The 72,089-nt window shown below is 36.6% G+C and overlaps 2 protein-coding genes across 2 annotated transcripts; both read right to left on the bottom strand.

The window, feature by feature from the left end:
• Positions 1 to 30,478: 30,478 nt before the first annotated feature.
• LOC107777740 (uncharacterized) lies at positions 30,479 to 34,041 on the bottom strand. The gene is made up of 3 exons (XM_016597870.2): positions 33,544 to 34,041; positions 33,212 to 33,318; positions 30,479 to 30,789 (listed from the first exon to the last, which is right to left on the bottom strand). The coding sequence occupies exons 1-3, from the start codon at positions 33,930 to 33,932 to the stop codon at positions 30,584 to 30,586; spliced, it is 702 nt and encodes a 233-aa protein (XP_016453356.1). The 5' UTR covers positions 33,933 to 34,041; the 3' UTR covers positions 30,479 to 30,583.
• A 15,883-nt stretch (positions 34,042 to 49,924) lies between these two features.
• On the bottom strand, positions 49,925 to 63,202 carry LOC107777739 (protein transport protein SEC31 homolog B). Its single transcript, XM_016597869.2, has 22 exons — positions 62,560 to 63,202; positions 61,432 to 61,492; positions 61,202 to 61,324; positions 58,342 to 58,438; positions 58,223 to 58,259; positions 57,949 to 58,054; positions 57,819 to 57,876; positions 56,393 to 56,490; positions 56,076 to 56,195; positions 55,652 to 55,694; positions 54,977 to 55,089; positions 54,777 to 54,904; positions 54,137 to 54,686; positions 53,949 to 54,041; positions 53,539 to 53,724; positions 53,248 to 53,461; positions 52,267 to 52,382; positions 52,005 to 52,187; positions 51,720 to 51,851; positions 51,337 to 51,616; positions 50,487 to 50,725; positions 49,925 to 50,385 (listed from the first exon to the last, which is right to left on the bottom strand). The coding sequence occupies exons 1-22, from the start codon at positions 62,874 to 62,876 to the stop codon at positions 50,296 to 50,298; spliced, it is 3,384 nt and encodes a 1,127-aa protein (XP_016453355.2). The 5' UTR covers positions 62,877 to 63,202; the 3' UTR covers positions 49,925 to 50,295.
• Between the last annotated feature and the right edge of the window lie 8,887 nt (positions 63,203 to 72,089).

The raw sequence follows: 72,089 nt of genomic DNA, 5'->3' as shown, positions 1-72,089 counted from the left end.
ACTGGGTCGACCCGGTTTGGAATGGACCGGGTCATAGGGAAGGTTGGGCCATTTTTTGGGCATGTGGCTTGAAATTGAAGAAGAGGCCCAATTCCGACTTTCTTTATATTTTCGCTCTCTTTTCTTCTTTTATTTTTCTAAAACTAAATTACAAAAATACTTAAATTATTATTAAGAACAAAATTAATTTATAAAAGCGCAAATTAACTTCCAATAACAATTAACGCACAATTAAGTAATAATTAAGCATAAAATTGTATATTTGGACATTAAATGCTAAAAATGCAAACAATGCCTATTTTTGTAATTTTTATTTTTTTGTAAAACAAACTTAATTACTAACAATTGTAGAATTAAATCCTACATGAAAAATGCGATATATTTTTATATTTTTAATAATTTAACAAATAAACATGCACAGACGAACATACAAATAATTACACAAAAATACCACAAAATTGCACGCCAAGAAAAATCATTTTATTTTTTGAAAAAGATTTGGGAGTAATTCTCATATAGGGCAAAAATCACGTGCTTACAACACTGTTCCACTAAAGACCCAATGCAACACCTGCCATATCCCAAACAATACTCCGCTACTCATTACGGAACCCCAAAACTCCACAAACGACCACATTCACACCCACCATAACACCCCTATCTACGTGGAGACCATGCCACACTCCACCCAACCTATCTCAAGAACACCTGAGTCCGATGAAAAGGATATGTTTATCAGAAACCTGGCTGAGGAACTTAAGAAATTAACTAGCTGGATTCAGGGCGTTGAAGGAAGTAATGGAATCGATGGGCTGAACTATGAAGATCTTTGCATACAGCCCGATGTCGAACTGCCGGAGGGGTACAAACCTCCGAAGTTCGAAATGTTTGATGGTACAGGGGATCCAAGGGCCCATTTGAGGACGTACTGTGACAAGCTGGTTGGAGTAGGGAAAGACGAGAGAATCCGCATGAAGCTATTCTGAGGAGTTTGAAAGGAGAAGCACTGTCTTGGTACATCAGCAAGATCCAAATAAATGGTCAAGTTGGGTAAGCATGGCATCCGATTTTATGGATAGGTTCAAGTTTAACATAGAGAATGTGCCAGATGTGTTCTATATTCAGAATCTAAAGAAGAAGCCTACAGAAACGTTTCGCGAGTATGCCACTCGCTGGAGGTCCGAAGCTACTAAAGTAAGACTTGCCTTAGAGAGGAACAGATGAACAAGTTCTTTGTCCAGGCTCAGGACCCTCAATATTATGAACAATTGATGATGATCGAGAGCCACAAGTTCTCCAAAATTATCAAACTAGGTGAAATAATCTAAGAGGGTATCAAAAACGGTATGGTTACAAACTTCGAGGCCTTGCAAGCTATAAATAAGACCTTACAGTCCGATGGTGTGTCCAAGAAAATGGACGTGGGGGCCGTAATGATTGCATAAAGGACCAAATCCCCTATCAAATACCAAACTTACCCAACACCTTCACTCACATATCAGCCCACTCTGAACTACCAAGCACCCTCACCCTCGTACCAAGCTCCGCCACCAACTTATCAGTCACATCCACCTCCTACATATCACTTACTTCACCCAGATACTCCTAACCCGCTCATGTTTACCAAACCTATAATACTTAACCATCCCACTATCAATCACCTCCTACACGCTAGAACTTCCCTAGACCTCGACCTAATTTGATCGCAGACCTCCAAAACAATATATAGCCATTGCTGAACCCATCGACCAGTTGTATGAGAGACTCAAAGTTGCTAGTTATGTCACCTATATCCCTGCTGCAACCCCTGAGAACCCTTCTCAGTGGGTTAACCCAAACAAATTCTATGCACACCATCGATGAGTGTCGTTCCTTGAAAGATAAGATCTAGTCTTTGATCAACAACAAGATCATTGTGGCAAAAGAACCCGCTCCAAATGTCTGCAACAACCCTCTGCCAGACCATAAGGGTGGATGTATCCACATGATTGAAATAGAAGATGATGGGGATCCCGAGGGGTCAATCGGGTTGATCGCAGAAGGTGATGACCCAAAAAGCCAATTGTTACTCTTAATCCAATCATAGTCCAGATTCAACCATCTGGAGACACTAAGGTAAATATGTCTATGCCACTTGAATTTGAAGCGGCATCGTCTGCAAAGACACCATCACTAATTGAGGCCGAATTCGTGTCTCTATCAAATGCACCCACACTATTTGAAGTCACAGTTTTACCACCCGAGGCACATGCTTCGTTCGGAGTAAGGATAGCCATACCAATCCCAGTAGTAATGTCAACCATGACACCATTCCATACAAATAATGTACCTTGGGACTATACAGCCGAGGAAAGGAGGAAAGGCAAGGTCAGGTTCAAAGAGACTATTGCAACACAGGGTATGACAAGAACTGGTAGAGTCTATACCCCGGAACATCTAGCTGAGTCAAGCAAGCAGGCCTATAATCGGTCGCCCATCATTCAGACAGGTCTAGATGATCTTTGGAGAAAGATACAGGCCAAGGAATACTCGGTCATCGACTAGTTGAACAAAACACCGGCGCAAATCTCCATTCTTGCTTTGCTACAAAATTCTGAGGCACACAGGAATGCTCTGCTAAAGGTGCTGAGTGAAGCATACGTACCAAGTAACATCACTGGCGGGGAAATAGCTAACATGGTAGGACAAGTGCTGGAGAGCTATAAGATCACCTTTCATGAGGACTAGCTGCCACCTGAAGGTTTGGGGCACAACAAGGCACTGCACATCACCGTGCAATGCGAGGACTATTTTATCACCAGAATCCTGATCGATGAAGGTTCCAGTCTCAACATTTGTCCACTAGTAACACTCAAGAAATTGGGTAAAGGACTGCACGAGATAAAGGATATGGCAATCAGTGTGAAAACCTTCGATGGTTCTCAGAGGTCCACTATTGGTGAGATTGTTCTATGCTTGAAAATAGGACCAACGTGGTTCGATGTCGATTTCCAGGTGATAGACGTGCCAGCATCTTACAACCTGCTGTTGGAACGGCCATGGATTCATGCTGCTGGGGCCGTAGCATCAACACTGCATCAGGCGGTAAAATTCGAATGGAATCACCAAGAGGTGATCATTCACGGTGACGGTAGCAACCCTATATACAATCGCCAGACCATTCCGGCAATCGAAGGAAGAAGGAAGCTGGGTGGAGAGACTTACCATCACATTGAATGGGTAAATGCTGTTGACAAGGACAAATGGTGGGATAACAAAATCGATAGTATACTGAATTGGAGTAGGTACGAACCTGGCAAAGGGCTCGACAGGAATCTCCAAGGAATCTCTAAGCCCATATAACTCAAGAAACATGACACTACTTTCGGTTTGGGATATGAATATACATGGGAGGAATTCAACAACTGGTCGCCACCATGGCGCGGTCCGTACTATCCACTGGAGCAGCCAATACCGCATTTGGAGCAGACTTTCCAACAGGCCGACATTATTTATGGGTCATACAAAGAAGAAGCACTGGCAGCGGTGAAGAACTTATTCCTAGAAGACAATGACATGGACTGTTGTATTGTTCTCGAGGAGGAGGGGGAGGAAGGCCCTTCCATACAGGCTGTGAGCAGAGAGGCACGCCTCAATAACTGGACCATCAAGACAACCAGAGCCCGAAGAGCCTCGAGGTAGCAAGGCTAAAACAATCATCATGCACTGTTTTACTTACTAAATAATTTTCTTTTCGCATTTTTCAATTCCCGCAATAAGATCTCCAATGTTCAAAACAGTTATGCAATTTATCAAAGCATTTCGACTTTTCTTATGAATCAACACTCATTAAATTTTTCTCTCATTACTTTACTTATACAACATTACTATTACTTATCTTGATGAGCCAATGACTGTGACATGCAATGAGACAATACAACAAACGGACATTGATTTAGAGGAAGATGACATACCAGATGAGATTGTTAAGAAAGTTGAGAACTTTGAGAACAGACCTAAGTCCAACCTGGACGAGAAAGAAATTGTTAACTTGGGAGATGCAGAAAACGTCAAAGAAATATGAATCAGCGTTCACGACGTCAGAAAAGAAGCAATACACAGAATTTTTAAAGGGATATGAGGACATATTCGCCTAGTCATATGATGACATGACTGGTCTGAGTACGTCTATTGTGGCTCACAAACTTCCAATCGATCCAACATGTCCTCCAGTAAAGCAAAAGCTCAGAAATTTCAAGCCTGATATGAGTTTGAAAATCAAGGAAAAAGTCACTAAGCAAGTCAAAGCTAAGGTTCTTAGGGTAGTAGAATACCCGATATGGTTAGCCAACATCGTGCCAGTACCAAAGAAGGATGGGAAGGTCAGAGTCTGTGTCGACTACCGGGATTTCAACCGGGCTAGTCCGAAAGACGGCTTCCCTTTACCGAATATACACATCCTGATTGAAAATTATGCCAAGCATGAGCTACAGTCATTTGCAGATTGTTTCGCGGGTTATCATCAGATCTGGATGGATGAAGAAGATGCTAAGAAAATGACTTTCATTACGCCGTGGGGAATGTACTGTTACAAGATGATGTCGTTCGGCCTGAAGAATGTAGGGGCCACCTACATGAGGGCCATGACTACCATTTTCCATAATATGATACACAAAGAGATTGAGGTATATGTAGATGATGTCATCATCAAATCTAAGAAGGTCATTGATCACAAGGAAGATTTGAGGAAGTTCTTCAATAGATTGCGAAGGTACAACTTGAAACTGAATCCCGCGAAGTGCACATCTGCGGTTCCTACTAGAAAATTGCTTGGGTTTATTGTTAGTCGCCGAGGAATAGAACTGGATCCATCAAAAGTCAAAGCTATTCAAGAATTTCCACCGCCAAAGAACAAGAAGGATGTGATGAGTTTCTTGGGAAGACTTAACTACATCAGCCGGTTCATAGCACAGTCTACAGTTATCTGTGAACCAATCTTTAAGATGTTGAAGAAGGACGCCGCTACCAAATGGACCGATGACTGCCAAAAAGCCTTTGACAGAATCAAGGAGTACCTGTCAACACCACCAGTTTTAGTCCCACCCGAGCCAAGAAGACCTTTATTACTTTACCTTGCAGTATTGGATGGAGCTTTCAGTTGCGTTCTAGGGCAGCATGATAAAACGGGGAGGAATGAGCAGGCCATCTATTATCTCAGTAAGAAGTTCACCCCGTACGAGGCCCGGTATTCTCTGTTGGAACACACATGTTGTGCTTTGACTTGGGTAGCTCAGAAGTTGAGGCACTACTTCTGTGCCTATACTACATATCTCATATCAAGGATGGATCCTTTGAAGTACATCTTTCAGAAGCACATGCTCACTGGAAAGCTAGCAAAGTGGCAAATATTGTTGAGTGAGTTCGATATTGTTTACGTAACTTAGAAAGCGGTCAAGGGACAAGCACTAGCAGACCACCTTGATGAGAATCCCATGGAAGGAGAACACAAATCCCTTAAAACGTATTTTCTTGATGAAGAGGTATCATTCATAGGAGAAGACATTGCAGAACTCTATAACGGTTGGAGAATGTTTTTCGATGGAGCAGCGAATTTCAAAGGAGTTGGCATAGGAGCAGTCTTAGTGTTAGAAATCGCTCAACATAATCCGGTGTCTGCCAAACTCAGGTTCCCGTGCACCAACAATATGGCCGAGTACGAAGCCTGCATCTTAGGCCTCAAAATGGTCATTGACATGAACGTTCAAGAGCTGCTAGTAATTGGATATTCAGACTTGCTTATACATCAAGTACGAGAATAATGGGCAACCAAGAACTCCAAGATACTCCTGTATCTGTATCATGTACAGGAACTGAGTAAAAGGTTCACAAAGACGGAGTTCCAACATGTTCCTAGAGTCCAGAATGAGTTCGTCGATGCATTGGTTACCCTTTCATCTATGATACAACATTCAGATAAGAATTTCGTTGATCCTATCCTAGTAAAGATCCATGATCAGCCAACTTATTATGTCTATGTTGAAGAAGAAGCAGACAGAAAGCCTTGGTTTCATGATATAAGGAATTTGGCAAAAGGAGAGTACCCAGAGCTTGCAAACCCTACTCAGAAACGCACACTTCGGAGATTGTCTAACAACTTCTTTCACAACGGAGGAATCTTGTATAGGAGGATGCCTGATTTGGGATTATTAAGGTGTGTCGACGCGAAGGAAGCATCCAAGCTACTAGAGGAAATTCATGCTGGGACCTGCGGTCCACATATGAACGGTTTTGTCTTAGCAAAGAAGATACTTCGGGCTGGTTACATTTGGATGACTATGGAAACGGACTGCATCCAGTATGTCCGGAAATGCCACCGCTGTCAGATACATGCAGACATAATAAAGGTACCTCCAAATGAGCTTAATATGCAACAAGCTCACCGTGGCCGTTTGCCGCCTAGGGAATGGATGTTATTGGACCAATCGAGCCTGCCGCTTCAAAAGGGCATAGGTTTATCCTAGTAGCAATCGATTATTTCACCAAATGGGTCGAAGCAGCATCTTACAGAGCAGTAACTAAGAAAGTCGTGGTAGACTTTGTCCGCGACCGCATTGTTTGCCGATTCGGGATTCCTGAGTCGATCATTACTGATAATGGCTCTAACCTCAATAGTGACTTGATGAAAGCTATATGTGAAACCTTCAAGATCAAACACAATAATTCCACAGCCTACAGGCCTCAAATTAATGGAGTTGTAGAAGCTGCCAACAAGAATATCAAGAAGATATTAAGGAAAATGATAGAAAAGCATAAACAGTGGCACGGGAAGTTATCATTTGCTCTATTGGGGTATCTCACCACAGTCCGCACATCAATCGGGGCAACCCCTTATATGCTAGTTTATGGTATAGAGGCTGTCATTCCCGTTGAAGTAGAAATTCCTTCCCTAAGGATCATACAAGAAGCTGAGCTCGACGACGCAGAGTGGGGAAAAAGTCGTTATGAGCAACTAGCCTTTATAGACGGAAAGAGAATGAATGCAGTCTACCATGGTCAACTCTACCAGAACAGAATGTCCAGAGCCTTCAACAAAAGAGTCAAGTCGAGACAGTTCACACCGGGGCAGCTGGTGTTAAAGAAAATTTTTCCGCATCAAGATGAAGCCAAGGGAAAATTCTCTCCCAACTGGCAGGGTCTATACATGGTTCACCGGGTTCTGACAGGAGGAGCCCTCATACTTGCAGAAATGGACGGAGAAGTCTGGCCAAAGCAGATCAATTCAGATGCAGTCAAGCGTTACTATGTGTAATCTTTATGCTTTCCTTATATGATGTAAATTGAACTACACCTGACCTGATTCCCGTTTAAGAGGGGATACATAGGCAGCCCTATGGGTTCAGTCACAATTCAATAAAATTTTCAATCCCCCCTGTGAGCACGTGATTTTTGCCATACATGAAGATAACTCCTAAAAGTAGACCAAAAATAATTTTTATTGATTTTTAGGAATTTTTCTTTATTTAGTTGCATTTCATGCATTTTTAATATTTTAAAATCATAGAAAAAAAATCATAAAAATTGCCATTTTTACATATTTAACTTTTAGTCTTTAGAAATTAGTGTTTTTACTTAGTTTTAAGTTAATTAGTTGTTTTAATAAATAAAAAAATTTAATCTCTACAAAAAAATAGTTTAATTTAGGTTTTTAATTAATTAGAGAAAAGAAAAAGAAATAATAACAGAAGAAAATAGGAAAAAATATTTGGTCTTGTTTGTTCAAAATTGGGCCAATCCTTAAGATTGACCCCATTTAATTAACCCAATTCCAACCCTTTAGCCCAAGCCCATCACTCTAGCCTACCCAAACCCCTTACCTTTTAATAAAACCAAGATATAGAAGACCTAACATTAGATTTTTTAGACCCCTACCTCTTCACCAAAAAACGGCGCTCCAAAAACGAGGACCCTTCTTCCTCTCTCACGGATAAGCGTTGTTTCTCAATTTTTCTAAAAAAAAAAAAGAGAGCAACAACGCCCTTATTCCCACTCCTCTCGAACAAAAAGCCTTTCCCCATCAAAACCCCTTCAGCATATTCTCTCCTCTCCGACTCCCCATCGAATCCCTCACACAATAGCGCTCTCATTTATCTCATACACATCCTCACACATGCAAAAACAACAAAAAAAATCGCCTTCAGAGAGAGCCATGGATGATTTGAGTTGAATAAATCTGAAATTTCTAGTTTTTTCCTTTTTAAAAGAAAAGGAATTAAAAAAAGAGGAAGAAGAACCGATTTGGTTCTCGATTCTGCCGGTAGCTGCTGGAATTGTTTGTTGAGCTCTAGACGAAGCTGTTTCTGACCTTTATTTGGTCTATTCCTTAGTGTTTTCTCAGCTTTGAACCGGTAAGTTCTATGTCTCTGTATGTTCTATGTTCCTTTGAAATGAGATGGCCATTAGTCTCTATGAAATCTTTTAGACATAGGGCCTCCATTCCCTAGTCGCCTTTTGCCAACATTAGGGCTTCAATCCCTTAGTTGAGCCTTTTAGACATAGGGCCTCCATTCCCTAGTCGCCTTTTGCAAACATTAGTGCTTCAATCCCTGAGTTGAGCTTTTTAGTCATAGGGCCTCCATTCCCTAGTCGCCTTTACACCAACATTAAGGCTCCAATCCCTGAGTTGAGCTTTTTAGACATAGGACCTCCATTCCCTAGTCGCCTTTTTACCAACATTAGGGCTCCAATCCCTGAGTTGAGCCTTTTAGACATAGGGACTCCATTCCCTAGTCGTCTTTTCGCCAATATTAGGGCTCCAATCCCTGAGTTGAGCTTTTTAGACATAGGGCCTCCATTCCCTAGTCGCATTTTTGCCAACATTAAGGCTCCAATCCCTGAGTTGAGCTTTTTAGACATAGGGCCTCCATTCCATAGTCGTCTTTTAGCCAACATTAGGGCTCCAATCCCTGAGTTGACATTTTAGATATAGGGCTCCATCCCTTGATCTTTTCCTTTCTGGATAGATGCAATCCTTATTTCATTCGCTTTCGGAAAAAAAAGAGAAAAAAAAGAAGAAGGAAAAAAAGAGAGGAATAATTTAGATTTTGTTGCAAATAACTCACTAAATTTTCCTAGTGAAAACTGGGGCAGAAAAATTTCGTTTGTTTGTTTGTTTTTGGTGTCTGAGCAGGTTTTACCTCGAGACACAGGGTTTGAGATGACCGAAAGAATGAGTCTCAATCAGAATAAAGAAAAGAAGAAAAAAACAAAAGAAGTGAATTCAAAAGGTTGAAGCGGAGACAGATGCGGACTGCTCAAGATATGATTGAAGTCACAAGCTTCTCATGTCCCCCCTTGACCCAAAGCTGAAGAAAGAACCAACACCTACAGCTAACGAGCATCAAGATTCAGATCGGAGTCCACATCAAGAACCAGTTAAGACTCAAGATCAAGCTTCAAGAGATTTATAGATAGGAATCTTGTAACTCGTAGTTGATAGGTTTAGCTAGTTTAGCTTTTTATTTTCCATTTTTGGTGTAATAAGGAGCTCAGCAAGCAGAAACAACAACAACAACAGCGAAATCATAGCTTCTCGGTAGTCCCAGCTACCAAAACTTCCAGAACTACACTGACCTGATTCCTTTATAGCCAAAGATATGTAGGCAGCCTCCGAAGCAAGGTTTGGTCAGATTTTTCCAAAAAATACTTCTCATGGAGTTTCCCAAACGGGCAAAAATCGTTCATAATTGCTCATTTTATCTTTGCCTGAAAACCCTTCGTGTTCCCGAGCAAAGAGGGGCAGCTGTGAGCACGTGATTTTTGCCCTACATGAAGACAACTCCTAATAGTAGACCAAAAATAATTTTTATTGATTTTTAGGAATTTTTCTTTATTTAGTTGCATTTCATGCATTTTTAATATTTTAAAATCATAGAAAAAAATCATAAAAATTGCCATTTTTACATATTTAACTTTTAGTCTTTAGAAATTAGTGTTTTTACTTAGTTTTAAGTTAATTAGTTGTTTTAATAAATAAAGAATTTTAATCTCTACAAAAAATAGTTTAATTAGGTTTTTAATTAATTAGAGAAAAGAAAAAGAAATAATAATAGAAGAAAATAGGAAAAAATATTTGGTCTTGTTTGTTCAAAATTGGGCCTATCCTTAAGATTGACCCTATTTAATTAACCTAATTCCAACCCTTTAGCCCAAGCCCATCACTCTAGCCTACCCAAACCCCTTACCCTTTAATAAAACCTAGATATAGAAGACCTAACATCAGATTTTTTTAGACTCCTACCCCTTCACCAAAAAACGGCGCTCCAAAAACGAGGACCCTTCTTCCTCTCTCACGGATAAGCATTGTTTCTCCATTTTTCTTTAAAAAAAAAGAGAGCAACAACGCCCTTATTCCCACTCCTCTCGAACAAAAAGCCTTTCCCCATAAAAAACCCTTCAGCATATTCTCTCCTCTCCGACTCCCCATCGAATCCCTCACACAATAGCGCTCTCATTTATCTCATACACATCCTCACACACGCAAAAACAACAAAAAAAATCGCCTTCAGAGAGAGCCATGGATGATTTGAGTTGAAGAAATCTGAAATTTCTAGTTTTTTCCTTTTTTTTTTTAAAAAAAAGGAATTAAAAAAAAAGAGAGGAAGAAGAACCGATTTGGTTCTCGATTCTGCCGGTAGCTGCTGGAATTGTTTGTTGAGCTCTAGACGAAGCTGTTTCTGACCTTTATTTGGTCTATTCCTTAGTGTTTTCTCAACTTTGAACCGGTAAGTTCTATGTCTCTGTATGTTCTATGTTCCTTTGAAATGAGATGGCCATTAGTCTCTATGAAATCTGGCATAATCTATTTGTTCTCTGTATTTGTCTAAGGGTTTGGATTTGTTAAACTATCATGTTTGGATTGTAATAGGATTATGGACATGAGTGCCTTTGTCATGTACTGTAATTCAAGCAGAAGCTGACATTTGGTAAATTCAAAATAGGAACACCTATAAAATTTAAAGGTGACTATTGTGGTCGAATTTGTTATGTTTGAAGTTAGTGTCAAATCCTTCAATTAGGACGGCAATTGTTTTAAAATCAGTGGCTACAGCAGCTGTAAGAGTTTCATCGCTTGAATAAATCATTCCAATGCTAAAACCTGGAAGTCCTAGGTTAGAATGGCCGTTGTTTATATAGACTTGACACAATGTGAACTTGATTCCACATTTTGGGCTTCTTTTTAGTTTTCTGTCAATTAAAGATTAATTTTCTTAACTTTCAATATTCCCCTATTCATGTCGTATGGTCATACATTGCTTCTTAAACTTAGGAAATGAACAACTTATGAATATCGTATTTTGCTTTAGGCGCGATTAATAATGAACCATCGTGACTATGGGTACAGTTCCCGTGACATAGTCATGATACCTAATTCTCAAATTCGGAGGTGCATTTCATGTAACCAGATTATAACAACTTCCAATAATAAAACCCTTTGAAATAATTTGAGGCGTGCCATGCCAAATAAAATCTCAAAACCCATGGCCCTCACTTAATTATTTTTTAACCCTTTAGAAATTGAGGTGTGTCATTTAGTTGAATTTTTCATGGCCCTCGCAAACTTGAAAGTGCGTAGTTGCTTTAGGCGCGTAATTTAATTTAATTTCCTTAAACTCGGGTGTGCATTTCATGTGACCCAAATCCAAATCTCAACAACGTTAAATAAAATGTGTCTCGGACTGTGGGTGCATTTCATGTGGCGTCGTCCAAAGACGCATTTTAGATGACGTTGAAATCTTCTTAAAATTAATTAAAAATGGTTAATAAAGTTAAAATGTACCATAGGTTAAAACATGTGTTAAAATCAGATAATAGGTCGATTATAATAGTTTAAGCGACCGTGCTAGAACCATGGAATCCGAGGGTACCTAATACTTTCCCTCGGGTTAACAGAATTCCTTATTCAGAATTTCTGGTTTACAGACTTCAAAAGGAAAGTCGAATTTTCCTTGATTCGGGATTTTAAAATAAACCGGTGACTTGGGACACCAGAAAACAAACCATCCCAAGTGGCGACTCTGAACAAAATTGAATAAATAATCCCATTTCGAATAATGTTACTTAAAGTGGAAAAACTCCGTATATATATCTTCGGGTAGTGTAAAAAGGAGGTGTGACACTCCTCTCCCGCAATTGGAAACTGGGGCAGAATTTTGAAGAGGACCCTCAAAATTCCGAAGTAATTTCAGCCGATCATCGCAAGCAATAGTAAGAAGCGTCAACTCATTAAACTGGGGCAGAATTTTGAGAGGGACCCTCAAAATTCAGTAACAAGAGGGGTTACAATGTCTCGAACCACGTCACAGTCATCGGTTCATCTAGAAAATTATTATGTCATTTTTTTTACAAAATTATGCATATTACTGAAATTGCTTTGTTTAGCAATGCTATCTCAATGATACATACAATATCACCAGATCAAAGCCGAGCAAGGTCAAGCAAAGCCAGCGGGGATACGAACTAACCTCCCCCTTTACAAAACTCACGATTTTTCTTTTGAAGCAGGCACTTGGATTGCGAAATCATCAAACATACTATACACCCAATGGACAAACATTATTCAGGAATACAACTCTCAGAACCGTTGCACTTACCAACATTTGCTATCCGCACACACCAGTGATATTTCGTATGTCACAATGTCCCCAGCAATCACAATGTTACAATCTGCTATCAGCTAAGAAAGCTCTACTACCATTTGCCTTTTTTTTTTTGCATTGCATAAGGCTACCATTCTGCCTTCCGAGACTAAACGCTGTCTCCATCTGCATTTTTGCATTGCATAAGGCTACCATTCTGCCTTCCGAGACTAAACGTTGTCTCCATATGCATTTTGCATTGCATAAGCTACCATTCTGCCTTCTGAGACTAAACGTTGTCTCTATCTGCATTTTTGCATTGCATAAGGCTACCATTCTGTCTTCCGAGACTAAACGCTGTCTCCATCTGCATTTTTGCATTGCATAAGGCTACCATTCTGCCTTCCGAGACTAAACATTGTCTCCATCTGCATTTTCGCATTGCATAAGGCTACTATTCTGCTTTCCGAGGTTAAGCTCTACCTCCATCTGCATTCTTGCATAAGGCTACTTTTCTGCCTCCCAATTCGCATAAGGCTACCATTCTGCCTTCCGAGGTTAAGCTCTACCTCCATCTGCACTTGCATTGCATAAGGCTAAACACTGCCTTCATCCTTGCATAAGGCTAAACACTACCTCACTACATCTCATGGCTGAAAGATCGCATCATACTGCATCTCATGGCTGAAAGATCACCTCATATTGCATCCCATGGGCTAAAAGATCGCCAAATACTGCATCTCATGGGCTGAAAGATCGCCAAATACTGCATCTCATGGGCTGAAAGATCGCCAAATTATCCAAAGGCGTCATCGTTCGGAGGCATCATCTTCATAGCCCGAGAACACCATATCATGGCCTGAGGATCCCCTTTTAATCTTTTGCATATCATTATTCAAAGGCATCATGGTTCGAAGGCACCATCCTCATAGCCCAAGAGCATCATTTCATGGCCCGTGAATTCCTTATTGTACGTCTTCATGACCCAGGACGTCATAGTCTGAGGACGTCATCCTAACCGTCCGAAGAAAACATTCATGGTCCAATGGGAACTTGCATCATGTTTTAATTATGCACAATATACGCTTGTATTGTTTCTAATTGCAGGTACACAGGCGAGCAATGGCCATCCCGGCAGGAGCGATTCCGCTCCAGTTCCCGCAGCCACATCAAACCTGACCATTCCCACAAACTTGCCAATCACTCTGTCCTAGATATTGCGTCCGTTCTTGAAAAGTCTCCATCGGCATACTCCGCCGACGGATCTTGAACTACATATGACCTGATTCCTGTAAAACCAGGGATATGTAGGCAGCTCAGAAGCCAGGGTGCAACCTATCTTCTTCAAACCGTTTCGCTCGGTCAGAATTGGCCATCATATCTTTACCCGACAACTTTTTCATCCTTCCCGAGTAAAAAGGGGGCAGCTATTGATATCCAATTTTTCCCTATATATTTTCCAATATGCAAAATACCTTCAAAATAGTATATATATGCATATACAAGCATGTCCAAGTGTTTTATTGTTTTTCTATAATTTTTAAAGGTTTTTAAATTTAATTTATTTCCCTCTTTTATCCATAAAAACCCAATAATTATTTCCAAAATTATTATTTTGATAATTCATTCATTGGACTTTTATATTTATAATAAAATATAGCTAAGGTAATTTTTGCATATTTTTACAAATTTATTTAGTATTTTTAAGCTAAATTGCATTTAATTGCAATGTTAGCCTCTTTTAAGATTTAATTGCGTTTATATTCATAAAATCAAGTCCTATATTTTTAAATTGTTAGTTATATGTTATAAATGATTTTAGTGATTTTAATTTATTTTTAGAAATTAATTTACTATTTTATAAAATGAATGGGGAAAATGGCTATTTAAAATCTAGTCTGATTGGCTTTCAATTTCAGCCTAAATTGAGCCCCAAATCAGACCCAATTTCCCAGCCCAATTGCAAATCAAACCCGACCCCTAACCCAATTTAAGCGACCCAACCCGGATTCCCCACCTAACCCCTTTAATCCTAGCTGTTGATCATTTAGATCAACGGCCACCGTTCCCCCTTACCTTTTTTAACTCTGAACGACCCCTAAACCTAAATCATTTCTCTACACCCGCCGCCTTTGAATTCCCTTTCTCTCTCAACTCTCTCTGAAATCTCTCAAGAACCCTAGTTGCCGCCATCTAATCCCACCCTAATCTACCCTAAACCCTGCCTAATTTATGACCTCTCATGGTCATTGGAGATGTCTAGTGGCCTCCTATGGCTCCTGGGTGTTTGTTTCTGTGGTTTCATAGCCAGACCTCGAGGGAATGTGGTCCAGTCCTTGCTCGACTTCTGTTCATGGCCCTTTTCCGGTCATCCATGACCTTTCTCTGTCCAGCCATGGCCGTTCGAGTCAGATCCTTGACTCTCCTGGTTAGATCGGTAACTTTCAAGGTTTTTCTCACCTTTTCTGGGTCTTACGAAACCCTAATCTTTAAGATCTTTGAATTTTTCTTTCAGAACTACTTTAGATCTGTACTTGTTATGAATGTTTTAAGTGTTTTCTAGAAAGTTCTTCAACTTTTCTTTCAAAACGACCCTTCATTTTCTCCGATTAGGGTTTCTCTTAACCTCCCTTTTAAAAAAATCTCTTTTCTGATTCTTGATGTTGTTTTATGGTTTTACTATGTTCAAACTACTTGTTATGCTTTCCTTCTACTTGAGTCAACATGTTAAAACCCTAGTTTCTTTTTGTCTCATCCGAGTTCTGAAACTGCATGTTTGAATATGTACTTGCTCAATTAAGTTCTTCGTTCTTGTTTGACTAATTTGATTTTGAATTTTACCATCTTTTGAACTCGATTATTGTGGAAAACTCTAGGTCTTTTGGTATGAGACTACTTGTTTAAAAGTATACTTGACTCAATTATTGTTTCAGACTCTCTTTTCTTTTATGTGACCTATCTGATTCTGAGTTTTACTATCTTTTTAACTCGACTATTGTTGAAACCCTAATTTCTTAAAAGGTTTTCCTCACTTGATGATGTGAGACCTTTACTTGTTTTCGATTCTCTTTACCTGTTGCTATGATTTCTTCACTGTTAATTCTATGTGACTACCTGACATACTTGACTACTATGCTTCGAATATCTTTCTTACTACTGAATCCCAGCTTATTTCTGCTACTATTGTATGTTGTTTCTTTTGCCAATGTATTTGGCCTCGCATGTCTGATGCTTCTGTTCACTCTATTTATATACTGAAGTGCAGAATCGTGTTTCTTCCTTGATTGATCTTGGTCTTGTGACTGATTGCAAAAGCTTTTCTTTTATGACCCCTAATTTCACTTGCCTCTTTAAAATTAATTGATTCCTTTCCTTTGCTGTGATATTTACCTTACTGAATCTTTTCAAAAATAAGCATATATTTGTACTTAGACTTGATTGTTTACTTCATGTTTTTACTATCCCTTTTATGGCAATAATCAATCTGTCCTCAAACTGATTTTCTTTCCTTAATTAGACCTGCTGCTATCCGTTAAACAGTGATTCCTTAATTAAAGGGGAATCACTTGGGTTAATTGATTCTGACTTGTGATTGTTTCCATGTTTGTGTTAAGACTTTACTTATTACCTTACTCTTTACCTGTTTTCAAAACTATAAATACCCACCCTCTTTTCTTTCAAAGACACGAACAATTTGAGTTCAAGAACACACACTTCACTCAAAACCTCTCTTTTTCTATTGCTACTTGTGCTACTGCTTTGTCTAGCCGGCTAAAAGCCAAGGCTAGGCTGTGAAAATTTGCTTACCTTTCCTTTCTGCGGTTTGCTTCTTGCTGGTATGTCCTAGTTAATTTTCAAGCATCAACAACAACATGTTTTCTATAATTGTTCCAACTTCTCTCATATTTGTCTATTTCTGCTTATGTTTCTGCAGTCAAGTTACATTACTAGCATGTTAAAATGTGTTCCCTTCCCCTTTTAAATTAATGCTTTCCTATGTGTGTGAATCCCCAAACCCCACATCCCCTCTTTGTGTTTATGTTCTCTGGCTGGTTTGTGGGCATGCCAGCATCATCTACTGTTGTGCATGTCCAAACCTGACTCTTACTGGGGTCATATGCTTCATGCAATGTATTCCCAAAACCCTTGACCCCTTTGTGCAACTGTTGATTCTATGTAGTTTAAGATTTACTACTACTGTTTTCAAATCACCCTTACCCCTTACTATTCTCAACCCAGTTTTAAATAAATCTTTGTATTCTGCACTTTCACTATATTCTTAGAACCTAGGTTCTACCCCTCTTGTGTGAGCCTTGCCTTGGGACCATTGAGCTCCCTCTGAACTTGGACACATAAGGGCTGACCCTTCCACACTGTACTCATTTCTGTCTGGTTATGCAAACCCGGGGTCCCTTAAGACCCTTAGGGAACTTTGACACACCCAGATATGAGAAAGGCTTTGAAACAAGTGGCTCTTGAGGTGGTTTATTCCATAACTCAGAGAGGAAGTCAAGAATCAGGCTTCCTATGGTTGTAACTTCTTACTTTACACTTTTCTGATGTAATTCAGTGTTTGGTCTATAATAATTTGTAACAAACATTGGAGTTGGTTAGTAAAAAAAGGATGGGTAATTATGCATATTTTGCTATTAAAAGGGTAGAGAATATGTCTATAGGATCTGTTCTGTTTTAATTCAAGTTCTGCATGCTCCACTTTCACGCAGATAGAGAACATGCCTATATGATTTGTCTAATGAACTCTGCATGTTCTATTACCACACTTAGACACCATGCCTATATGATCTAAATGGTTATAATCAGTCGTCATGTCTGTAAGGTTAAAATCATCTTTGAAATTAGATGTCATGTCTATAAGATTAAAATCAGTATTTTTATAGAAATCATGCCTATAGGAATTTTGCTGTAAATCCTGTCTGCTTCATTTCACGTTCAACTAGATACCATGATTATAGGACCAAAATCAGTCTTTGATACTCATGTCAACCAGTTTAATTAAAACCAGTTCGACTCGTGTTGTTCTGAATCAGTTTAAATAACCTACTCTTTTTATTAATACGGTTTAGAAAGCATGCCTATAAGATCCAAATCGCTCGTTTAAAACTGTCACTACTTTACTGCATTTCCTAATTAGTAATAGATATCATGCTTATAGGATATCACTAATAAACACTCAGGCAAGCCTTAGGTGATAACAACAAAATTGAATCCACCTTTGTTAATTAGTAACCGCTACAACCAGCAGGAATGCCTGATTCGGACTTCTTATCTGAGTTATGTAATAAACTGGTTTGCTTCAGCAACTAAAACTCCCCTGTCTTAGTACTTTAAATTCTGACCCTGAATGTGTTTAAGTCATGCTATTTATGTGCTTTGCTTGAGGAGGTATATATGAGCCTCTTAGCTGTTTATATGTTCCCCTAATATGCAGTCTTACGTGTTTTGAATGTCGCCTTAGTCTTTTTACCTTTAAAAACCCAAGAGTCAGCCTAAAATCCTCTCTTATAGGAATAGTAGTCCTAAATTCCTCCGGGATTGATAGGAATGGGACGGGTAATAGCATGCAATAGAGGTCGATACCAATCCGCGCTTTAATACCTTAACATGGTGAAAAGAGTAGATGTGGATATGATGACCGGTGCGCTAATACCACGTGTATCCCCTCTTCTGAGGAGTGTCATACCGGGTATCGCATTGATGTGATGCATATTATAAATAAACCTAGGAGTCCCCTTCCTTCTATATTCTCAAGTATTTGTAGAACTATATCTCATTTTCAAAATTCGCCTTTTAATTGTTTTCAAACTCTTATGTGTTCAAACCCAATTTCCCTACTACTTGAGCCTATACTTGTCTATTTGCTAATTGTACAAATTCACAAAATTGTCTGGCCGGGAACCACACTAGTGGATTCTGAGGGGTGCCTAATACCTTCCCCTTGGGATAATTTCAAGCTCTTACCCTATCTCTAGTTATCAAACAAACATAGAAATGAACTTTATAGGTGTCCTAATGCACCTTAAATCATTAGGTGACGACTCTTCAAATGCAAACCTAGTTTCCAAAAGGAATGAGTTGTCCTATACCCAAAATGTCATAAACCCGATCTCCCAATGCAAAGAGGGAAAAAAGGGGCGCGACACGCATGCTATATATCGTTCGCCTTTTTACCCTTTATAAATATTTTTTCTGTTGAATAAAGTAGTAATTTTAGTCATTTTCCTAATATGTAGGAATAGTCATTCTAATTAGTTCCCTAATATTTAGGGATAGTCATTTAATTATTTGCCCAATATTTAGGATTTTGATATAGAAAAATGAAAATCATATAATTATTTAATTCAAATTCTTTCGCTTTCCTTCCGATTCTAGGAGTTCTTCACTATCAAATCCCTTTAAACTTAAGAGTATTTTATAAGTTTACGCGTATTATCTTTTTGTTGTAAATTTTTTTGTTTAAGAGTCCTTGTTGTCCTTTTCGTATTCCACTTTTAGGTTTACGAATTCTTATTTTTTAAAAAAAAAAAAATTGGTTAAAAAGTTCTAGGTGTAGTTTTGCTTATTTTCTTTTTCTTGTTTAGAACTCCTTTTCTTCGTATAATTAATTTAATTTGATTATACAAGATGAGATACAATAATTCCTTTTTTCTAATATATTGGAAATAATTCAAATAATATTTCTTATTAATTAAAGAACATAATTTGCATTTTATTCGTGAAAAAAATTATTATTATTTTTATCAATTTGCTAATCCAGTTTGGGCCTAAAATGAACTTCTGAATAAAATTTCAACAAAAAAAAAACTCTTAAGTTTTCTAGGATTATATGTGATTGCTGAAATTAAAAAGGAAGCATGATAACTTATGAATTTAAAGGGATTAAATTATAAAATTAAAATAAACTTTTAGTTGAATTTATTGACTGATGAGGAGAACTTCTATGAAGATTCATCATTTTAGGAAATATTAACTTTTATTTTATAATTCAAATATAATATTTTAATATATTTATTACATTATATGTTAAATATTTTTTTATTGAGATGCACAATCGCAAAGCTCGTATTATAAGACTAGTACTAATATAAATATGAAAATGGACGGGAAAAAAGATTCCATGTGTTTGGGGGAAAAAATCACGTTGCTTTGGATGAAAGCAATTGAACTTTAAATTTATGGTAAAAAAAAAAAACAATTACGGAATTAAGTTTCCAAAATGAAAAAGAAAAAAGAAAAAGAAAACGTTTCCTAAATCAAATCTTTCATAACTTTTCCTACTACCGTGAGGCTGTATTGTCGCCCGGGCCTGGCCCGGGACCGGCCCAGGACTGCGGGCCTAACGGGTCAAACGGGGCGGTTCAACCGGGCCTGGGCTCTAGTGGTGTAAAAGTCCGTGGTGGGCCGGTTCAAGACATTTATCCCGTGAGCCCGGGACCGGCTGGCGGGCCTGGGCCGGTTCAATCGGGCCCAACGGGTCTAACGGGCTCCAACGGTTAATTTTTTTTTTTAAAAAAAAAGACCAACGGTCAGATTTTTAAAATCTAGCCGTTGGCTTTCAAAATTTATCCGTTGACCATTTTAAAAAATAGCCATTTGGCCCCCAAACTTCGCTTTAACCCCAAACTTTTTATAGTTACACTTTTTCTCAATTCTCAACTATAAATACCCCCCATTCTTTCATTTTTACTCACAAAATCATCAATCTCTCTCTAATTTTCTTCTATAATTGCTTGCTTTATTATTGCAATTTCGTGAAAAATTGTGAAGTTGGTGAATTGAAGTATTCAAGTCTTCAAGTCTTCAACGATATTCAATTTTCAAGAAGTTGTTCGTCAATTCGGTAAACGCGTTCCAACTCTTAAGTTTTAATATTATAGTTTTGTTAGTTTTATTTAGTACAATTATAATTAATATGACATTTTCTTTGAAAAATATTTTTGGTGGTAAGGGTAAGGGAAAATCTAAAATTGGTGAATCTAGTAGCCAAGCTACTACTCTTCCCCCGGCTCCCTGACCCAGACCTGTTACCCGTCCTCCTCCACCTATTATTATTGATAGTGATAACCCTTGTTTTCAATTTTCCGATAGTCAATTTTACTCAACTAAGAGAAAAAGATAAGGCTAAGTGTAACACTTGTGGGTCTCAACTAGTTCATAAATTTACTGGAGACCGTAGCGGTACGGACAGTTTAACTAGACACATATTGAAACACCCTAGAGATAAAACTAGATTTTTACAAATGAAAGTTGCGCAAGAGGGAACAAGTGTAGATAGTACGGTTAACCCTAGTACAAGTTCAAATCTAGTTCAACCGGGAATTAACACTGTTACCGGTGGCATTTTATATTATGATCCAAATAAAGATCGTGAAGAATTGGCAAAAATGGTTACTGTTATGTGCTTACCCTATAGTTTTCCTTCTAACCCTCATTTTGTGCATTATATTAGAAGAGTTTTTAATCCTACTTATAAAGGATGGCCTCGCGCAACCGTAAAGAGCGATATTTATAAATATAAACATGAATATGAACAATATTTGCGCTATTTATTTACTCATATAGATTGTCGCATTGCTATTACTACTGATATTGGTAGAAGTGGTAATGACTGTGATTATCTAACTGTTACAAGTCATTGGATAGATGAGGAGTGGATAATGCAAAAGCGCATTATTGCTTATAGAATAATTAATTCACGCCACACAGGTAAGTTTATTGCTAACACAGTTGCAGATATTTGTAGATATTTTTGCATTAGAGATAAAATTATGTCGGTTTCAATGGATAATGCTTCTAGTAACACTATTGCTATAGGCTTGCTTACAACTACACTAAATCCTGCATTTAGTAATATTTTTCATGTTAGATGTGTTTGTCATATTTACCATTTAATCGTCGGTGCTGGTATGAAAGTTTTAAATGTAGAAATTGAAAAGGTTAAAATGGCTCTTAATTGGCTTTTTTATTCAAACCGTAGAAGTAGACTTAGAGACTATTTTAAAAAATGTGATGAATTTGGCCTTAGAGAAAGAAATGTTCCTAAACCTTGTCCGACTAGATGGAATTACATGTATGAAAGTTTAGTTGTTGCATATGAATATAGGAACCCAATAAGCGCAACGTATAATGCTCGTGTAGGTGATGGTGATGGTGATGATGATGAGCACCTTACAAATCAAGATTGGAGTAATGTTAAAATGCTTGTAGACTTTTTAGAACAATTTCATATTGCTACAAATGAATTATCTGGCCAATATTATCCTACTATTTCTAACTGTTTAGTTTATATTGCAGCACTTGTAGATTTATTTACTCAATTTTCAGAGGGTGGAGTAATTTATGAAGAAGCTATTAATTCTATGAAAGCTAAGTTTAAAAAATATTTTTTCCCTATCCCCCCTATTTTTGGTGTTGCTGCATTGTTAAATTCTACAATGAAATTAGGAGGTCCTCACTTTTGGTATTCAAAAATTTATAACGCTTTATCACTTTCAGCTGAGGAATTTGCTACACTTGGAGATGCAAAAGCCTCAATTAAAATAAATGCTCAAACTATTTATAATGCTTATCAACTTGCCTTAGATCAAGCTAGACCAAATGTTCCAACTCCTACTTCGTCTAGTTCGCAAGCATCTAAAAGAACTGCGGGCCTAAAAGCCCTTAGTTCTTGGACGGAGTTCAGGGGTTCTCAAGGTGATAATTTTGGTGATAGTTCACAACTAAATGAGCTTCAAGTTTATTTGTCGCAGGGACTTGAATCAGAGAATCCCGACGGCTCCTTCGATGTTTTGGAATGGTGGAAGGACAAACAAAACACTATCCGGTTCTTTCAAGGATGGCTCGAGATATTTTAGGTGTTCAAGCTTCAACAGTGGCATCAGAGAGCGCGTTCAGTCAAGCGAGGCTTCAAATCGGTGATCATAGAGCGTCTATGAGGGAGAGCTTGGAAAAATCAGTACTCTTTAGAGATTGGATCCGTTCGGAAAGAAGAAATTTTGGACTTGCAGAATCACAATCGGAGATAGATGAACCTTATGAAGAAATACTAGCGGAACTTGCGCAGGATGCCGCTTCGCCCGGAAGCGGTGATGAACAAGCTTCTTTTCTACCACCACCAACGGAAATTCCTCCGGACCTTCAAGGATTTATGAGATTTGTTAGAGATAATACATAGACTAACATGTAACTTGTATTTTGACACATCTTCCTTAGTTTTTTTCCTTTTAATGGTGGTATTAGTACCTTGTTGTGCTCATTCCATTAGGGGGAGGAAGACTAAGAAAGATATTGTCATTCTTTGTTAATGTCGTAATAGTAAAATATATAAGACATTCCCTTGAATATTTCTTTGCAATTTATTTTGTGTTTAAATTTGATATAGTATATATATTATATATCTAATACATATAAACTCTCTCTTGTAAAGACCCTTATATATACATACTATATATACTATATATATTTATATAGCTATATATAAGCAATTTATACTAGTATATACATATATAGTTTACAAGAAAGTGTCTTACATAAAAAAAATTAAAAAATAGCCTATATATATATGTGTGTGTGTGTATGTATATATATATATATATATATATATATATATATATATACATACACACACATATATATAGTATATATATATTACATAAGACAATATATAATTATATATACACATAATACACCCTTATATATACATACTATACATACTATATATACTATATATACTATATATATATTTATATAGCTATATATAAGCAATTTATACTAGTATATACATATATAGTTTACAAGAAAGTGCCTTAGATAAAAAAAAATTTTAAAAAAAATAGCCCGAAATGGAAAAAGCCCGTTAGGCCCGCGGGCCCGGTCCATTTAGCCCAGGACCATGTGGGCTTAGGACCGTCGTGGGCCGGTTCCACACATTGGGCCCACCTCAAGCCCAGGCCCGTTTGGCCCGGGCCACAATACAGCATTAATCTACCGTAGGAATGCAAAAAGGAAAACTTACTTTTCCCTAACCTAGTTAGAATGGGATTAAGAGTATTTCATTATAAATAGGCCATTAGGAAAGCATTTACCTTGTTCTTTTTGTTAGGGTGACAAAATTTTCTTGCGTTGGTGGTAGAATAATTTGAAGCATGGATTTAGAAGCTGTGTTTATGAGTGTTTTTTGCATAGGAAAAAGGCCAGATAATATATTTGAGTTGATTAAAGCTGCTATAACAGTGGGTGAACGGAAGTATCCTGACGAGTTTAAGAAGCATCAAAATAAAATATTAAAGCAGTTGATGAATTCTGGAGTACTGAGTGCTAAAGAAGATTTCGATAATGGTTATGATTCTTCCATTGAAGAGGTGGAGCGGAGTTTTTTTGAAGATCAAGAAAATCATGAGAAAGAAAACTGCAATACTGAAAAGACCAACTCTAATGTGACTACTGAAAATCAGAGTTTCAAGAAGACAGATAACGACAATCTAGCCAAGAACATGAATACAACAGTAAGAGCGATGTCCAAGAGTTGCACTGGTGGTTTAACGAAGATCAAGCTGCCAGAAGAGTAGGATATATATATATATATATATCAAGTAAACTAATGAATAAGGAACTCAACTTTCAGTTGGTACTTGAGCTAAAAGACAAATGAATAGCTAGCGGAGAGCATTCAAAATCACCTTCAAATAAGAATGGTTATAGTATTTGGAATGTGCAATCAAGACTGTATTTGTAAGGACTTTGATTTTGTATACCTTAAGCTATCAGGAAGAGCTCTCGTTTGCTTAAAAAAATGGGAAAACGACTAGGCTGAGCTGCCTGCATTATTGGCTTGATACTAAGTATTGTGCAACCTTTCAGGAAAAATTTGTTAACATCATCAACCTTTTTCTTTCCATAAAAAACATAAACGGAAAAGGGCATAAACTACCCCTGTTGTTGCTAAATGGTTTACAAACACCTTTCATTCATCTATCCGTCCAAAAAAACACGCGACGTTAATTCTATTAATAAAATTACCTCCACAACTAACAGCATAACCGGTGGACCTTCAATTTAATGACGTGTCATTTTTTTACTGGGCCACGTGACAATCTCGTACCGAAATAAAAAATAAATTTTATTTCAATCCACTTAGCTGACCCGACCCAAAATTTTGTTAGAGCGAGAAACAATGGCGAAAGAAGTGGAGTGAGAAGGGGCAGACATCTTGTTGTTCCCAATGGCTTCCCCATTTTTCCGATCTTCTTTTTGATTTCACCCAAATTCTCTCTCCCCCATTCATCTTCTCTCTTGCGCAACTATCCCCATCGGGAGTTGACCTCCACCATCATACTGACCGCAACCACTATGTTTACCACTGTAGTTGCTGCCTTCGCCACCGTAGCTACTGCTCCCACCACCATAGTCGTTGCTCTCATCACCTCCTCTACTATCTTGCCTACCTCACCACCATAGTCGTTTCTCCTGTGAACAAACCCCCTAAAGTTACAGATAACTAAAGGAAAAGTGAGGGAAAAAATTCTTATTTTACACTATAAAACTAAAAATAAGAAAGCTTACATAAATCGTTGGCATCTTCAAGAAATTAAGTTAAGAGTATTTAATTGAGAAACAGAACTTCGTGATGGATGGTGAGATATCTAAATTCAATTTTGATAGGATCAGATAAGTGGGTTAATGTAATTTTATGACCCAGGTAACAAAACCTTGGGTCGGCTAAGGTAGGTGGGTCGAAATAACATTCATTTTTTTGTTCTAATCAGAGATTGTCACGTGGCCCAGTAAAAAAATGACAGGTCATTAAAGTGAAGGCCCAACAGTTCTGTTGTTAGTCGCGGGAGATAATTTTATTAATAGAATCAATGTCGTGTATTTTTTTGGATGGATAGATGGACGGAGGATATTTGTAAACCATGTAGCAAACGATAGGGGTAGTTAAAGCCCTTTTTTCGAAACATAAATAACAATTGGCATTAAATGATTATAGTTATCTCTTTAATTTAAAAATAAAACTAGTATTAGTACCCGCACGATGTGCGGATAATGTTATGATCCTGCTATATTCTATAAATTAAAAAGAATAAATTATATGAATAACTATTGGCATAAACTTAACCCCATATATAGCCGGTGATACAAACAAATAAAAATACAATATGATTCAAAAATAAATACTCCTTTCCTTTCAATTTACATAAAGTATTTTTCTTATTAGACTATTCCAAAAGAATGACACATTTAACTTTAAATTTTTCATTTTACCCATCTTACCCGTAATGAGAAGCTCTTACACTCATACAACTATCACAGCCCCACAAATCTTTTAGGACCATAAGTTTCAAAAGTTTTCTTTTTCGTTTTTAAACTTCGTGCCAAGTCAAACAACAACAACAACCCAGTGAGATCCCACAAATGGGGTATATGGAGGACAGTGTGTATGCAGATCTTACCCCTACTCCGGAGAAGTAGAGAGGCCATTTCCGATAGACCCTCGGCACAAGAAGAAGGAAAGAGACAGTGTATCAGTAACAACTTAATTCAAACTATCTCATCAAAATTGAAACTGAGTGAAATAATACTAAATAGAGTAATAACTAATAAAAATACATTTAGTAATATCTTAATTTAAATTATAAAAATATATTATATTATTATCTCAACATAATAATTTCTCACATCAACATCAACTTCTACCAACCTAAAATTTCACAATGATAAATTAATATAAACACACATGATGATTTATTGACAACCAATATATTCTAACTTTTGGGAGTTACCAACATATAAAATAGTTGGATCATAATTTGCTCAACAATTTTAATGCCACCTCAATTTTAATCACACAATTAAAGCCACTTTTTTTTTAACAATTTAAATGATGCTTTTGGGATATAGTTAATATTAGTATATTATAATTAAATAAATATTAAACTACTTTAAATATATTGTACTTCTTAAAATGAATTTTACCTTATGATTTTTGTAATTCACTTTAATTTGTGTAAATAGTAATCCCAAATAGTGCAATTATATTCCTGTATATGTTTACCCTATCTAAATCTATTTAATTCTAATTGACATATATATACCGATCCCATCGGTTTTTCAATCAATTGGCGCATACACTTTGAGAGACATAAATATCAACAACGGATTAAAAAGTCATAGTCCATACCTGAGCCATTAGAGAAGAATCCATTCTCCCTTCTTATCTAATTTAGCATGACAAACTACTAGCACTAATAAAAAAATAAAATATAAAAGTATATGTATTGCTTCCAAACAATTGAGATATAAAATAAATTATAAAATGTTGGATAATTAATTTTTCCGTAAGGCAACATAATTGAGATTTAATTCAGCCGATGTCTGAGTTGCTTCATAGTTAAAACATTATTCCCACAAAAATATATATCATCAGTTCCTCTATTCTTGTGTAAAATTATGATTGATTAACTCCCTTCCAACATTATTGGAGTTGCTTTAATATTGATCGAATCATACTGCATTTATGTGACAATTCTCTTTTCGAGAGTCATTTTAAAAGTATTCAACTCCAAACTATATACATTACACATCTTGATTCTCAAAACTAAAATGCTAATTGAGCAAGAGATATAGATTTATTTTTAAATTAATTCAAAATATCAATTTACTCACATTATCTTTATACCTCCTCTTTCTATATTATTCCCTCTACTATGAAATTTTATATAATTGTTTCATTTATATGGAAGTTTGACATTAAATTTTCATTAAATTAACTATATAAGAATTTAAATTATATTTAAATATTTTTAATTTAATTCTTGGAATTATTACCTGTATTTTTTTAGTTTTATCTATTATAACGGTTTTAAATACGTGTATCTTATTCATATAATATGACTTATGTCATTATTATTTTAGAAACGTTCTCTTCTCAAAGATCAAATAAATCTTATCATTCTATATATATATTTGCTATTGAGATTATTACTTATTTACATATTTTTCTTCTTTTTTGATTCCTTGTTCATGTTATTGCATTACCCATAACTTAGAGTTATTTATATCATTGCCCACAACTCCCGTTAGTAGATGAATTTAGTTTTTCTTTTTTCTTGTAAAAAAATTATATTCACTATTTTTTATTCTTCTACTGAAACTAATATTTAAATTTATCAATAATATTTTTGATCATCATTTATTTATTATCTTTATTATATATTTTAGCTGAATGGAGTAGTGGTACTCGTAGTATGTGTTGATAATACTTCCATATTTATCTTTATAATGAGATAAGATAAGGGTGTTATTTTTATCTTTAAGCTCAATATTTTCTTATGGTCAAAAAATTATTAGTTAAGATAGAGTAGTTGGTTATATCGTTATAAGACTATTATTCTTTCTTTCCTTTCAGATTCAAAATAATCTTATTTACTACCTTTCCATTTAAATTAAAAAATTATCTTTTTAATTTTAAATTAAATTAAATATTATTATAAATATTATCCTAAATTGTCTTTCAGTTCAATTTTTTTGTGGTCAAAACTTTAATTCATATTTTCACTCTTTTGTTATCACTACTAATATAATATAAATCTTAATTTCATATTTTCTATACTTAAATTTATTGAATTAACGTCTTAGGGCACAAGGAGAAGCGAACGTTATTGATCAACTAAGGCAGTTACGAAAGTTAAGTTTTGATCCAACAACTCGGTAATTATGATTATGGGTTCAAACCTAGATTTTTTTAGTTTTATTTCTAGTAACAAACACTTTTTTATTTTTTCTGTTGTTTTTGTTGTGAAAATTTTCAGAAAACTCTTTCTTATTATTTAGAACAATTTGCTCATTGAGCCTCTCATTTGAATTGGAATATTTATGTATTGATTAGCTTTTCTAATTAATTAAACAATCAATTCAAATTTAACTTTCTTTCCATTTAGATTCAAAAGAATCTTATTTACTATCTTTGTATTTAAATTAAAGAAATATCCTATCTCCCAATTTAAATTAAATAGTATAATAAATATTGTCTTAAATTGTCAAGTGGCTTTATATTAGCTTGCAACTTGGCTAAATGAGAAGGCAAACTTTCTTGCTTTAATATATATATAGATTTTATATTTTAGCTGAATGGAGTAGTGGTACTCGTAGTATATGTTGATAATACCTCCATATTTATCTTTATAATGAGTTAAGATAAGAGTGTTATTTTTATCTTTCAGCTCAATATTTTCTTATGGTCAAAAAATTATTAATTAAGATAGAGTAGTTGGTTATATCGTTATAAGACTATTATTATTTCTTTCCTTTCAGATTCAAAATAATCTTATTTACTACCTTTCCATTTAAATTAAAAAAATTATGTTTTAATTTTAAATTAAATTAAATATTATTATAAATATTATCCTAAATTGTCTTTCAGTTCAATTTTTTTGTGGTCTAAGACTTTAATTCATATTTTCACTCTTTTGTTATCACTACTCTTTTGTTATCACTACTAATATAATATAAATCTTAATTTCATATTTTCTATATTTAAATTTATTGAATTAACTTCTTAGGGCACAGGGAAAAGCGAACGTTATTGATCAACTAAGGTAGTTACGAAAGTTAAGTTTTGATCCAACTACTCGGTAATCATGATTGGTTCAAACCTAGATTTTTTTAGTTTTATTTCTAGTAACAAACACTTTTTTATTTTTTATGTTGTTTTTGTTGTGAAAATTTTCAGAAAACTCTTTCTTATTATTTAGAACAATTCACTCATTGAGCCTCTCATTTGAATTGGAATATTTATGTATTGATTAGCTTTCCTAATTAATTAAACAATCAATTCAAATTTAACTTTCTTTCCATCTTGATTCAAAAGAATCTTATTTACTATTTTGTATTTAAATTAAAGAAATATCCTATCTCCCAATTTAAATTAAATACTATAATAAATATTGCCTTAAATTGCCAAGTGACTTTATATTAGCTTGCCATTTGGCTTAGTGAGAAGGCAAATTTTCTTGCGTTAATATATATATAGATTCAAAAGAATCTTATATATTATCTTTGTATTTAAATTAAAGAAATATCCTATCTCCCAATTTAAATTAAATACTATAATAAATATTGCCTTAAATTGCCAAGTGGCTTTATATTAGCTTGCCACTTGGCTAAATGAGAAGGTAAACTTTTTTGCTTTAATATATATATAGATATAGATTGTCATCGAGATATCAATGCATTAATGGTTTAGACATCTTTGATTCAAAAGAATCTTATTTACTATCTTTGTATTTAAATTAAAGAAATATCCTATCTCCCAATTTAAATTAAATACTATAATAAATATTGCCTTAAATTGCCAAGTGGCTTTATATTAGCTTGCCACTTGGCTAAATGAGAAGGTAAACTTTTTTGCTTTAATATATATATAGATATAGATTGTCATCGAGATATCAATGCATTAATGGTTTAGACATCTTTGATTCCCTACCTATAAAATAAATACTATAATAAATATTGCCTTAAATTGCCAAGTGGCTTTATATTAGCTTGCCATTTATGTATTGATTAGCTTTTCTAATTAATTAAAAAATCAATTCAAATTTAACTTTCTTTCCATTTAGATTCAAAAGAATCTTATTTACTATCTTTGTATTTAAATTAAAGAAATATCCTATCTCCCAATTTAAATTAAATACTATAATAAATATTGCCTTAAATTGCCAAGTGGCTTTATATTAGCTTGCCACTTGGCTAAATGAGAAGGTAAACTTTTTTGCTTTAATATATATATAGATATAGATTGTCATCGAGATATCAATGCATTAATGGTTTAGACATCTTTGATTCCCTACCTATAAAAATTCACAACTATATTTACTCATGTAAATTTAAAACAAAACTTATAAGTCACTCTTGCAAGTTTTAAAACTGTGGTAGCATTTTTCAATACAATAAATTCAACTTATTAAATCAGAAATGTTAGACTTCCAATCAATATTTAAGTGACTGCAGTCGATCAAACATTGAACGCGATTCAGAGCTGCATGTCTATGCTGCAATAATACAGAAGATCCATTGTCTTCTGGCTTCTGCTCCTCAGTAGTCTTCCTTTTACGAGGCAGTCTTCTTGAAACTTGTTTCCATTTTGATTCAAACGCACAAGCTACAAGTTCAAAAAGAAATAGATTTAATAACTTGATCAATGTCTAAGCTCAGGTGAAAGCAAATGAAAACTAACTGCTTTTGGAAGAGAAAATTTTTAACTAAAAGGTTACCATATAAGAGAAATTTTGTTTTTCTGCTACGAGAATTAGTTGTGGTGGCGAGAGCATATAAGAAAGAATGATCCACATGGTTTCTGAATAGATATCCTGTTTAATCCAAAGCTGAAAAAGTCGAGAGTGCTTTACAATGACACCCACCCGCAACAACAATTAAAATGAACTTTTTTTTTAATAAATAATGCTGGTGTTCGGACCAGCTTGAGAGCACCTCAACTATTTTACTAGACACATAGTACTTCCCACCAGCATAGATAACAGATACTCTACCTCCCAAGGCTTAGCCAAACAGGAATAAGTTCCCTAGCATTTCTGTCTCTGCTGGGGCAATCAAAGGGACTTCCTTAAGAGAAAAGCATAAGCTTCTCAAGCCTGCTGAAACTTTATGCCCATAGACCCTAAGATGCATCCTCGAGCGATGATTTATTTTTAACATTCTTAGAAAAAAGTCTCACCCTCCGCTTTACAGTGAAGAGATGTTTTTGTTTTAGATAGTTGGGGCACTACTTCTCTTAGAAACAGAGGACCGAAAAAAGATTTGACTCCTTTGATTGTAAAAACCAACCCAATGCTTTTGCTTTTTCAATTGCTACAGATTAACAAAGCTGGATATGTCCTCTCAGCAAGAGATCCAATCTATCAGAGTAAAAAAAAAAAAAAATCCAACAAAAAAACTGCATCCAGTCATCTATTCATGCAGGAGTGCAATGCGTGCTCCATGAAAAGCCAATAATACAATCGGTTGAACCAGGTATTCAGCTCTCTCTAGGACCGCGTCAGGCATCCCCCTCTAACCCCTTACTCCTAATCTGTAGGTTCAGAAGAGATCCTCAAGTGGTTAGCATAACCAAGGAGATCCCAAATAAATTCAGCACCAATTTCGTTGATAACAATATCGAGTTAAGAATTGTAAATAATGCCATAGATCGACGCAGTCAATGACGATGAAGAAGATAAAGGACAAGAAAACAGTAAGAGAGAAGGATCCACTTTCGGAATTTTCGAAAGTTCTACTGATACACCTAATTTCAAACTGGTTAATATTGGATATTCTTGTCCAAAAGTCTCTAGCAACCAATATTTTGTCACTGAAGATGGTGATGCTCTAATTCCTCAGATATTCACAAGCAGAGTAGTTGCATACCAGACAATCACTTTTAGCTAATCCTGTTGTTGGTTTGAAGACAAGTAATGTTTGGGATGATTAGATTGTCATAGTAATGATATAGGCAGGCCTCTACTGATCCTTCTCCAGTACCATTATACTATTATAGCAATCAATTCTTGTAGGTCTGTTCACTAAACGCACAATGACATGCATTGGTAAAGGCACATCAAACAGAGTTTTTCTTATCAGAAATGATGATGTCAAACTTAAGGTCAAGACAGTTATGACGGCTTGGGACATTTAAGAGTCAACAACCAGCAGGAATACATCGATTCTGGAGAGCTACGATGGATTCAGAGTTTTAACTTAGCTATAAAATAGTGTTTCAGGAATAGGTTGCACCACACCTAATCGGAATTTGTTTTGCAACTTGTAAGCCGGATACTCAGGCTTGATTATTATCCAGTTAAAAACATATTGTCGTATTAAGTCTGAATTGGCATAAAGCGAATCCATAAGACAATGGTAGCACAAATGAAGAAGAGCCAGCCATGGAAGCTTACAAAATAAAGGAGGAGCAAGATGATCAGTTTGAGGAATGTCCCATTAATAGTTAGAGCTCCGCTTGTGTAGTTTTTTTGTTTTAGTTCATTGGTACTATGCTTTGACAATGATCAGCCCACTGTTTTTATCTTCAATATTCAGCTACCTAAATAAAATAGACAAAATTCCAGGTGTTTAGCAGTAGATCTAGGCATTCTCAAGTCACCGTGTGCGGGTAACGTGTGATATGCTTCCATTTCTTATGAAAACAAGGGTGTGGAGAGAGTCTAAAAGTATTGAGAGGTCAATATTGAAAGGGAAAAAATAAGGCTGTTTGTTGATCATACATATAGAAGAACTACAAATCCAACACATACCGTAGAAAGTGTTGGGCCATTGCAAACATAACCAATTTTACTGGGAAGTTGTTGTGAACTGTATGCTTCTTTGATTACAAACATTTTGGGTCAGATCCCGGGGTGAAAAGCTATGACTATCATGTTATGATCCACCTGAAGCCAATGTCTTCTCTGTTAGCTCCTAACCATACCTTGGTAACGACTAGAATACTAAGTTTGATGTAAACAGACACATTAGTTTACCACTCTCTTCAACATGCTTATTCTTTATGAAATAGTGTATAAAGATTGTACCTTCACTTCTTCCCTCAAATCCTCGAATGAGGCAGGCACAAATCCAAGGTCTTCCCGAGCGGGATGCCTTTGCACCCCCTTTTATTTCACCATTATGTTGTTTCAATCTACCAGAGAGATCACCAATTAGAACTCAGCAAACTTAGATACTATTAAAAAAGAAAAAAGTTATATGAACAAATGACACAATATAATGATGCAGATTTTAGCTTACAGAAATGTCTATTATTAAATTTCTGTTACTTGCATAACATAGAAACCCATTAATCAAAAGTCTTCTTTTTATCCTTTTTTTTCTTTTCTAGAATAAACGAGAGAAAGATGGAACTAACCGACGAGAGAAATTGGTAGTAACACCAACATAGGTCTTAATAGGTGGATTTGTGGAGAGAATAAGATATACACACCATAAAGACTTGATTTTTTTGCATTTTCTTGAATTATTATTGGATTCCGTTGAATGTGAAGCTGGCAATTTACAGCTCGTTGATATTTCCGACCCATTTCCTAAGGGATTTGAAGAAGAGGAAAGCTGTGAGTTTGCAGCATCACACTTTCTTGTTTTCTTCAATTTGCTGGAACTTGAGGAAAATGCTATTGGATTTGAAGAAGAGGTAATTTTTAGGTTAGCAGACTTCAAGGATTCAAAATTTGTGGGTTTTTGTGGTTTCAGAATATGGGGTTTCGTTGATTTGAAGATTGTTGATAAGGGCCGAGCCATAGCGACGATCCCACAGTTTTGTGATCTGCAGTTGACCGTTAGCTTCAAACAATGAATTTTGATTAAAAAATGCTTAACCCAGGGAGTTTATCTAACAAATTATGTTATCAGTCGCTTGTATAAATTTTTGTGTCTATTATTATGATTAATTAATGCCTTGAAATAAAACAATAAAGGAAAAGAAGAATATTGCAAAGAAAAGAGATTGGGGGAAAAAGTGACTTAGCCACATAGCTAACAAACCATAAAATCACTCAAAAATATTAGACATACCTTAAATACAATTCTATTTATACACTTCCCCTTGAATGTCTATCCAACAGATAATGTACCTTGTTAAAATCTTAACTAAAATAAAATTCAGTGAGAAAAAAATCCAAAGAAGGAAAAAGAGTACACGTGTTTAGAAATGCGCCTTTTGGTTGACTCGTTAAAAAATCTTGCAAGGAAAACTCAGTGGGACAAAATCTTGTAAGGAAAAAAGAGTACAACGCCTGATGAGAGCATCAATTCACATCTTTAAGCCTTCGCATCCTGATCTTGTACACTAGCTTCTCGAAGGTTGACGTCGGAAGAGATTAGGTGAACAAATCAGCAATATTATTACTTGAACGAATCTGTTAGACATTGATATCACTATTCTTTTGAAGATTATGTATGAAAAATAACTTTGGTGAAATGTGTCTTGTCATATCTCCTTTAATCCTCCCTTCGATTGGGCTATGCATATTGCATTGTCTTCGTACTAAATCGTGGGTAGTTTATCACATTTCAAATTACAATTTTCTCAAATAAGATGTATTATAGACATCAACCACACACATTCTCGACTTGCTTCATGGATAGCAATTATCTCAGCATGCTTAGATGAAATAGCTATGATTGATTGCTTAGTCGATCGCTAAGATATGGCAGTGCCTCCACATGTAAACACATAGCCTGTTTGAAATCGAGCCTTGTGTGGGTCGGATAAATATCCAACACTGGCGTAACCAACAAGATTTGGACTGCAATCGCTGCTATAAAATAAACCCATATCGATAGTCCCTTTTAGATACCGCAATATTTGTTTGATTCTATTCCAATGTCTCCTTGTAGAAGCTGAGTTATATCTTGCTAAGACATTAATTGAAAAAGTTACATCAGGTCGTATTATATTAGCAAGATACATTAATGCACCAATTGCATTAAGATATGGTACTTCGGGACCAAGAAGCTCTGCATTCTTTTCTTGAGGTCAGAACAAATTCTTATTCATATCAAGTGATCGAACAACCATCGGAGTACTTAATGGATGTGCTCCATCCATGTAAAACCATTTCAATATCTTTTCTGTATAGGCAGATTTATTCATAAAAATCCTGTTTACCAAATGTTCAATTTGCAAACCGAGATATAATTTTGTCTTTCCGAGATCTTTCATCTTGAATTCCTTCTTTAAATAATCAATTGCCTTTTGGAGTTCTATAGGAGTTCCATAAGGTTTATGTCATCAACATATACGTCAAGTACAACAAACTCTGATGTTGTTTTCTTTATAAAAACACATGGACAAATGACATCATTTATATAACCTTCCTTTAATAAATACTCACTAAGGTGGTTATACCACATTCTTTCTGATTGCTTTAGACCATACAAAGATCTTTGCAATTTGATTGAAAATATTTCTCGGAACTTTAAATTATGTGCGTCGGGCATTTTAAATCTTTTAGGAATTTTCATGTATATCTCATCATCAAGTGAGTCATAAAGGTAGGCAGTAACCATATCCATTAAATGCATGTCAAGCTTTTCATAGACAACAAAACTAATGAGATAATGAAATGTTACAGCATCCATAACAGGAGAATATGTCTATTCAGAATCGACACCAAGCCTTTGTAAAAATCCTTGTGCAACAAAGCGTGCCTTATATCTTTGTACCTCATTTTTCTCATTTATTTTACGTAGAAAGACTCATTTATAGACAATAGGCTTAACACCATTAAATGTTTGAACTACATGCCCAAAAGCTTCACGTTTCGCAAGTGAATCCAACTTGAATTGGATTGCTTCTTGTTATTTTTGCCAATCACGTCTTTGTCGATATTCTCCAACAGATTGAGGTTCAAGATCCCCACTATCTTGCATAATGCTAGATGCAATATTGTATGCAAAGACATGATCCATTACTATATCCAATCAATTCAAATTTGTCTCAATAGCGATTGGATTTATTGATAGTTCCTCATTTTCTTGAGTCTTAAGCTCAATGATTTCCTCATGAATCTCAGGATTGGTTAAATCGTAGATTTCTTCATGATACTCTTTCGCAATGTCATCTTGATAATTTGTTTTTCTTTTTCTAGGATTTCGATCCTTAGAACCCAATGGTCTTTCACGCTTTAGGCGTGCTTTTGACTCATTAGCTATGACACTAGAAAATTGTCCAACATGGACATTAATACAGATTGGAACATTCTCTACAATGATATGTGATTTTGTTATCCTTTTCAGATTCATAAATGCTCTGCCATTTGATTTTATATTTTCTACAAATGAATAATTTTTTCACCTTTTTTTCACAAATAGAGGCATGTACCAAGATGAGACAATGATGAATTTTCCACAAAATTTATCGTTTGGTTTCACTATTTTCTCCCCCTAATTTTGGGGAAAATGCCTCATCGAATCGACAATATGGATTTAGGGTGTCCCAAGTCACCAATTTTAATCCCGAATCGAGGACAAGAATGACTCTGTATTACAGTCCGTGAACCAGAAATCCGGATAAGGAATTCTGTAAACCCGAGAGAAGGTGTTAGGCATTCCCGAGTTCCATGGTTCTAGCACGGTCTCTCAACTGTTATATTCGGCTTGATTATCTGATATAATACATATTATAATTTATGTGTTTTTATCAACTTTAAACCGCTTTTATTATTTATTTATTTTTAGAATTGCAACGTCGTGAAAATGCGTTTCGAACCACATCGCAATCAATGCACCCATGGTTGTTGACATGTTTTGACTCCGTTGAGATTTGGATTTGGGTCGCATAAATGCGTACCCGAGTTTAGGGATGTAGTATTATTAAAATCGTGCCTAAAGAATCTAACGCTTTATTACTTTGAAGAAGGCTGTGAAATTTGCTAAACGGCCCATCTCGAGATCTAAGTATTCAATTTAAACATTTATTGAGGGCCCCGCAATTGGTGCGTTTTATTGGGCGAGGCTCATCTCATTTATTTTTAAAGGACAATCCTAAAATGCCTACATTTTCTCTATTAAATTTGTCTCTACAAAATGAAAGAGAAAATGTCTTAATTTATTTACATGCTTGAGTTGTTATAGTTGGGTTTCGAATATAATTCATAAAATCTGAAAATAATGCAAACAGGGCAATCTGTTGCCAGTGCGGGCCCAGGCTCAACGTGTATGGCATAAACTGGACCTGGGCCATCTTATTCACATGTTACTACCTAGTTACATTATACTAGGCATGTTCACAGTTTGTCAAATTAAAAAAAAACTTAGCAATCTAATTTTAATTCTAAACCATTTACATGCTGAAATTAACCAATAGTATTTAACTAAACAACATTCCTACAAGTTCCTAAATGGTCTATTCGTTTGATGAACTAACGTGCTTTTTGAGACATGGTAATCATCCAACAATAACGAATTAACTAGACGGAGTTACTACACCATTTATTTATTTTTAGGCAATATATAGATAGTTCGTCCGTTAAGCTATCGTCAGATGTTCCACTATATATTTTAAACAGCTACATGATTCTGATTAGAGTAAGCTAAATAATTTATATATACAAATAAAATTCAGAATATAATTAAAATAAATTCAGAACTTCAACTCTTCATTTCGTATTCATGCTTCATGTTTCAGTTTACAGTAACCAACGTGTCAGTTGTGTACCTGATATTGGAAATATAAGAAGAAGAAAGTCAGCAACGTAGTATGTAACACAGCAACAACAACAATAACCAGCAATAACCAGTCAACGGAACACCCAGTGACAGATTTGAAAACCAAGATAAAAATCCAGAAATATCGACAACAATCAACGGACAGAAGCAAAGGGAATCTTTTCAGATTTGAAAGACTAGTTAATGTTCAACCCTTAATTTCTGAATCCGTATATCAGAATATTTAGATTGTATATCAGGTGTATACTACTCACTCTTTTAATTTTCAGAATGTTTTTATTTGTATTTTTGGAAGTCTTAATATTTTCGGAATTTTTCTCTCTCTTAAATATTCAGCTCCCTTTTTTTCTCTCTCTTTTCTCTTTTTTCTCTCCCCTTTAAATCTGTCTAAGTCCCCCTATTTATTACCATCTTCAGCATTTTTTAAAAATTAAAACCCACTATCTTCCATTCATCCCCTTTTAATCCCACTATCTAATGTTTTGTCCCCCACTACATTAAACAAATACCTCATTATATCTTGTCCCTCATGCTTATATTAAACAATTGCATTATTCCCCACCATTATATCTTGTCCCCCCATTATTGATTATTTTAATATTATCTTAATCTTAATGGACAGAACACTCAAAATAAATAATTGTTCAAAATTAATTCCAAAAATACCCCTCTGACCTTATAGAAATTACCATTTTGACCCTGAAAACATTATAATTTACCAATCTACCACGTCAGCTATAACAAGTTCAATTAATCAATTCTAACCAAAATATAGCAGCTATAACCAATTCCTAATCAGATTTTATGAACAAACTCAAACTATATGATGAACAATAAAGAAACAAGTGGAATTATTTTGATTGAACAATCTTTAAACAACAAATCTACTTTCAGATTCAACGACAATAACAAATAAGTATATTCAAATCATGAGCTCAATTTCAAATTAAACTTAAACAAAATAAATAAACAGATTCAAATCACTAAACTCAAATAATCAATTGATCTTCAAATTAAATCCAACAAAATACAACAAAGATACATGATTCAAACTAAATCAAAAAATTAAAAACCAAAACATAAACTCACATTAAATCACTGAATTAAAAACGAACTTCAAACAAAATGAACATGAATTAAATCTATATTGAACAACAAACATGACGGATTCAAATGATTTAAACTAACAGTTTTCTATATTAAAAACTAAATCCTTTTAAATTAATAAAACAAACTGAAAAAATAAATAATTAATTGAACTTCCATTTAAATCTAACAATATTATAATTAAACTAACAATTTCTACAAAAAATAAACAAGAAAAATGAAACATACTGAAGAAAATAACAAAACGATAAGCATGAAATTAATATCGAATATATCTAATTTTAGATCCGAAAATATCAAACAAAATACGGAAAAAATGAAACTCAAACCCACTAACCGGATCGAAACAACGATCGAAGAACGGAAGAAGGAAGCCGCGTACAACAGCAGTAGCGACGAGGTGGAGAAGAAGAACGCAGCAGCGGCCATGGCGACGTGAAGGAGAAGAAAACGCAGCAGCGGACGGAGAAGAAGTGACCAGCAATGATAGCAGCTCGGCGTTGGACGTGAAACGCAGCAGCAGCAGCAACGAATGGAGAAGAAGAAGCAACAACAATCAGCCATGGCCGAGCTTTGAGCTCGCCAGGGAGAAACGAAGACGCAGCGAACGTGACGGACTGAATGTTGCTGCGTTTGGAGCGTCGAAACTGAACGTAGCAGTAGCTCACGTCCATGGCTGGAGCTCGACGAGGCAGCAGGAGTTTGGTTGTTCATGGCTTGGGTGGTGCGATGACGATGGCGGATTTGCTGGTCGCCATTGACGAGCTCCATTGACGAGCTCCGATGACGAAGATGAGGCCGCAGTCATGGCTGCTTGGAGATGTGTGTGCGTGGTGTGTGCTATGTGTGTTGGAGGTGTGAGGGGGCAGGGGTGTGAGGGGGAAGGGCTGCCATGGGAGGAGCTTGGGGTAGGAGGAGAAAGAAAGGAAGAAGAAGAAGAGGGGGGGTAGCTTTAGGTGTTAGGGTTTTTGGAGTGAAAAATGAAAAAAATGGGAAGATAGGAGTGGGATCGTTGGTCCATGGGGCAGACTGGGTCGACCCGGGTTGAAATAGACCGGGTCATGGGGAAAACTCTTTGGGCTTGTGGTTTAAAATTGAAGGAAAGGCCCAATCCCGATTTTCTTTATATTTTTTGCTCTATTTTCTTCTACTTTCTAATTAATAAAACTAAAATTCTAAATTAAGTTATAAACTAAATTAACTTATCAAAAATACTAATTAATTCCAAATAACTATTATCGCATATTTAAATAGCAATTAACGATAAAATCGCACAATTTAGACGTTAAATGCTAAAATGCAACGTACATTATTTTTTATGATTTTCTCATTTTTGTAAAACAAACTTAAATAAATACTAAATGAAAATGCGACATATTTTATATTTTTTTTAATTTAAACAAATAAACATGCACACACAAAATACAAATAATTATACAAAAATACCACAAAAATTCAAAAATCGCACACCAAGGAAAATCGTTTTATTTTGAATTTTTTGGAGTAATTCTTTCATAGGGCAAAAATCACGTGCTCACAGCTACCCCTCTTTGTCCGAAAACATGAAGGGTTTTCGTGCAAAGATAAAGTGAGCGGATACGAGCGATTTTTAACCGTTCGAGTACTCCGTGTGAAGCATTTTTTGAAAGATTTGACCGAACCTTTGCTTCAGAGGTTTCCTACATATCCTGGGCTGAACAGGAATCAGGTCAATGTAGTTCGGGAAGTTTTGGTAGCTGGGACTACCATGAGACTGCAATGTTGCTGCTGTTGCATGCTACTTTTACTGCTTGCTGACCTCCTTATTACACCATGCTTAAAAGAAAAATCAAGAAGCTAGGCTAGACTACGGATTACAAGATCACATCTATCTTCCATTTGTTCTTGATGCCAGTCATTCTTGTCCTCGATTCGGGATTAAAATTGGTGACTTGGGACACCCTAAATCTCCCAAGTGGAGACTCTGAAATAAATAAACAAATCCCGCTTCGATTGTCCTTTAATTGGAAAAACTCCTTCACCCTTGCGGGGGCGGAAAAAAGAGGTGTGACAACTGTGACTATTTCCCCTTCGCGTTCGCATTGTCCCACCCTGGAATGCGTAAGCCTGCCCTTTTCCTCTTCCGCGTTCGTGTGCTTCATCACGCATTCGCATATCCCAGTTCAGGAGCCATCAGATTTTCCTCTTCGCGATCGCACATCATTTTACGCTATCGCGATGTGCAAACATCTCGGCAGAATATAAAATTTCAAAATCGAGGGTTTAGCCATTTTTATCAACTCTTAAGCTTGGGAGCTCGTATTTGAGCGAGGTTTTGAGGGATTTTCAGAGATATCGATTGGGTAATGATTCTTAACTCTTTTTTTCTTGTAACCTATTAATCTAAACATGAATTCTTCATTAAATTTCGGAATTTGTATGAAAATTGGGGGAAAGTTCTTAAACCAAGAATTTGAGTTTTGATTGGGGATTTGACATTGGATTGAGATAATTTTGGTATGGTCAGACTCGTGAGAGTGTGAGGATTCTGGAAATGTAAATTTTACCCGATTCCGAGATGTGGCCCGAGGGGCATTTTGGTCATTTGATCTAATTTCGCGTATTAGCTTAGAATTTCTTTGTAGAATCAGTTACTTGAAGTGTTATTTACATTATGCAATTGAATTGAATAGATTTGGGCCATTTGGAGTCGAGTACTCATGGCAAGAGCGTGGTTTCGGATTGATTATTGAGCCGATTCGAGGTAAGTGGCTTGTCTAACCTTGTGTAGGGGACCTTCCCCTTAGGATTTGGTATTATTGTTAATTGAAATGCCTTGTACGTGAGGTGACGAGTGCGTGCTTGTGCTAATTGTTGAAAATTCAATTTTCATTAAGTAATTACTAGTATGTTTCCTTTCTTGTTTATATTACTTGCACTTTAAGCCTGTTGTTAGCTTATGAAAGCATGTCTAAGGGATTTAATTGCTTTATTTGCTCAAACTATTATACTTGAATTTTGTGCAGCATGCTAGACTAGAATTATCTGGTTGCCTTAATATGAAACTGACATTTGCTGAATATATTCCCATGTTGTTGCTGTGTATTTACATTTGGGACTACGGATGTGGGATTCTGGTGGAGGCGGATGAAGAAAGATATAGTTGAATTTGTAGCTCGGTGCCTCAACTGTTAGCAGGTGAAGTATGAGCACCAGAGACCGGGTGGATTGCTCCAACAGATGAAGATTCCGGAATGGAAGTGAGAGTTGATCACCATGAACTTTGTAGTTGGGCTCCCACGGACTTTGAGAAAGTTCGATGCTATTTGGGTGATTGTGGATCGACTGACCAAGTTTGCTCACTTTATTCCTATGTGTACTACTTATTCCTCGAAGCGATTGGCGGAGATTTATATCCGGGAGATTGTTCGCCTACATGGTATTCCGGTTTCCATCATTTTAGATAGAGGTACTCAGTTTACATCACGGTTCTAGAGAGCCGCTTAGCATGAGTTGGGTACTCGGTTAGAGTTGAGTACAGCATTTCACCCTCAGACGGACGGATAGTCCGAGCGTACTATTCAGATTCTTGAGGATATGCTCTGTGCGTGTGTGATTGATTTTGGAGGGTTTTGGGATCAGTTCTTGCCATTGGCGGAGTTTGCTGACAACAATAGCTATCAATCCAGCATTCAGATGGGCACCGTATGAGGTTTTATATGGGAGACAGTGTAGATCCCTAGTTGGTTGGTTTGAGCCGGGTGAGGCTAGACTATGGGCACAAACTTGGTTCAGGATGCTTTAGAGAAGGTTAAGGTGATTCAGGATAGACTCCGTACAGCCTAGTCCAGTCAGAAGAGTTACACGGACCGGAAGATTTGTGATATTTCCTGTATTGTTGGAGAGCGGGTTCTGCTTTGGGTTTCGCCTATGAAGGGCGTTATGAGATTTGGGAAGAAGGGAAAGTTGAGTCCGAGGTTTATTGGCCCTTTTAAATACTGAGGCATGTTGGGGAGGTTGCTTATGAGCTTGTCTTACCTCCCAGCTTGGCCGGAGTTCATCTGGTATTTCATGTTTCGATGCTCCGGAGGTATCATGGTGATCCATCGCATGTGTTGGATTTCAGTTCAGTCCAGTTGGACAAGGATCTATCCTATGTTGAGGATCCAGTGGCAATATTGGACAGGTAGGTTAGAAAGTTGAGGCCAAAGAACATTGCATCAGTAAAGGTTCAGTGGAGGGGCCAGCCGGTCGAGGAGGCGACCTGGGAAACCGAGCAGGATATGCGCAGTCGTTACCCTTATCTTTTCACTACTTCAGTTATGTCTTTATGCTCGTTCGAGGACGAACGAATGTTTAAGTGTAGGAGGATGTGATGACCCGGTCGGTTGTCTTAAGAATTAACGCCACGATACCCTATTAACTGCTTTCCCCAAGTTTATTTCTGCTATTTTGATTTGCTGGGATGTTCAGTTTTGAGTTTCGGAGAGTTTTAGGACACTTAGTCCCTAAATGAGAGCTTAGGTGTTGGAGAGTTGACCTTAGTGTGAAGACAGTCTCGGAATGGAAATCCGATGGTTCCGTTAGTTCCGTTGGGTGATTTCGGGCTTAGGGTCATGTTCGGATTGTATTTTGGAGGTCCGTAGCTAATTTAGGCTTGAAATGCCGAAAGTTGAATTTGTTGAAGTTTTCGGTTCAATAGTGAGATTTTGATCCGAAGGTAGGAATGGAATTCCGGAAGTTGGAGTAGCTCCATAGTGTTGAATGTGATCTGTGTGCAAAATTTCACGTCATTTGGACGAGGTTTGATAGACTTTTTTATCGAAGGCGTGTTTTTAGAGTTTTTGGAATTCTTAGGCTGGAATCCAATGAAAAATAGGTGTTTTGATGTTGTTTTGAGCGTTCCGAAGGTTGGAACAAGTTTGCATGATGTTTTAGGATTTGTTGGCAGGTTTTTTGAGGTCCCAGGGGCCTCGAGTATGTTTCGGATGCTCAACGGGTCATTTTGCAACTTGTTAGAACTGCAGAACTGCTGGTATCTGGTTTCCTTAATCGTGTTCGCGCCCTTCCCTCTGCGTTTGCGTAGTGTAACTTCGGAGGATGATTTAATTATTCTTCGCGATCACATGTTTTGGCTCGAGATCGCGGAAGTCTTCCCCCTCACATGTTTTGGCTCGAGATCGCGGAAGTCTGCCCCCTCCTCTTTCGCGTTCACATCCCTCCATTCACGTTCGCATAGTAGAACTAGGAGTCGGGGGTACTGTGACCATTTCCCATTCGCGTTCGCATTGTCCCATCCGCGAACGCGTAAGCCTACCCTTTTCCTCTTCCGCGTTCGCGTGCTTCATCACGCGTTCGCATAGCCCAGTTTAGGAGCCATCAGATTTTCCTCTTCACGATCGCACATCATTTTAGACGATCGCGATGTACAAACATCTCGGCAGAATATAAAATTTCAAAATCGAGGGTTTAGCCATTTTTATCAAAACTTAAGCTTGGGAGCTCGGATTTGAGCGAGGTTTTGAGGAATTTTCAGAGATATCGATTGGGTAACGATTCTTAATTCCTTTTTGCTTGTAACCCATTAATCTAAGTATGAATTCTTCATTAAATTTCAGAATTTGTATGAAAATTGAGGGAAAGTTCTTAGACCAAGAATTTGTGTTTTGATTGGGGATTTGACATTGGATTGGGATAATTTTGGTATGGTTAGATTCGTGAGAGTGTGAGGATTCTGGAAATGTAAATTTTACCCGATTCCGAGATGTGGGTCTGAGGGGCATTTTGGTCATTTTACTTAATTTCGCGTATTAGCTTAGAATTTCTTTGTAGAATCAGTTACTTGAAGTGTTAGTTACATTATGCAATTGAATTGAATTGAATAGATTTGAGCCATTTGGAGTCGAGTACTCGTAGCAAGAGCGTGGTTTCGGATTGATTATTGAGCCGATTCGAGGTAAGTGGCTTGTCTAACCTTGTGTGGGGGACCTTCCCCTTAGGATTTGGTATTATTGCTAATTGAAATGCCTTGTACGTGAGGTGACGAGTGTGTACTTGTACTAATTGTTGAAATCCGGTTTTCATTAAGTAATTACTAGTATGTTTCCTTTCCTATTTATATTGCTTGCACTTTAAGCTTGTTGTTAGCTTAGGAAAGCATGTCTAAGGGATTTAATTGCTTTATTTGCTCAAACTGTTTTACCTGAATTCTGTGCAGCATGCTAGACTAGAATTACCTGGTTGCCTTAATATGAAACTGACATTTGCTGAATATATTCCATGTTGCTGTTGTGTATTTACATTTGGGACTACGGATGTGGGATTCCGGTAAATCCTCCTTGTCTGTTTATTGGGACTACGGATGTGAGATTCCGATAGATCCCCCTATACAGTTATATGGAACTACGGGACTGCACCCGGTAGATTCCCCCAGTACTAGGTATTTACATTTGGGGGCTACGGAACGGGATTCCGGTAGATCCCTGGCGCATTATGAGTTGGACTACGGGACGACACCCGGGAGAACCACTGGACATTTATATTTGGGGGCTATAGGACGGTATCCTGGTAGATCCCCGGTTGCTATCTCTGTGTTGAGCTGTGTTCCCTTGGTGATTATTTTGCCTATGTTCTAGTTGTTGTTGCTCTTTCTATTCTATGTTATTTCTTACTATTGCACTTAATTGTACTATCTTGTCCTACACTGTTATACTTTGAATTTTATTTAACCTCAGTAGGGCCCTGACCTTCCTCGTCACTACCTGACTGAGGTTAGGCTTGGCACTTACTGAGTACCGCTGTGGTGTACTCATGCCCCTTTCTGCTCATGTTTTTCATGTGCAGATCCAGGTACTTTCACTCAGTCTTATCATCCTTGAGGCGAGGCGCTTCTGTAGAGACTTCGAGGTATATCTGCCACGTCCGCAAACCGAGGAGTCCCTTTCTATCTTTCTGTAATAGTATAGCCCTTCAGTACTTCCCTTTTGTTAGACATTTCTGGAGTTAGAGCTTCTTATGTATCTCTTAGCTTGTGATTCATGGGTTTCCAGGTTTTGGGATAGATATATATTAGATTTGAGAGTTATATTTTGTATGTTGAGCGGCACTTTTAAACGCTGTTTTATTATATTATTTTTGTTTTAAATTGTAGTCTTCCGCAAATTGGTTTATCTTTCGCGTTTTAGGCTTACCTAGTCGTAGAGACTAGGTGCCGTCACGATGGTTCACGGAGGGCGAACCGGGGTCGTGACAACTACCACCAGAAATTGTAGTAATATCTGCCTTACACATATTTAAATGAGAGAAATAGTTCTTCTCTTTGAATATTGTATGTGTCGTACATGGATCAATTAAACAAATATTTTTACTATTGAAATTTGATCCAAGTTTGCTTTGAAAGATATCCATATTTAGTTCATGTGGTTTGACATACAAAAAAAATATACGAATAAATATTAGTATTTTCAGAAAAAAAGGAAAAAAACAAAGTTAAGTAGATGATTCAATAATGTCCTTTTAATGCGATTTCGAGTAAACTCTGATTATGATACAAACAATTACGTAGCAAAAATAATACAATCATAAGTTTTTATTCCTCTATCTCTAAACTGTTGCTGTTGTTATTTAAATGTAATTATCAATGTAATAAATAATTAAAAAGTAAATATGATAAACAAAAATATCACATCAGTAATTTGAATTTGGATTATTAAATGAATTTGATTTCTTAAAATTTATAAAAGTTATAGAAGTTGGAATAGTATAAGAAACGTCAAAATATGAAAAGCATGTTATTTAGATTTGAAAGGAAAGAACCGGCAGTGCCCAAGATTAATTGACCTTTAAATTGAAAAGATAGAATTTATCTTATCAAAACGAACTAACTAGGGTGCTTATCGGACGAATCGGGTGATTATTTACGCTTAACAGTTGAGTTTATCGATTATCGATTTATAAATATAGTAATCGTCTAGCCATCCAATAAGACATCGGGCGACGGTTTATCGGCTAAATCAAATAGACTTCAAATAAAGTTGTTGCTGTCTAGCTGAACAAATATGTTTGACAAGTGAAGGAGATTTGCTGTGAAAATCATAAATAGTTATCAATGGGATCTAGTATTCTAGTTCAGATTCATAGTCATCAAAAGCAAAATCACAACGTTAAAATTTGATAAACAGAAAATTCGTAATTGTTTTTAAGGTTATAATAATTGTCTACATATAAACAATGAAATATGAATGCATGTTTCTTAGTCTTACATATACTCTCAATTAGGGAAAAGAGAGACGAATGTAGGGGTAGGGGTGCCTATCCGATGCTATTGAAATTTGATAAATTAGGGATTTAGATTTTAGGCCGTAGGATTTCAAATATTGCTTTATATACATAGGTTAAAAGTATAAATATAAAAATTATTAACGGGTTAATGGTTTATCATATAAGGAAATTGAGTTATCCGCCCCCAAAGTGTTAAGTCGTTAATTTTAAAATTTCAATCCGTTCACCGGTTGTTACCCCGAACCGATATCAATAAACCATTTTTTCGGTTAGGTTAACGGTTACGATTCAGTTATGAACAGCCCAAGAACTAATACTATTTCATAAAATAAATAATACTAATTGATATTAATGACTACTACTCATGTAAATAACTATGATTACATGACGTTTATTCACTAGGTATGACGAATAGGCAAAAATAAAAATCAAACTAATCAATCATCTTTAACCACATATCCATCACCGATCAAGTGGTCTATTTTTCCATCAGGGTGCTCAAAGAAATCTGTCACATCTAAGTGGGTGATATCAAATTCATTGTTAGAGACAAAATTAGCTTCAGGGTCTTCTTTTTTAAAGATGCTTGATAAAGTTCAACCAAATGCCTTGGTGTATGACAAATATTTGTCCAATGCCCTTTTTCCACCACAACGATAGCATTCAGTTTCTGAACCCTTTGCTTTTGGCTTCTCATCTTTCCCTTTCCACTTTTGGTGGTTATTTTTCTTTGGGGAATGATTAATACCAGAAAAATTTCTTCCTTGGCCACGACCACGATCATGAACAGGGCCACGACTTTTTCCACTCTTAGCATAATGGGAATACACTTCATTCACTTCGGGCAATGGTGTAGACCCAGTGAGTCGATTATCGTGATTTCTCATGAGCAACTCATTGTATCGTGCAGCTACAAGGAGAAGAGAAATCAACTCAAAGTACTTCTTGAAACCTTTCTCTCGATACTGCTATTGCAGGACCATATTGGAGGCATGAAACGTTGTGAATGTTTTTGCAAGCATTTCATAGTCACATTATCTCCACAGAGATTCAATTTAGAAGTAATTCTGAAGATCGTCGAATTGTATTCAGAAACAAACTTAAAATCTTAGAGCCTCATATGAGCCCAATCATATCGTGTTTGTGGAAGTGTGACCAAGTTGTCATATCTTTCCTTTAAGCCATTTCACAAGGTGATGGCGCAAGAAAATCAAGGCCTTAACACAGTCTTGGGTTGATGTTTTATTTTTATTTTTGATGGTGTCTCCAAGACGCATTGCATCTAAATGGATTTCAACATCCAATACTCATGACATATAGTTCTTGCCCGAAATTTCAAGGGCAACGAACTTTTGTTTCATATAATATTAGTCATAGCTAAAAGAGGGAAAAAATTATATCTTAATTTTCTCAAAGAGCTTCTTGAGACGGTAGAGTCGTGCTGATAACGTGAAATAAAACAATAAAGAGAAAGAAGAATATTGCAAAGAAAAGAAAAAGAGAATTTATTAATTTTTAGGATGATTTACAATGGAATAAAAACTCTCTAAGAAAAGATGACTTAGTCACAAAGTAGCAAACCCTAAAATCTCTCTAAAATATAAATATTTACCTTAAATACAATTCTATTTATAACGTGCCTTTAATTCTTGATTCATTTCGGCAACTGAGCAAGTGACATTTTCCATCCAGATAGTAGAAACGTTGAAGGAAAATTATATTTGCCAAGTTGGTAATGGCTCATCTATTTATCTGTGGCATGTAACTGAGTCCCTACTTATGCAAATCTCGGTAATTGTTTCATTGGGTCACGGAATAAAACTGAAGATAATCTTTACTTTAAATTAGTGATGGCAAATTGGTTAAAAGAAAATAGTTGCACATTTATGTTATTCATTAAAAAATAGTTTGGATAATGAACTTTTTTAAAATGCGTCAAATATGGATAAGAACCATATTATTTATTTTTTAAATGGATAAATGGGTTTACTTTTTACATTTGTAAAGCCTCAAATTGGTGGTTCCTCAAGTTTGGGACACTGTAAATTCTCTCAAAAGTGATTATATTGAAGAAGTAATATAAATATCCATATTATCCGTATAAATATGGGTCGATGTCGGATATTATATCCATTTTTGCATTACTCGCCCATGTCCAACCCAGCCCACACGTTTGTCACCCCTACTACTAAACATAGATAAACTATTGCAAAAATCATACCCCCCCCCCCCACCCCACCTCAAGGAAAGGCATTAGTTTGAATGTGAATTGTCACTTATGCATGAAATACTCAAGAAGGTTCACTGCATATATTTTTCAAGTGCAAAAATCAGCTGCTTGGTGGAACAAATTTAACCGTTTGGATTTTAAACTTCGGGACAAGCAGGAAGATAATAATTAATGGATTACAAACGAACATTCGGTAATAATAATTCTAAGTTTAACCCTTCCTAACTTGGAGCTAGACTTTTATCCTTTTGACACCTTTCGCTTTACACGATTAGCAGCTTTTCTTATTGAAAAATGGACATTAGAGCTACTGACTTCGCTGCTATGTGCATATGTTCAACACGGAGAAAAGGATTAAACAAGTATTCTACCACCAGTACAGGCATTTAAAGGGGATCACCAAAAGTCTGAAAATCATCGGGTACCAAAAATCAATTGCTAACAAGTAAAAACTAACAGTGTTGCATTTATGCAAACTAAACAATAAGTTTTACTATAATCCGAGATTGAATGACTAGTTTTCAGACAGGTTACAACCAAAACATATGTTAATAAAAAACCAACTCTATATTTTAACAATGTAAAAAATAATCAAACATCGTTACCATGTCCAGAGAACTAAGCTCTCTAACCTCTTCCCAAAATTTTGCAAGCCCCTAAAAACCAATATCTAGAGTGGGTGAGAAAAGAGGTAGAAAATATCCAACTAAAAAGACAATCTAAAGGCGCCCATCTCCAGATAGGAGAAATGATATTTCCATTTGAACTCACGGGCGACAAGGATTTGAACCCAAAATCTCAAATTCTCAAGTCTGGCCGATGTTAAGGCTGCCATATTTATCTGAAGCTCTGTCTGATCTTAATCATTCGCTTTAGTGTTGCTAGCCAGAAGTTGCACTCATCCCAGTCGCTTGTGGTGAGAAGTACCTAAGGATATGCAAATATAAGAAGCACGCGGAGATCATATAATATTCTACTAGCAATACTAGAACAAATAATCTGAAACTATAATCTTTCCAGAGAGCTACCTGTATCTGAAGGGCGGTACTGAAGTCACCATTGTCCAAGGCCTGACAAAGTTGCACAAGTTTCTCCGCTGCGTTCTTAGATATGTCCCCACTATTTAGTTTTGCAAAAAGCGCTCCTAACTTCTTTGAGTTATCCTCGATTTCCCGCTTCTTAGCTGGATTTGCTCGTGCTCCACCCAATGCCTCTGATGTTTCATTGAACAATCTTGTCAAAGTCGCTATCACGGGCTTTTGCTGGGCTGCAACACACCAAAAGATTCGTTTTATTACACATGTTGTGATTTAAAGAAAGCAAGCACAAGAAGTAGAACCTCATTTCCCAGTTATAGACTTAAAAGCTGATCCTACAAGCACAGCAGTCAACCTTGCCATTAAAAAAAATATAGAAAGAAGGAAATACATGCTAACATAGACCACAGTAGTTTAAGGTACAGTATCTAGGAGAAATTCGAAACAGTTTAGGATGGCGCTAGGTAAAGTGCAAATTCATCTAAGTTTACTCCTTTATTGGCCTTCTTATGAAGAATGGTTATAATATAGCAGCAACAGGAGCTTTTCCGGGGACAAACATCAGGTTAGAAGAATCCAAGTGTGAGAACTTGCACAAGAAAATACACTGTATTCTTTCTGTAACTTGATAGCATTAGTTACACAAACCATGAAAGTCTGTCAATGGTGCAGTGCAGTTAATACAAGAGCACTTCTTAAAGACCACATTCACAATCCATAGGTAGCAATAATTGCACGGAAAGAAGCAATGTGTTGGTAAGAAGGGATTGCATGGTCCGCCCAGTCTACAGGATTGTATGAACATGAATTAAACAGGCATTAAAGTGGAAGAGAAGCAAACCAGGAACATTTGAGGTATCCACCGTCTGAACTGTAGGTGGGGGAGCAGCAGGAGCTGCTGGCAGCTGGGCTTGAGCTGGCTGAGTAGGGCTGGGAGGCTGCATTGGAGCCATTCCAGGTCTCTGAACTGTATTATTAACAGGCATAAATCCTCTAGGAGCTTGGGAAGGAGCTACAACCTGAGGCATCTTTTGTCCAAAAGCTGGGCCGACTTGAGTAGGGTTAGGGCCATATGGAGGAGGCACATTAGGACCGGCAGGATAACCAGTATTAGCAGGTCCCTGAAATGAACATGCAATGAAAATCATAAGACAACACATTTATCTTAGCCCAAACCAAATCTCCCCCTTAGATTGAAGCGAAAAATGGAAATCTTTAACATACGGGATACAACTGAGCACCCAAGGTATGTGGCGGCTGCTGATATTGCTCCACATTTCTCAGCGCAGGGGGATTTGTTGGGATGAAGGAGGTCTTAGCAGGCTGAGTAGCAACAGGTGGTGGAGGAATGTTACCCTGCAAACACAAGAAAATATATATATTAGTAGGAAAAGATGACACCACATTAAAGCGCTTCAAGAAGCAGCTATCTGTTTCAACTCAATGGCAGCTATTAATTTGGCAAAAAAATCTTTACATCCAAGAGAAAGGAAACCGAAAAGTGTATACCTGAGGAACTGGAGGAGTTGGAGTAGGCAGAAATATGTTTGGTTGCTGAATGTTTTGCTGTGGAGCAGGCTGGTATGGGACAGGAGCATTAAAGCCGCTACTGTATGAAGAACCAAATGGCTGTTGATAATTCTCGGCATAGGGACTGTTCGAAATGCTTGGCTGCGGCTTGGATGGTTGCTCCTGGGGAGAGAGAAATTAAAGAGGGATAAATAATACAAAACAAAAATAATGGGCCACTAAGAGTGGAAGAAGATAATACCGGATAATAATGCTGAGAAGGATCAACCATGCCATAACCAGATTGATCAGCAACATAGCCGGATCCACTGTGCAGTTGTGAGTTGTCAAACGCCATAGATTTCGATGTATCTTTAGCTGCAAAGACCATAATGCTAAAAATCATCAGCTTAGCTGTTTGAAAGGATTAAACTATCAGCACTTAGTCGATTGGCTTGAAATAAAAGAATACTACCAGACATAAAAGACCGCCATTGCCTAAATAAAAACCAGACTAAATACGCCATAAAAAGCAGCCCAACATTCGAATAAAAAAAAAACAGGTACAGGGAGAGGGAAATCATAGATAATATTTCTTTAAATATCTCAAACAGCCATATCTACCTTCTTTACACCATAGTAATGCATGTCCATATTTCACTCTTTTTATTAGGTGAAGGGAGAGACAAACATGTTAGCCTTAGAAAGCTTAAAAAAAGACATTTATGCTATATGCAAACAAGCTGACAAAATTTAGACCCATCGAATGAGGAATGTTAAAGATGGAATGCACCCGGTAAGCCTAGAAGATTGAAATGGGAATCATCAACACCAAATGATGAAAAGGTAGAGTCTGTTTAGTCAACTCTCAAAATCATAGAAACACTTCTCAAGCTCCCCATCCCGCCAAACCCATAAGTTTACATGTCGGTAGTGTAAACACTAAAACAGCCAACTAAGATAAAGGCAAATGATACTATACTTCCTAAATATAACTAAAGTGGTGTAAGAAATTCTCTACAAGACATGAATCTCGGTAATAAGCTTCAATCAGCTGCTCCCTTACTTCTCAGGCATACAAGTGCTATAATAAAAGCACGAAGGACCAAGATTTTTGAAGAAGAGCCAAGCTTAACCAAACCATATGATCGTTATCAACATGAAAAAGAGAGGTACAATGGCCAGCTGCATAATAGTATCAGTCTATAACGGAGAACACTATAGCATTGCAAAACATATTAACCTGGTTCAGTGGAGAGTGCAATACGATCTCGTAAGATAGTCAATTCAGGTGACAATTCCTCAGAGCCCATAAGCTTCAAGTATTCCATTGCAGTAGTTAAAAGCCCCTGACTTGCAAGGATTTCAGCATACTTCTCAAGAAGCTTGCAAAGAGAAGCACTAAATCTCTTCTGGCCAGTTGCCAATGCAAAGACTATCGTCTTTTCCATTAAATCCTACAGGAAGGAACAGAAAATAGTGTGAAGTGTCTTAACCATAACATAGAAAGCTCAGAAAAATCTGAATGCAATACCTGAAGTAGGTCAACATATGATTTTCCATCACGCTTTCCTGCTAAAGTCCTTGACCATATTTCTATAGTTTTATCAATGTTCCCTGCACATATGTAACACAGTGTTGCTGGAAGGGTTTCACCAGCAGCCAAGAGTCTTGAAGCAAGTGTATCGCACAATGAAGTCCATTCATCTTGTGGAGCAAACTGCATGAAAGTGATGATCAGATTAGCATGTGAACATCACTTCAGATGGATAAGACAAAAACTGTCCTCAGTAAACATCCCATAGGTGTACATTAATTGTTTGGATCAGAGCAGATTTTCATATTTCTGCCCTATGTCAATGAACTTTTCATAATGCCCCTTACACCCCCACCCAATAACATAAAATGCAAACAATGATTAGGAGGTAAAGTAGAACAACTCACGGTGCAAAGGAGTGCAAGTGTTTCCTTCCAGGATTTCAACGGCCGGGTATTTACAAGGCTCATTAGATCGTTGTTCACCATAGCAGCAACAACCTGAAGTTATTGTTTAGACCGAAATATCAAATTTTCATGAGCATGGACTTGTCTCCATTTTGGAAAATGACAGAAATGATATAAATAGATCTTACCCTGAGGTAAGAAGACTGACTCGTTTTAAGGCATTGATCACGAGTTTGCTCCCACAAAGAAGCACCACCAACATGAGCAATAACCAGTGCATCAGCCATTCTATTTGCAGATATGCATTGTGCAACAGCCCCCTTATAGTCACCAACAACCAATGCGCGTTGAACAGTTTCATCGAATGATGTGTCCGCACTCCCCTCTTGTGCATCCACTTCTTGTTGGGACTCCTTCACATCAACTGACTCGTCAACAGCAAAGGAGCTCACAGATGTTGACACTGGTGTATCAGCTTTGGGACTCGGAAGATTGTTAAAGAAATCTTCCCCATTGTCCGTCACATGCATTAAGTTCTCTTTGTTTACAGCATCTTTACCTGAAAGATCCTCATCAAGGGCAAGGGCACTTACTTGCTCAGATATATCATTCTGCATAGTATCTTTTTCATCAACAGGCAGAGTGAAACCAAGATGGGACAGCAATTTTGTCCTTGCATCCCCATCGTCTTCAAACATAACCTTCAAGAAGCCCCATACTTCCTTTTCACCTGGAGATCTGTAAGACAGCGCAAGCAAGCTGATGTAAGCCGGCAGATGAATGCAACTTATGAAAGAGAAATTTCACCAATTTGAGGAAAAGGCATACTCTGACTCTTGACATTTCTTTTCACAGAAAAGCCTCAGCGAAGTTTTCTCGCCATTCTGAATCGCAGTCTCAAATTCAGAAGACCGACTCACCAAACCTTCTTCAGTGACTACGTTATGCACATGGACCTGGAAAGGAGTAAAGTTTAAGCAAAGCAAATGTCAGTAAAGGAGGAAATTACAAGACATGCGCTGGCATACCTCTGTCGATCCAGTTGGAGCATCAGCAGCACGGAATGAAACAAGCTTTCCACCAAAGCCAAATGACACTCCAGCTTTTTTCTTAGACCACCACTTTGGAGCTCGTAAAGGAGCTGATCAGCACACGCAATGCAAATGAAAACCCCAGATAGATTAATACAAAGATCACAATTGTTTTTCATTTAAAGCAGAAGAGAGACCAAGAGAAGTGCCATAAATAATGCAGAAAAACAATAGCAGACAAGCTGTAAACCCATAAAAACCCATTACATCACCCCACCCCACATGGGTACTACATAATAGTTCAGGAAGATGCACTTGTAATACCTGTCTATCTTCGTTATTCAAAATATAGGAATAATTTACAGTGATCTTTTCATTTTCTATTTTTGGCTTTTTAGCTACGGCCCCTCTCATATCTTGATATCTAGAGATCCATATCAAGTCCCCAAGTAGCCAAGCTACTTTTTAAAAATATCAAATATTACGTTAAAAAAGTTGACCGACCATAGTGTGTAAATGTCTCTAAGCAATAAACATGCACCTTGTTTCAACTATGCTGACAACTTCCTACATTCAATTGAAACATATAGCCTGATGTCCCGAACCCCAAGGATGTTGAGGGAAAAAATATAGAGAAGGGGAAGGAAGAAGATCAATAAAATATCATCATACCTGCGCCAAAATAACCATCTCCATCACCAGCTCGACCACAACCCTATAAAACACATGAATTTGAGGACCACACTCACCAATCAAAACAAAAAAGGTCGTGGTAGGGGAAAACAACAGCAATTCAAAAAGTGCAAGGGAAAAAAAGTTTTCCAGTTTCACAATATCATGTGTTTGTCCTATTGGACGAGCAATCACAATACCAAACATCTAGTATTTGGCAGCTCAAGTCATTCTAACGAGGGATATTGCCATACATGCCTGTCCTTGTACAGTATTTTTAGCTAGACAGCATGCCTCAACTCAAAATAGCAGCGGAATAATAAAAATGTTCAAGGACAAGGAGGCAGAGAATTTTTTTTGAAGTTCTTTGCTGTACATTGCAATCTGATAAATAAAGGATATTTATAACTTAAGAGGAACAGACCTCTATGTTGTAAATGCCAATTTTTCCATCAAATGATGATGCTGATATAACCCCTGGACACTTAGGATACCAATGTACATCAAAATTCCAATTGGTTCCAGCTGGCAATTCGGAGACAATCTGTCAAAGTTAAACAATACACCAATTGTTACTTCTCTTTGGAGCTTTCCATGGATAATAAAAAAAGAATAAGCAAGAATTCACTGGTTCAAGAACCTTTACCACAAAGAGAAGGTCAACAGAGAAATAAGAAAGTTATGAAACAAAAAGCAGAAATTGACAGTATGAGGATATGAACAAGCTAAAATTTCATTCACCTCTCCAGACACGACATCCCAGCAGATAGTGCGGTTATCTTTAGCACAAGTAAGCAAGTAGGAGCTGTCAAGGGGGCACCAGGACATTGCAATGACACCTGAATGGAAAATTTAGTACATATAAATATAGTATGGAATGTACTTGATAGATAACCTAAAACTGTATCTTTTCCTTTAAGATCAAATTATCTTATAACAGAATTTTTGAGGTATGTCACACCAATATGCTGCCGTTATTGGTAGCTTAAGGACTTTGAATATAAGATATTGTTGAATATCTGAGGAGCGAGATAATGGGAATTGAGCCTTTGGTTTATATTTAGTACTGGTTTTCCTTGTTACAGGTTAGTAGAGTCTATCAAATTATTTCCTCACTCCGAAAGTTTTTAAAATTCTATTAAAAGCAAGGTTCAAAACTTAGACTATTGTAATAAATGGAATGAATTTGATATTCATCAAATCTTCCAAACGTAGTTTCTGCTCCCTCTACCTCACATCCCTTCCCATTTATCCATTTATACTCTCTTCTTCCTCCACCATGCCATATCTCAATTCTCAGCATTCCATGCTGGGTAAAGGATGAAGCGATTCTAGCTGCATTCATAAGAATGAAAGGAATGGGGGATAAAGGACTGAAGGTGATTTAAACACAAAATTGCTATAGTTATATCTCCTTCCCTTCCTTCCAAATCCTACCAGCCAATCATGATGTTGCTCTCCTCATAGTGTAATTGCTAACCAGATTCTGCTTGCACCCACTGGCATCATGTTGGATAACTAGCATATAGAAACCAGTAAAATGCTGCAAAAGTTTTCTTTCTTTTGCCAAAGGCCCCCAGAGAAAGTAGTATAATTAACACTCAAAATGGACCAAAGCCCATTCAGTACCAAAACCCTCATATCTCAAAATGGTGAAGCATTTCAGGCAGATGCCTTATCAGCAAAAGACAGGAAGACATTGAGAGAGCAGCAAAGAAGAAAGGACTTCAAGTTAAGGAACAGGAAACAAACAAATCACTTGACTTTTACACTTGATTCACCTTAAGAAACACCATCGCACCCAGACTGTCCTGTCATGTGTTTTAGAAAAATATATCCACTTGTATACAATGAAATTTTGCAGATCATTTGTCGTGCACTGGAATACACTACCATTGTCGTACCGGTCTATAACAGTTGCATTGCTTTTACTTTTTCTTTTTTTTTTTAACAAGGTGATTATAATCATGAATTGACTGCATCTATATGGGCTAGCTAAGCAATAGTTTTTGCAAGTGCTTAATAGAGTTCAGCCATCTGTAAGATATAATTCCACCATCATTTGTCTCTTCAAACTTGCATGTTCTAAGACAGTTGAAACATGGAAATTATATGACTCGTGACAAGCTTGTAAAGATGGAAGAGACAAGCTTTCAGGTGCACTAACCTTTAGTGTGACCCACAAACTCTTTCACAGGAGACATTACATTCCGCATATCCCACAGCTGAACGAATAATATATTAGTCAGCTAATAATTACAACAAGCCCAAGAAAGATAGAAGAGTAGAATTCTTACCCTAAGTGCTGGTGAACCATCTTCATCGGAAGCAACGATGAGCTGCGTGGCAACATCAGGATGCCACTGCAATACAGAACACCGCCTTTTAACAGAATCTGCGAAACTGCATAGTAGCCCAATGGAGGTTTGAATGTCATTATTTCTTTACTCATAAATTGAAGGAGAATTGTTTCCACTTATAGCAACTCTTGAATGTAATAACAATATTTTTTAGAAGGTAAAATTGAATATAATAACAATTAAAGCATACACTTTATGGACAACTGCTTACCTTATCACAGGCTTCTGCTTCTTCAAATCCCACACAACTGAAATAAGAAAAGAAAAAAGAGGATATTACGGCAACCCTTAATAGAAGAATAACACAGGCAACCTCCGCTTCTTGCTTACCAGTTGTCCCGTTAAGCGAAGTGGAAGCCAATATATGCTGAACCTTGCTATTCCACGATACATAGGAAATTTCACCTTGAGTTGATGATCCACTACCCTGCAAAAAGGAGTCAAAATCTAAGTAAGTACCTTAAATAGATTGTCAAAATCAAGAACTTTTCAATAACTATAGCATGTTTATAGGCCAGGAAGAGCGGATAGCAAGAGAAAACAACAGCAGATCAAAACCATCATTAACTGAAACACACAATTAAACTAAAATTTCTGCTGTGATTTAAAGCCACACTTTTATCTGCTTAAACCATCAGTTCCATAATTAGTTACTTGCATGCCACTTATAAGGAAGCATAACTACAAAACTCAGTGAGAGTCCATCTGTTCCGACCTTAGTGGGACAGGTTTACCCACCACCTGTACTTACGGGTTGTAGCAACGTGCCTGGTGGAATAGCAAGGTGCATGCAAGTTGGGGCGACAATGACCCTTGTTACAACAAAAAAAGGACTGACAGACACCCCCTCATATTTAGGGGGTAAAACATATGGGAATATCTTTTTTTTGCTAATGGATGGAAATAAGACTCGAACTCAGAACTTCTACCCTACTTCCATATTATGTTCACTTGCTTGAATACTTAATCTGAAAGTTTATTCTTCTGGACAATGAACACTTCTATTTATTTCATTTAAGTTAGATAGTTTGAAACCCAAAACTGTCACCGAAAAGGCATGACGCTGGTGAACCGATCACTGAAAAGAGAAGCACCAGAGCCCAAAAAAGGACGTCATCTATTTTCACCAAAACATGTCCCTTTAAAACAATTAAAGAAAAACCTTTAACTCCATTTCGTTGTTTCTAGATAATTATTTTTATGTCAAGAGAATCATTAAGACTACTGTGTAGAATATTCTTAAAGCTTCAACCCTAAGGTGAAGACCCTAACAAGAGAATAGAATACATGAACTGGAGCCACAAAAGGGTTAAATCTCAGTGGATTATGACAGCAATGTCACCCAGCCACTTACAATACTATATTGCTTATTTAAGTCATTTATCAAAGATTCTACCGCTATTAAGTGGAAATCGCATTTCAAGGCGGTCACTACAATCCTTTTTTTAGCTGAAGTGGCATTAATGGCATCAAGTAAATGCAAATAGTACAAAAGAAAGAAAGAACAAAAGTGAGTTTTTCAGGTCCATTACAATGTGCAAGGCGGTCACCGCAATCCTTCCACCGCATTAACTTAGTTAACGACAGAGGGCGTGTGTAGGACAATATAAAGAAAGTAACTTCGTTAACGACACATGCCCTTGGGGCCGAAAGCCCTACATCGGCATGCAGACTGGCAGACAACAATCTAGCCTGGATTCTGACTTGTTTTTGTAAGCAGGCTGGATTCTAACTTTGAGGTGTTCAGTCAATATCCGGGCTCAAAGTGGCTTCACACCACATGGTTTTAACCAAATACAAAGACCATTTGTGCGAAGCAACAGCTCTTCTCATACTATGTCGAATTAGTATTTATTACAGTCATCAGTACGGTAAACCCCACGAGTCAAAACCCTCCTCGACAGCCTCCCAACCACTCCTTGTTGTGTGCTGCCCTCTTCCTAAAAATGTTAGTGAGGTTCATGCAATCCTTGACTTCAAAATTCCAAGGTTGCAACCAAGATGTTTACAAACAAATGATGGCACAAACAAATGGGAGATGACTAAGGACACAACAAAGGCCAGACTACGTCAGATATCAATGATAAAGACAAGCCTAACGAGCAACAAAAAGAGATGAAACCTTCAGAAGTATCTTAAGATGAGGGCATATAGGAACTTCTCAAAAGATAAGATATTGTTCCCAAAAAATTCATCTCCCAAACAGCAAACTGGAGTTGATCAGGTCTAAAAACATATGCTGGAGCATCAACCTTTGGCTAGTTCCTTATAACTTGCCCCAGAAGAAAGAGGATCAATATAGCCTGAAGAAATGGTGCCACTGGAACGGCACTCCTATTTTCAGTCTCCGTCTCGGCACTCCTATTTTCGATTCAGCGCTTCGTTGACTAAAGCAATTGCTTCTTCAACCCGTCTGACTCATACTAAAGAAGCGATAAACCCTCGCTTCGCATGCTTTTACCAACACCGGGCCGAGGTTCGTAACTTGGTGGATAATGGGACCACTCCTCTATACATCTACACTTAAATACCACGCTTTTGCATGCGGCAGGATTCGAACCCGTGACATGAATCTAACCACATATCACGTGTTGTGCTCAAGCCCTGAAGCATCATCTTGTATGTTAACTACCAATTTCAACCGAGAAGTTTTCTCTTCTTGCTTTCTCTTTTCACAGTGGCCATCACTTATCAAGAGCAACTACTGTTACTCGCTTAGAATCCAGAATACCAATCCATTTTTTTTTATGGCCGAGAAATTCGTCTGGGGCCGATCCTTTGGACCAACCGCAGCCTTCGAAACTCGGTGGATAATGGGCTCGCCCCTCTACCCTTCTCCACTTAAATACCAGGCTTTGCTTTGCATGGTGTGGGGGCTTGAACCTGTGACCTAAGACACAAATCCACCACCCTTTGCCACTTGAGCTAGGCCCTAGGGACAATACCAATCCATTTTAAAAAACCAACAAGATACAGGGGAGCATTTTAAGGATTGGGGCGTCGTGCTTTACATTTGACTTGAATGAACAGCTACAGAAAAATGCAAGAAGCTATATCATTTTTCCTCGGTTATCTCCATTGTACTGTGGTGGACTTAGAGGACGTCCAGGAGGGTAATAGAATAGTAGAATTTAAAAAAGCATTGCATGAGAAATGCTAATAAAAATATTTAATGTCAAATATTACTTACTTTAAGGGGAGGGAAATGGCTAGGTTCTGAAGGTTTCGCAATATCCCATATACAGATTTCACCTTCATCAGCTCCAGATGCAAGGAGATTTGGAGTAAACCCATTAAATTCCAATCCGCGAACCTAAAAATTAGATTTATGAGAAAAATATATCAGATACACAGGAAAAATCAAAATATGTCCACAAAAAGAACAGAAGCATGCAAAAATAGCAAAGTGGTAAAACTTACAGGCCCTCTGTGCCTCGACAGATTTCCAACAAGAGCACTTTCAATTGCCTCAGAACCTTTTCTACTTCCAAAGAAAGGACAGAAACAAAATTATATAAGGTCGAGGTTGCAAGACCAAAAGAATCATGCATTTACTCAAAGCAAAAATTCTTAATAGCATCATAAAAAGTGATATTATGCCCGTCTTTCGCCAGTAAATTATAACAAATTAGTCTTGCTACCTTTTTGCACCTTTCTCAATACTAAGTAAACAAGAACAAAAAGAATTCTTTTCCTACAAGGCTACAAGCATAGGTTTATAAAGAAGACAACAAAAAGGGCCTCAGTGAACTTCTCTCAAAAGAGGTTAAATTGGAAGTTGGAACAACCTTTATCAGGAGGGTTTATTTTTTTCATCTTTTTGGTTGAAAAAGGTAAGAGTAAAATGCAGACAGCATCTTTGGATTCAGCAGTGCTACATGCCCATAACAGGTCACACATATTGTGTGTTGCATCAATATATTGCCACGTCCATTCTGTCTTAAACACAAACAGTAAAAATCTTTAGAAAAATTAAATGGCAGAAGTATGCCCCACTAGATTAGGGAGATAAGAGATGATTGGTTCGAAAATTCTCCTGTCCAAGTTATGTCAGCAAACATAGTTCAATCATAGATAACTTCTTTTGAAAAGACATGATCACTTTAATTCCTTGACTTAGAAGGAGTAATCAGAAACACTACTCACTCCTCACTGCCAACCCAACTTCTAAACATCCCAGATCAATTACTCCACAATAATCACCAAGCCTGTGCATTTATTAATGATAATAATAAATAATTTTATTAATATTTCAGCACAAAGAAAGTGCATTTAAGGTACCAAAATCAAAGGAATCCTGTCCTTCAAATATGCAAGGAAACCTGGAACTCAAATAGCTGATCTAGTTCATTTACAGCACTACCATTTCACCAAAAGAACAAATTTTGAAGACACTAAACGTCTGCATTTAGTTCATCTCTTCTACAGGAAGAATTCTTCATATACATGCGCAAATGAACAGTACATCATCACAATGAGCAATAACATAAACTCGAAAACTAACCACGAAAAAGAAAACAAATTAAGGAAAACAGAGATTGGAATTACGAGATCAGAGGCTTCGGATTCCAAAGCCCAATGTTGCCATCAACAAGCCCACCAGCAATGATTCCATGCGAGAACTCCTCCGAGTTCGATTGACATTTACCCCAAGATAGCCGATTGAACCGCTCCGAACTCGGAACCGAACCGGCGAGAATCAGCTGCCGATCATCCGATACGAAATCCACCTCGAAAATGTCAAGATTCGCAGTGGAGCTGAATGAAAGATCCACCGCTCCCGCCATCGTTCCCGCCGCCAGATACGGTGCCTCCGGCGCGAACGCCGCCGATGCCGATCTGTTCACCACCTTTATGCTCGCCATCGGATCAGAAAATCAAAATTGAAACTATCTACACACACCGAACCAGATCGAATCGATATAGGTGACGAAATCCTGCGTAGATTTGGAATGAAGAGATTTAGGGTTAGGGTTTGAGAAATTGGGATCGAAGCTTTTCTCAGAGAGAAAGTATAGATCGAGAGGGAGAAAGAGAGAGGAGAGAGTGTGGAGTCTCTCTCTGTTTATTTTTTCTTGTTTGGGAATTTTTCAGATTAGATTTTTCTGCATATATATTTTCCTTATTTTGCTTCTTTTTTTAATCTCTTCTGTTACTACTTACTACTATAATATAAAGGTCGAAATTCATTTTGGAGAAGAAGGGAGAAGGGGGTTTTGATGAAAGGTAGGGGCTAATATTGGAAATTCAGACACGGGAATTGGGCTTCAACTTTCGTCATATGACCAATGATAGGTTGTCACGTGGAATGCATTGGTGGACGCTTAGTTAAATGACATGACTACCCCGCATATACCTAAAAGTCGGAACTGTAACTGAAAATTACAGAAATTAGCTAATCGTCCCCTCTTCCTACAAATGTTTGTAGCATCTATAGCCCCCTCTTCCTACAAATGTTTGTAGCATCTATAGCTCCACGTTCTCCCTAATCTTCCCCTCTTCCTATGAATCAAACAGGAGAACGAACACATGTATAAGAATTTGACTCATTAAAAGTTTAAACAGATCGAAAATCCTCACTTAATGTTGTCTTAGCTATGATTAACCTTGAATTTTAAGTTACTTTATTTCTACTAAACTACCACACCAGAGGCGGACTCAGGATTTTAGCACGACGGGACACCACTGTTTGCTAATCACTAGCGATAAAATTTGGCATGTAACTCTTTAAAAACTTAATGATTATAATAACTTATCATCCAAGTATAAACAAAAAGAAGTTCTAAAGAAAAGAAAAAAACATCGAACAAAGAGAGATTTCTTTGCATTCCTTTGTTTCGAACTTCGTGAAGAACTCCGTTCTATCTCTCCCTCGTTACGAACAAAAAAGTGGGGTTGCGCCCCAGTTATACACTCCCTTCATTCTACGAACCTTTGTTGATTCTGAACTTCGTTCGTGAAGGAGCCGGACTTTTGACGGGCCAGCCCTTTTTTATGCACCGCTTTACCCTGAAAGGAAAATGAGTTTTGCTCCTCTGGGCGCTAGGCGCTCCCGTGGTTCGCGAGATGGAAAAAGAATGTTGCATCTGGCACGAGATGATAAAGAGAGAGCTTCGTCTATTGATGAACAACAGATTGACGGAGCTCTTGGCATTGCTTTGTTTTTCTCTCCTTTCCTATCAGCGAGTTCCGACCCTTTTGTTCGAAATTTCTTCGTTTGTACTGAACCGCTTGCAGAATCAAATCTTGTTCCACAAGATCTTATATCAGCTATACATCCTCCTTGCATTTATATCCGGAGACGTCACTAGTGTTATGGGCTTTGGCTTATGTAGATCAAAAATGATGAATGGGATTGTGGCACTCCACTCGCCGCCAATGCGGAAGGATGCCGTCGAAAAGAATGGAACATTGTTTCGCTCAAAATGGGTGCTATGGGAAAGGAAAATGTTTGATTTAGCATGTTTCGCACTTTAAAATTTCTAGATTTTTTAATTAAAAAAAGGGGTCGGTGATCAAAATGACGCTCAAACTTTAAAGAAATCAAGATTAAGGATATGTTAATAGTAAAAAAAAAACTAATGAAGAGTCTTAAACTCTTAGTTTCATTGCCGAGTCAGAGTCAAAATGATTGATGAAGAAGGTTGTGCATTAGGATTTGTATTTTTTTATTTGTGGAGTGATAAGTTGCAATTTGAAGCTTTTAATTTTAATGGATGAATTTGAAAAAAAAAATAATTAAGTTGACTATTATGTGTTAGTATAATAGCATTTTATTATTAAAATAAAATATGTCATAACTCCCACTACTCCATGTGGTAGAAAATGGTCATAACTCTTATAACCCTTACTACTCCATGATGTAGAAAATAACTATAATTCTTTTGTAACTCTTCTCACATGCTCTACCACTAATTACATAATAATTTAACCATTATCTCATGTTCTCCATGATTTCATAACTTATTACCCCATTTTATTCCAATTTAATTCAAGGAATAATTTCTACACCTATAAATAGGAGTCTTTCTTCCATAATGTGGCGTGAGAAACAGTTATAGAGTGTTTCAATAAAGTGAGGTTAAAGTTGTGAAAAAAGAAGAAGCAAGTTTTTACTTTGTTGAAGGAAGGTGTTCATCTTTGTGGATCTTTGGACTCAACAACTTGTCCAGAGTTTGTTCGAGCCATACGACGTGATCGGGCTGTTGTATCCTGGGGGAGATAAGTCAAGAGGGATACTGCTGGACCAGTGAAGATTTTGCTGCAGTGAGCTTGAATCACCTTAAAGAGAGCGAGATATCTGCGCCTCAACTTGAAGATATTTTATTTTCTTAATTTTATTTTTCAACTATAATTGTATTTTCACCAACAACTTTAAGCGAATTCATTATGGCTATAGTTGAAAACTCCGCAGATATCAAGTTAGGAGATCTTAACAAGCCACTCCGTTTCAATAGTACTCATTTCAAGAGATGGAAGGGTAAAGTACTTTTTTATTCGAGTCTTCTCAATGTCTCTTGCGTTTTAACCGAGAAGAATTCAAGCAAAGTAGACAACTCTTCCATGAATGATGATGAGCTAATTGCCCGTCAAGAAAAAAATTGAAAAATACAACGATAATTCATACAAGTGTCAGTATTATCTTCTTAATTATCTATCTGATAATTTTATGATTATGATAGAACTCACTCTATTGCAAAGGAAATTTGGAAAGCATTGCAGAGTAAGCATAATACCACGGAGGCAGGTGCGAAAAATTATGCTGCTAGCAGATTTTTTTCGTTTTTAAATGGTGGACAACAGATCTGCAGTAGACCAAGCTCAAGATTTCATAATGATCGTTGGAGAGCTCAGGTCCGAGGATATTAAAATTGAAGACAACCTTATTGTTTGTGGTATAATAGATAAGCTTGCACCTTCGTAGAAGGAATTTCAAAAAACTATGCGCCACAAACAAAAGGAAACTTCACTTGAGACGTTGATAATGCGGATTTGCATGGAAGAAGAGGCAAAAGGCCAAGATGCACTTATGCAATCGGAAGAGAGCACTCTACAACCCGTCATTACAATGATAAATTTAATCACTTCAAAAATATTACTTCTGAAGCTCACAAAAATATTTCTTTGAAGCCGAAGAAGAAGACTTTTAAGAAAAATTATGGTAGACCTCCCAAGAAGAATAATGGTGCAAACAACCAAGCACAGAATCAACAAGTTCAAATTGCGAAACCATGCTTTGTCTGGGGCAAGAGTGGGCATATTGCTCGATTTTGCAAATTTCAAAAAATGTGGTCATATACCACAGGCAAACATTACTGAAGAGCCACTTGTGACGGTGATAACAGACATTAACATGGTAGAAATTGTTAATGGATGATGGGCTGATTCTAGAGCAAACCTTTCATATTTGCTATGATAGAGATTAATTTAAAGTATATACTCTATTTGAGGAGGCCAAAACTATCATGCTTGGTGGTTCTCACACAACCCAGGTGCTCGAAAATGGAGAGGTCGAGTTGAAGTTTACTTCAGGAAGAGTATTAATGTTGAAAGTCGTACTTTATACTCCTTCAATGAGAAAAAATTTGATATCTAGTTTTCTTCTTAACAAGGCATGCTTCAAACATATTATTGAGAGTGATCAATATGTAATAGTGAAAAAGGGTATTTTTGTGGGTAAGGGGTATGCATGTGATGGGTGTTCAAGTTGAATGTTGAGATGAATAAAACTTCTTCTAACTCTGTTTATATGCTTTCTTCTACTAATTTTTGGCATGCTCGTGTGTTTCATATTAATAATCTTTATGTGGGAATCATGAGTAGTTTAGGATTAATCCCAATCATTAAAAAGAACTTTAAAAAATATAAGGCTTTTAGTAAAGCTAAAATAACTAAAAAGCCTCATTTTCAAGTTGAAAGAAAAATTGAATTGTTATAATTAGTTCACACTGATATTTGTGAACTTTGAGGAATTTTAACTCGTGGAGAAAATAGATATTTTATCACAGGTTGGGATTTGCTCCAGTGAATAATCCTCCAGTAATGTTCAATGCTCTCGTAGATTATAGACATGTGTCCACCTATACAATTAATGGTTAAGATTATAGCCTCCTTTGTCACTCTCAGTCACCTTAATTTTCACCATCACCATAATTCCCAACTTTTTATTTTCTCTCTATATATCACATAAATGGCGAAGAACAAGAAATTGGTTGACAAAATTTGTTCTTTAAAACGATTGATTATATTTTCAGCAACGTTGATGTCATACGACATACTATCTCAGGAGATGCTTCTTTCAAGCAAGAATTATGTGGCCCTGCAAACCTTTTTATGACTAATTATCAATTAATGTAAAAAAAAACAAAGTTAACCAAAAAAAAGTAGAAAAGTATGTCATATGTGATGTGAAAATTGTGTTTTAACATCGATTAAAGCCTTCGATAGCTAAGTTCTAATTAAGTTGGGCTTGCGAGATAAAGAACTGGGGCAACAATTGTGAAGGGGCAGTCAAACTTCTTATTTAACGTTACAGTAAAAAAAACTATAGAGTTTGGGGAGTGAAATTCTGTAAAGAGAAAGAGTACAAAGCTTTCTTTGTTTCATCAAACGTGGTTGCAACTATGCTTTTGAAAATGAAGTACTCACTCCCAAGTTCTTTGTCATTCACCTGCAACTAAGCTCTTTTAAGACCAAGTTCTCATTCCGTGTTCTTTATTTTAGAAGAGCACATTCTAAGTACACTGTAATATAGAGAGGGATGGAGTATATTTAGTGAAATAAATGAAGTATTAGAATTTAGGACGTAGTTGATACGTAGAGGAGCTCAAGAGTAAGGTAACAAAAAATGGAGTGTTGGAACTTGGAAGTAAGGTGACGGTGAAAAGTAAAGGCGACAGAGAATGAAATAGAGGGTTGTAATCTAAACCATTAATTGTATAGGTGGACAGATATTTATAATCAGTAAGAGCATTGAACATTACTGGAGGATTATTTACTGGAGTGGATCCCAACCCTTTTATCACTTTTATTGATGATTTCTCTAAGTATACATATGTTTACTTGATAAAAAATAAAAAGTGATGCATTTGAAAATTTTAAAAATTATCTCCATGAGATTGAAAATCAATTCGGTAGAAAAATAAAAAGAATTAGAAGTGATTGAGGCCGTGAATATGAGTATAATGAATTTAATTATTTTGTTAGATCATTGGGAATAATTCATGAAACTACTCCAACTTATTCTCCTGCATCAAAGAACTTTGGTAGAGTTAACTAATGCCATGTTTATTGCGTCAAATGCACTTTTAAATTTATGGGGTAAAGCTATTTTGACTGCATGTTATGTGTTGAATAGGGTGCCTCAGAAGAAAATAAAATTGACATCATTTGAGTTGTGAAAAAATCACAAGCCAAATTTAGGTTATCTGAGAGTTTGGGGTTGTTTAGCCTATGTTAGACTAACGGATCCTAAAATTACAAATGAGTAAAAAAAAGTCATTGTTTGTGCTTTTATTGGTTATGCTACTAATAGTACAACCTATAAATTTTTAAATTTTGAAGAAAATATAATTATAGAATCAGGCAATACTATTTTTCATGAAAATAAATTTTTTATTTGAATCTAAAAATAGTGGGGGCTAAAAAGATAAAGATAATTTTTTGTCTATGCCTAGTTCTTCTATGTCTATTTTGCAAAATGAAGAAAATGACGCTTTTGAGTTAAAAAGAAGTAAAAGAGCTAGAATAGAAAATGATTTTGATCCTGATTTTTATGTTTTTAATATTGAAAATAATCCTCTTACTTTACAAGAAGCTTTATTGTTTGCTATTTTTTTTTGAAAAGAAGCTGTAAATGATGAAATGGAGTCACTAATTTCTAATAAAACTTGTAAGTTGGTTGATTTACCACCCGATTTTAAAACAATTAGGTACAAATGGGTCCTAAGAAAAAAGTTAACACCGGATGGATCCATCGATAATATTAGGCTAGGTTAGTTCCTAAAGGTTTTAAGCAACTAGAAGACTTAGAATTTTTTGATACTTTTTCTTCGTAACTAGAAATACATCTATTAGACCTTTAATTGCTATTGCTATAATTTTTGATTTGCATATTCATCAAATGGATGTAAAAACTATTTTTTTTAATGGGGACCTAAATGAAGAAATTTATATGGATCAAACTCAGGATTTTATAGAAGCAGGCCAAGAAAGTAAAGTGTGTAAACTTACTAAATCCCTATATGGCTTGAAACATGCACCTAAACAATGGCATGAAAAGTTTGATTCCTGCATGATTGAAAATGGATTTAAATCAAATAAGTGTGATAAATGCATTTATCACAAGTCTTGGAATAATTCACATGTAATTGTTTGCCTCTATGTTTATGATTTGTAAATATTTGGCTCTAACATGAATGTTATTGAAGACACTAAAAGCATACTTAGAAGGCATTTTGACATGAAAGATCTGAGTGAGGCAAATTTCATTATTGGAATGAAAATTACTGGAACATATGATGGAATTTTCCTTGACCGGTCACATTATATTGAGAAAATTTTGAGAAAAATATAATTTTACTGATTGCAAACATGTTTTAACCCCTTTTGATTCAAGTGTTCACTTATTTCTTGTACACAGTGACAATGATATGATAAATCAAATGGAATATGCTAGCTTAATTGGAAGCTTGAGATATGTGACTGATTGTACTCGACTTGATATTGCATCCGCAGTCGGAGTACTTAGCAGGTTTACAAGCAAGTCAGGTAATGAACATTGACATGCCATAACAAGAATTATGAGGTATTTACTTGGTACAAAAACCTATGATTTATTTTATAAAAAATATCCTACTGTACTCGAAGGCTTTTCTGATATAGATTGGAACACTGTATCTGGTGATCCTGTTCCAGTTCATAAAGAAAGTTGTGTATTAACTCGATTTCAATGATTGTGGTCAAATCCAAGCACAAATTTGGCATAACATCTTGTACTTGCCGTTTATTAATGAAAAAAATTTCAACATGGAGAATGAGAAATTGTGTAAAAAGTTTTTTTATTTTTTCACTTACACAATGTAATATTTCAATTTATGTTTTGCTTATTTAAATATTACTTATAGGACATTACTTTTTATTGACATAAAAAATGAAAATAAAATATTTAAAAAAAAAACGATGCACAAGTCATCCCGTGGAGTGTAATGTGAACAACATATCCTAATATAAGTTGTAACGACCCGACTCGTTTTACTCTCTAGATTACCGTTATCCTAAATAAGTCTCCTCGTATGTGCTTTTATTGTATTATGACTTGCGGGGATGGTTAGATCGGGATTTGGAAAGGTTCGGGTTGAAATCAGAACACTTGGTTCCTTAAGGTTGGCTAAAAAGGGCTAAGTATGACTTGAGTCAACGTTTTAAGTAAACGATCTTGGAACCAGGATTTAACGGTTCCAATAGGTTTGTATGATGATTTCGGACTTGGGAGTATGTTCGTATTAGGTTTTGGATGATACGGGAGCGTTTCGGCGCTTAATGTTGATAGTTGGCACCTTGAAGGTTTTAAAGTTCTTTAAATTTAATTTGGGGTAAGTTTTGATGTTATTGAGGTCCATTTGGGATTCTGAGCCTGGGAACAGTTCCGTATGATGATTTAAGACTTGCACCCAAAATTTGGAGTCATTCCGAGTAGTTTAAGTATGTTTTGGCGCGTTCATAGTAAGTTGGAAAATTTTGAAGTTTATAAGTTGATCCTATTCGTTTTGGGTTGTGATTCTTAGTTTTAACATTGTTTTTCGCATTCCGAGGGTTCGAGAAAGTCCGTCCCATGTTTACGGACTTGTTGGTATATTTGGACGAGGACTCGGGGGCCTCGGGAGCAATCCAGACAATACACAGATTGAATTAGGACTAAAAGGATTGTTGTGCACCAGTTCTGGTGTGCCCGCACCTGCGAGCTTTTGGCCGCAGGTACGAGCCTGCAGATACGTGATTTTGACTGCAGAAGTGGCGTTGGGAAACTGTCTAGTGGTCTGCAGAAGCAGAGAAGCATGCGCAGGAGCGACCTCGCTTCTGCGATGGATCGCCCACAGATGAGAAGGGGCCGCAAATGCGCTTCACCATCCGCAGAAGCGGGACCCTCCCGCAGAAGCGGCCAGCACTGGGCCTAAGGAATTCCGCAGAAGCGGACCTAGTTCCGCAGAAGCGATACGACAAATGCGGCCCAGTGATCGCATATGCGAAAGTTTTGCTGGGAAGAACCTTCATTTAAGTCGGGACTCAACCATTTTGGGTTCATTTATTGCATTCCTTGGCAATTTTTGGAGCTCTTAGAGAGGTATTTTTACCTAGCACTTTGAGGTAAATAATTTCTATACAAGGTGAGTTAAATACATAGATTATGGGTAGATTTTAATGTGTAAAATTGTGAAAATCATGGATTTAGATGAAAAACCTAGGTTTTGATAAAAATGGGATTTAACCACGAAAATGATTATGGAATTGAGTGAAAATTATATATTTTAGTTCGTGAAGTTATGATTAACAACTTTCTTCAAAAAAATTCAGAATCCGGGCACGTGCCCCCGGGGATGAATTTTAAGAACCTTTCAATTGGGGGCTAATCACTCTAATAGTTAAAATATGAACTTTTGAACATGTATTGATTAATTTATACAATATTTGACTAGTTACGGATTGTTCGGCACCGAATTGAGGCTTAGGAGTGAATTTGAAGCCAGAAAGTGAGCTTTGAGATGAGGCAAGTCTCTTGTCTAACCTTGTGAAAGGGAATTTACCCCATAAGTAATTTAAATTAATATTTACTTCTAATTGTGGGGGCTACGTACGCACGGGGTGATGAGAGTCCGTGCGTAGCTACTAATTATGCTTATGTTCGGGTAGTTTAAGACCCAAATCATGAATTACTTGTAATGCTTGCACCCTAGTTATTAATTTAAGTGCCTAAATTATATTAGAACTTGTTAGAGGAATTGTGCAAGACAACTTTAATTTAGAGCGGATTTCTTGACCATTAATGGAAATTGTATCACATTGTGTATTCGCCTTGTAAT

This window comes from Nicotiana tabacum, chromosome 22 (assembly GCF_000715075.1).
Source record: "Nicotiana tabacum cultivar K326 chromosome 22, ASM71507v2, whole genome shotgun sequence".
NCBI classification, from domain to species: Eukaryota; Viridiplantae; Streptophyta; class Magnoliopsida; order Solanales; family Solanaceae; genus Nicotiana; species Nicotiana tabacum.
Note: the sequence above shows the minus strand (reverse complement) of the source record. Positions and strands in the feature narration are given on the sequence as shown.

Coding starts and splice junctions, on each gene's coding strand:
- LOC107777740 (XM_016597870.2), bottom strand. CDS start 33,932: ATGGCTCGGCCCTTATCAACAATCTTCAAATCAACGAAACCCCATATT. Junction 33,319..33,543: donor ACTACCAATTTCTCTCGTCG/GTTAGTTCCATC, acceptor TCTCTCTGGTAG/ATTGAAACAACATAATGGTG. Junction 30,790..33,211: donor ATTTGAGGGAAGAAGTGAAG/GTACAATCTTTA, acceptor TTGAACTTGTAG/CTTGTGCGTTTGAATCAAAA.
- LOC107777739 (XM_016597869.2), bottom strand. CDS start 62,876: ATGGCGAGCATAAAGGTGGTGAACAGATCGGCATCGGCGGCGTTCGCG. Junction 56,491..57,818: donor GTTTGTGGGTCACACTAAAG/GTTAGTGCACCT, acceptor TTTTCCATTCAG/GTGTCATTGCAATGTCCTGG. Junction 55,090..55,651: donor AGATGGTTATTTTGGCGCAG/GTATGATGATAT, acceptor TGTGCTGATCAG/CTCCTTTACGAGCTCCAAAG.